Genomic DNA, 72,089 nt, shown 5'->3' on the forward strand with positions numbered 1-72,089 from the left:
GTAGCTTTATCCTACCTTTGAACGACGTTCATGTGAGAACGTTAGATTGTTTACCATTAGACAGTTTTTTTACAAATCTTTAAGTAAAACTAATAAAATGTTTTATATTCAGTCAGAAATGTCTGTTTTCTTTTTTTGTCACGTATGCTTTCAGATACATGTGTATAAGTAATGGTTTTTTAGAGTCAATCTGTATACGCAATGAACTTGTAACAGGTTTAAATTTATTACAAATTGCTAGAAGTTGTCGTTGGTGACATTTATGGTTTACGCACCCTTATCCTGTCTTGGAACGTCGTTCTTTGTCGGGCCCATTAGCATTTGTCATTTACTTCATAATGGTTATTTTTATATTTTTACAACTGTTTAACAACTGATATTTACACTTAATTTATGTAGGCTTTTACGAAAATATATTTCACAAAGATGTGCAATTATTATCATATACCTGCGAACCAAGATAGATTGGAAATAAATGAAGTAGGCAGGTTTACGCGCTTTTCGTTCAGACATTTGAAATATCCCAAATGCTTATCGAATAAAAAGTAAAACTTATAGATGTATTGAAATAAAAAAATATAATTTCATACTAAAGGGGTATAATTATATTTTAAAGAAAAATAAATTACGAAAATGTAGCATTGTATTTATTGATGTGTATATATTGACATCTACAAAAAACTAAAAACAAAGTCACAAAAATAGGTAGCAGTGACGTACTGACAAATAAAGAAAAACAGTGGGGTACTTATTTTGCTGAAACATCACTAGAAAGTCAAAACCGGCTACGTGCACACCATATCACAAGTAAAAACTGTTCCTGCCTGGTGAATCCCGTACATACATAATACAAAACACAAAATACTACTACTAATGTATACGTATTTATATCAGAAAATCTCATGAATCAACTTTATAACACTAGTATTTCAACACATGTATTTGCAATTAAGAATTTTAAGAATGACAGGAAACACATACTAGTAAACTGAATTTGACGCCATTTTGATTTATGCAGCGTATATTCAGTTGTCACCACGGATGGCAAAATGTCAATGACTGTGTTAATATTATATGTGTATTGTTTAAATTATAAAAATAGTCAGCATTTGTAGTATTATTTTCTTGAAATAATACTGACATAATAGATCTATCATATGGTGGTATGTTTAGGACATGTATTTATTTTTTAAAGATTAAATTATCTCGTGCGCACGGCATCTTGTTTCGAGAGCACGACGTCTTATTTCGTGCGCTCGACATCTTACCTCATGCGCACAGCATCTTATCTCGAGTGCGCGACATCTGATCTCGTGCGCACGACATCTGATCTCATGCGCACGACATCTGATCTCGAGCGCATGACATCTGATCTATATAATTTAAGGCCCTTTGTGTGCATTATGAAGTATATATATATATATATATATATATATATATATATATATATATATATATATATATATATATATATATATATATATATATATATATATATATATATATATATTCCGCACCTGTAACGTAATAGAACGTATCAGAGTCTGATGGCCCTTTCCCGCTTCCGTAGAATCAACATTTATTATACGGCTGTCATTTTGAAATATGGCTGAAATGTCCAGGTCAGCTCACATATACGGAAATATCTGACATTGGAAACACATACTGACACTTTAAGATAACATTAAATCGAAAAACCTCAATAAGCACTTGTTCCTTAGAAAGAACTATAACTGACTCTCCGTTAGCAAAAAAAAAAAAAAAAAAAAAAAAAAAAAAAACAAAAAAACAGAACTCTACGTTTTAGCCAGAGTGATAATTTTGCGTTTACGTCGAATGTAGACCAATACAAATGCGACTTTCACCTGTGCACTTTGATTTTCATCACTTCCGAAAAAAGGCTGAAGGTCGTCTGACGTCAATTTCTGTTTGCGAAGACAAACATTGCCTTGCTATGTGATTATAAATTAGCAAATTGAAAGTAAACCAGCACAAATGTGCACCACTATGAGACGGAGTGTCATACGCAAGATGTTCTCCGAGTTCACCGAGTTCTCACTTTTGACACTTTAGACGCCTTTCAAAAATGTAGTACACAAAATATTAACATACACAGAGACTGCAAACACGGCTTAAATTCTTTTTTAATTTCCGCTGATCGGTTTACAAATTTGGATTAAAACGGATATCGTTTTATTCATGGTCGCATTCCATTTCATGTTTCCGTTTGTTTCTTTTCGTTGTCGTTTATTTTTTCTAGTCATGTAAATACATTCGTATGAATTATTACTACATAAGAATTTTTAACATCAGTTGACTTGACGGCAGTAATTTTCAGTAAAGGTCTGAGTTGATTGACATATTTAATTGCATGTCATTCACTGAAAGTAAATGAGTGCATGTTAAAAGCTGTTATAACCTGTGCACTTATACATACATTCCTAAGGGCATGCTTTACAACACTGCATTTTTCTTATACAAAACAAAAGCATGTAAAAAAGACAACCCACACAGTTATGTCAACAAGCCTGTGAACATTTAAGTGAAAATGAATATGTTTTCTGTACTTCGGTATATTTTGTGCTTTTTCGACATGTAAATACCAGTCGATTGTATACGATCTTCACAACTAATCCAACTTCTAAAACCATGTTTGTTTCATATCTTGTTACAAAACAGACCTATATAAATGTAACATGGCGCGACTTTCAAAATATAACAATAACCAGACACAGTTATACGTGTTTATCTTAAAAAAGAAGACAACACTTTACCATAGAGTGTGAAAAAGTGCCAGTCTCCTGGTGTAGAATTAGTGTCATAGCGAACAAGGGTAATATAGTCACAAAATACGCCCGTCGAGAGCTTGTTAACTTGACATTCTTGTATCTGACCTTTGAACTCTATGTGTGACCTTGATCTTAGACCTAGGTGCCTGGTTCTTACGCATGACACTCCGTCTCCTGATACATCAAAGTCACTCCTACATGAAGAAGAAATGCTCCGAACAAAGTTGCCATTCTTGTATCTGACCTTTGACCTCTAAGTGTGACCTTGATCGTAGACCTAGGGACCCGGTTCTTGCGCATGACACTCCGTTTTATAATGGTGAACAATTTTGCCAAGTTACATAAAAATCCCTCCATGCATGAAAAAGAAATGCTCCGGACAAAGTTATCATTCTTGTATCTGACCTCTAAATGTGACCTTGACCTTAGACCTAGCGACATGGTTCTTGTGCACAACAGTTTGTCTCATGATGGTGAACAATTGTGCCACATTACATCAAAATCCCTCCATGCATGAAGAAGAAATGTTCCGGACAATGTCATTCTTGAATTTGACTTTTGACCTCTGAATGTGACCTTGACGTTTGACCTAGGGACCTGGTTCTTGCGTATGACACTCCGTCTCATAGTGGTGCACATTTGTGCTAAGTTACATCAAAATCCCTCTATGCATAAAGAAGAAATTCTCCAAACAAAATAATTGTTGTATCTGACCTTTAACCTCTAAGTGTGACCTTGACCTTAGACCTAGGGACCTGGTTTTTACGCAAGACACTCCGTCTTATAGTTGTGAACATGTGTGCCAAGTTACATCAAAATCCCTCCATGCATGAAAAAGAAATGCTCCGGACAAAGCCATTTTTGAATTTGACATTTGACCTCGAAGTATGACTTGACCTTAGACCTAGGTACCTGGTTCTTGCGCATGACACTCTGTCTCATGATGGTGAACAAGAGTGCTAAGTTACATCAAAATCCCTCCATGTATGAAGAAGAAATGCTCCGGACAAAGTGTGTGGACGCCGCCGGCCCGGGCGTCGTTCCCATAATACGTCCCGTCTGACAGACGGGCGTATAAAAAAAAATGATATACATTTGTAATAATATGGATCAAACCATTGTGTATTATTGTCTTTGACATTGTAATATCTGATCTTGTTTCTGGTATCTCCTTTTGGAAGTCAATGTTCCTTATGAATTATCTTTTAGTTTCCTACTACTTGAATAGTCATTCTCCACATCCTCCCGGCCGTGAAGCATATCACAGACATTTTCAGCTAATGAAACAATATATATATTTTTTGTGGTCACAGTTGTTGTAATATGTATCATTGAATAATGATTTTACTATGAATATCAAATTCCTCTCTAAAAAGCAACAGAGAATTTATAAATTCATTCGTCAATTTTTCAGGCAACAATGCATTAGTAAATAAAAATGCATGTTTATACGCTTGAGTGAAAGAAAAATACAAATGAAATCATCTACAAAAATATTCTGTTCGTAAAATTATTATGTACCTTACTGTAAACAAAATCCTGTAACACAGGCCAAATAACCAGAAAGGGCATTTTGAGCCATAATTGACGTCATTTTACTCTGTGTCGTCGCGATAAAAAATTCGTCAACGTTGATATTTTATACGATTAAATGATTCAAGCAATTGTGTAATCGAGTAGTCGCTATTGTGTTAAGGTGATAATAAAAAAGAAGACTGAACATAATTGACGTCACCATTGAAGATTTTTTTGCACTTTTCAATTCATTCACAACATAACAACATGATGTGAGAGGTACATTTTGTGCAAAATTTTGAAAAGTGTCGTCCCTTTGAGATAGACAACGATTATGTAGGACAAGTGGAAACATTATTTCTGCTGAAATAATTAAAAGTAGACGAGCAAGTCAAATTTAACATTTATTATCGAGAAACAGAAGGTGACGTTACAATGGATGCAGTGGATTGTGTAAAGGGCAATAACTCGTTGTCAATGAGTAACAAATCATATCTGTGTATTAGATTTGATATCACAATTATAGGTCATATGGCGATTCCCGCTTTTGATGATGGAGGAAGACCCTAGGTGGCCTTCTTTGCATTATTTAAGTGATGGGCGGGCACTTGGCCTTCCGTTAACCAGCTTGATGGCTTCCAACCATGAAAGAACTGTACTGCCCAAGCGAGGATTAAAACCCACGGCGGTGAGGGGCAAGTGATTCGAAGTCAGAGACCTTAACCACTCGGCCATAGAGGCCCCTACAAATTAGGGGAATTATTAATACTGAAAGTGTATTCCCGTTCCGCGAATTCGGGATAATGGACAAAAATGACCTTTTTGTTGCATATTAAGAATCAAAACAATTCACAGGCCGGAAGTCAAATAGGAAAGCCTATTCTAGTGTATAATTTGGTTGGTTTACCTAACAAGCTTCACAAATGATTCACAGCTGATAATTAACGGCTTGCAAAAGAGTTTTGTGAGAAAAAAAATATAAGTAGATAGATACCAATCAAAAATTATTTCACTTTTTTGTATTTTTGTGTAGGCATTTATCATCAGCTGTGGGACAGGCTGCTTTCTTTTAGCATATTTACCTAAATGATTGATGTAGCAAAACTAAATGTAATAGTGATCAAAAGAATGGCAGCGTTACTAATGCAACCTGCGATTTATATATAGATTCATCTTAGATGAATGTTACAACGTTGCAAAATATAAGAGAAACATAATACAGTATCTCAACGATCATGTTACAGAGTCGCTCAATGTACACTCCCAAGCACACACCATCGGATACGAAGAATCGAATGAAAATCCTTCTCTTTGTTAATAATTTATGTATTTTCAAATTGGTATATACATGTAATATTAAAAACTATATAAGGCGATCATTTGGAAGCAGAGAACCAATCGGAACAAACCCTCGAAATATTGACTGTGGTAATATATTTAACCAAACATCGAAACCTTCGCGGGACATTTTCTTTTAATGAAGTCAATTTTGCAGTGTAGCCCGCCCGCTAGCTCAGTAGGTAGAGCATTGGTCTACAGATCGCGGGGTCGTGAGTTCGATCCTCGGGCGGGGCGTATGTTCTCCGTGACTATTTGATAAACGACATTGTGTCTGAAATCATTAGTCCTCCACCTCTAATTCATGTGGGGAAGTTGGCAGTTACTTACGGAGAACAGGTTTGTACTGGTACAGAATCCAGGAACACTGGTTAGGTTAACTGCCCGCCGTTACATAACTGAAATACTGTTGAAAAACGGCGTTAAACCCAAAACAAACAAACAAAATTTTGCAGTGGTTAGCAGGTTGGACAACAACGCCAACGATCTGGATTCAGTTTCCATTCGCGGCATATATTCTTACTAGTGTCCAGTTCGCCATACAAGAAACCTTTAACATTTTAAAACAACAAATTTGTTTACAGTCCTATACTCGTATATTACAACATAGCAAGAACAATCCGGTGTAATGAAGTATTTCGACCCCCATAGAATAATGACTCCCCGGTCATTATTCTATAGAAAAAGTGACCCCCGGTCATTGTATTATGAACTCCAGATCATAGTACTATGACTCCCCCACTTGAAGTAAACTGAACCTCACGAAGAATATTGACTCCCATAAAAAAACGACCCCCGGTCGTTTGGTCAAATTTAGTGATAACTCATGTATCTAAGGCCTAATTGCTGCATTTTATGCCCCCACTCGGGGAAGGGGGGCATATAGATTTGCCCTTGTCCGTTCGTCCGTCCTTCCGTTTGACCATTAGCCCCAGATACCAATACTTGACACAGAAATCAGAGCATTCCGCAACGGGAAAAGGGATTCTATTTCTAGACGCTGTATCTTCGTGTCTACATTTTTTTTCAGGAAAATAACAATTCACAATACGTTCACAAAACACACCAGTGTCAATAACCCCTGCAAACTTCGTATATCAGAAGAAAACTGCACAAGAAATTGCTAGCATAGAACTTAGTATTAATAGAAGTTGCAATACTTAGCAGTGGCAGTAAAGTACGGTAGCGGCAACAATAGAAAGTAGTAGTAGTAGTAGTAGTAGTAGTAGTAGTAGTAGTAGTGGCAGTGGTAGTGGCAGTTGCAGTAGCAGCAGCAGCAACAGCAGCAGCAGCAGAGGAATAAGTGACAGCAACAACAGCAGCAGGAGAAGAAGAGGTAGATGTACAAGACGTATTAGTGGAAGCAGGTATAGTAGTATCAGTAGTAGCAGTTGTAGTAGTACAGGCCTTTTTTCATCAATTTGGGAATGCCACCGACACCGGTGCAATTGGGAAAATGCTCTCGGAAATTGTCTTGATTGGAACAATTTGCAAATTACCAAAATCTACATAAAGGTGTTTTTGTGTGAAATATTAATGAATTGCATTTCAGTACTTGTTCAGCAGTATTATAATTTACTTAAATATACATACAAATCAGCAAAACTATCTTAAAACAGCAAAAACCCTAAAACTTCTAAAAGGTATAATCATTTGGGAATTTTAAATTCAACTTTGGGAAAAAAACATACTTTTTTGCATTGGGATTACCTCCTTTTACAGGAGGTAGATTTATAGCGGAAAAAAGCCCTGAAGTAGTAGTAGAAGTAGTAGTAGTAGCAGTAGAAGAAGAAGAAGTACATGTAGTAATAGCAATAGAAGTAGCGGCACCAGTAGTAGTAGTACAATCAAAATGTTAACTATTGGCAATGGAGGGTATTAGAGTTGTAGATCTAGTAAAATTGTCCGTTAGGTTTGGTGGGGATCACTTTAAAAGTGATATTAATAGATATTATCGTCGAAAGTCTTTTTAGGAGCCGGTGTTTTACACGGAAAGAGTAACTTTTTTAAATAGAATAATGTCCGGGAATCGATATTGTATGAGAGTTCGAATGTAGTAATTTCGGCAGTGAGTATTTTACATGGAAGGACTCACTTTTTCTATAGAATAATAACCAGGGTCGTTATTCTATGAGATTCGAAGGGAGTCATCTTTAGGGAGTCAGTATTTTACTTGGAGGGGTCAGTTTTTCTGTAGAATAATGACCGGGGGTCGTTATTCTATAGATTTTCAAAGGGAGTCAGTTTTTTATAAGGGGAGTCAATATTTTACAGGAAAGAAGTCACATTTTCTATAGAATAATGACCGGGGGGTCGTTATTCTATGGGGGTCGAAATACTTCATTACACCGGCGGTAATTATTAATGACGCTATGATGTGATTTACGCGGCCGTTACCGTAGTTGGGCAATTTGTCAATTACAATGAAAAGATTACCCGTGGCAACTTTCCTGTACCGTTGGCAACATGTCATGTTCCTTGACGTGGCCTTTAATTTAAATCAAACACATCTGCCAACATTTTTATGGTGTTTTCGCAAGAATACTGATAATTTACATTTATCACGTATGCAGCAATATGCTATAAATTATTCTGTCCTTTAGTTAAAGAGTCAAATTCATTCATTTTCAGATAAAAAAAAAACATGCATTTGTTTATGAAATCTACATGTTTAACATAAACACTTATTACATTTTACTCTTATTCTTGTGAAAAAATGGTACAGATCTTTAGAACAAGTAAAGTTATACCTGACTCGGTTTAACTAGTCTGTTTATGAGAAGATATGAAAGTTGCAACACCCTTCACGCCCATTAACCCATTACAAAAAAGGTCGCAAGATATAAGATGTTGATACATTTGAGGAAAAGAATATTTTTAGATTTTATTTCCAGACGATTTTAACGCAATTTGGATTCAATATAAGCTACATTTTAACGATCAGATAAATAATGAAACAAAACACCAAATTGTGTTGTTCATTAGTAGCGTCTACTACGACAGTGAGAGGTATACACGATGTTGTGTAAGGCTATGAACGGGAAATGTCTGCAGATAGACATAAATATTCGAAAGTGATATGTATAGTTGGTATAACAAGCTGTAGAATAAATTTTAACCAAGCAGCGATACTTCCACAGCGGTTATCTTCCCTTGCGTTAATTCACACGGTACCACGTGACGACGAAAAATAGCGTAGACGCCATAGAAACAAATTGCGACAGCCTGTTTCATTTGTCAAACGTCCAATAAATATGTTTGACAAAAATCACTTCAAATTGTTATTTGAATGCGCGAATATTACCATCTAGCTGCGAATAATGCAATTTTAGATAAAATAAACCAAATCTGGTTAAACAACTCGTGATGGCAGTGATTTATGTACCGTAAGGGGAAGTAATCGCTGCGGGGAGTTTGATACTCTCCCAGCTAGAATTAAAATTTCACTGTTCTACATTTTGACACAAGCTGCAGCTGCCTATTCAAATACAATCATTTTGTATAGTAAACTCCTAGCCATAATTAAGGTAGTTCTGCACATTTGGATCAAAAAAGTTTTGTACATTTGATTAAACCCTGATTTTTCAAAACTTCCGAATATACTTAGAAAAATCAGCAAATAAAAAAGATATGGTCGTGTGCTCGATTTTTTGCTAGACTGATTTGAAAAATTAGGACATCACGCCAGTTTTCATAATGAGAGTCTATGGGAAAATCACAATTTTCATAACATTTTTTCTACAATGTAGATTTTCATGAAACTTCCCACAGTCCTAAATAAACATATGGCATTTAATATAATGGTGAAATAAAATGTATAGGTTCGTGTACTTGCTTTTGAGATATTTGCCAATAATTCAAGTGATCCGCACATCTCAAACTGGTTTTAAGGCATTATTTTGATTATTGTTTCGTTTCAAATCTTCGCGTCAATAAAACGAATACATGTGCAAGCAAACCTTATTTTCAACATCGTTTACTTGATGCCAGTAATTTCACATTTTAACAAGCAGAATTATTAGTTGACTTATTTCGTTTGAGAGTAAAGCAAAACATGTAATAATAAGATTTTAAGCTTTTGATTTATTCATAAGTCTGGCATTTGTTAAATCAGCTATCAACATTTATAGCATGTGAGACAGCTGTGTAACGAGAGTGACACATACAGTAACATCAACTAGTTTGTATTTAATGTGTACGTTATTTTCGATTTCTCCCGGCAAGTCAGTACTAAGCAATTAATGTTTTAGGGTGTTTTTTTTTTTGTATTGCAAGTATATAAAGTTAAAGATATCTGTGTAATACAACTCCTCTATCATATAAAATTTTTAAATAGTACATGTTTTGTATATGTGTTTAAAAGAATTTATTTAGACTTTCCTCAACCGACACAATGTAAAAACAATCTGCTGTTAAAAGCTATAACAAAGCTGCTATAACAAAGTCAGTTGAATGTTGCTCCTAAATGGTGACACACTTGAATATTACATTTTACAGATGACCTTAAGGAAATATAATACCAACCATAAATATCAACAAATGGCAAATGAATATGACCCAGTATATCACGTTGTCGTGATGGTTTTGCAAAAACAAAAGGAATGACGAATGGTAGGGCATGTATCGTAACATCACCGTTGAGATGAATATCACTTGTTTTGCCTACTACTTATTTCTTTTTTATTATTATTGCTATATTTGCCCTTATAAATGCAAAACATCACCGCCCGGTATTGGTTTATTCAGTCATAGTAAATACTATTATAGAAAATAAGGATAAGGTAGTCTGTCCCACACCAGACCCCATTACTTGCCCGACTTTTTCCAAAAGCAAAAGACAGTATTAAGATGAGACATGTCCTGCAGAAACGTAATTTCATTTATATATGTAACATAATTGTTTGAATTATAACATATTTCTAAAGCCGCCTTTCTTTCAGCGTTGAATATGTAACAGTTGATATAAAACCAATATTGATTTAAAATGGACATGATGAAACAATGTATTAGGGTTAATGTACCACAAAACAAATCTTTAAAGAAGCTTTGTTCCTGGGATAAGAAGATAAATTTCAAACCTGTTCAAAGAAACAATAGTGAAATCGGAAAAGACAAAAGCAAATTGACAAGTCAATTAGAAAACAAGTCAGAATATGCCAAGGAATTTGATATAGAACTATGAGAATGATATAACACGACAGCAATCGAGCTTTGGAATATGAAAAACAGGCTGGTATAATTCCAAAACGAGCTATTATAATAGCTCGAACGAGCTATAATATCTCAATTTAGCTATATAAAGGTAACAAGAAAAACGTGCAACTCAGGCCAGATTTCAAATCGCACGCCGTCCAAACACATACAACTTAATATGAACGATTTTCAGCTCTCGGCAGAAATGCGCATTTTAAGTTTAAAAAGTGGTATTTTTTAAAATTTAATACATACACTTTACCAGATTAAAGTTTTTTTAGCCGATGATCTCAAGCCGATTTCACTCGCCTTGTTTTAGTACTTTGTCCTACTTTGATTACCGGACTTTGATAAAATACAACATGCACTGCTTCAGACGATTTTTTTGTATTAGTATTTAATAGGGAATCGATCCTATCGATTTTCGTCGCACATCAGTACAAAATATGGATATATGGTATATATACACGTAGTGTGAACTTGTGAATAAAAACACCTAGTGAGCACAGTTCATAATATGAAATAATTAATAATATGGCGCAATCTCCGGAGAGGCTATATTTATTGATAGGGTATCGATTCTATCGATCCCTCTACGGTAACATGCGATATACCGAATGAGAATGAGACATAAACTATCGGATTAAAAAATGTGTACTTCCGGCACGAGCACAAAGCGTCTGACTTCGGATTTTTTTTTTTTTTTTGGAAGAATACGCCTTTACCTTGTGCCTAATAAGCGTCCACATAACTTGTCCGAACGGCAACGTCTTGCACATCAGTACAAAATATGGATATATGGTATATATACACGTAGTGTGAACTTGTGAATAAGAGCACCCAGTGAGCACAGTTCATATAAATAAATATACCTCTCAAGAGATAGCGCCATTCCAAGAGGTGGAAATTACCTGTAATACAATACAATATGGGCAGTGTTGATTTTATTCCAAAATGTACCTTTAAATTGATAAGGAATCGACCCTACATTTAGCGACGGGACCGATCCCTCCACGGTAACGTGCGATTTACCGAATGAGATATTTACTATCGAATTAAAAAATGTGTCCTTCCGTGCTGTCATTAAGCAGTTCTTTTCAAATGTATGGGATGAGCTGAAGTCGGATCGATTCCAGATTGAGGCACTGCCTTATTTCATATTATTTAGACTGTTCCATATTTGTTAGCCCTTAAGTTTGTTGAAGATATTGTGTTGTATAATTTTATTAAAAACCCTATGTATCATATTGTAACAAATGCGCTCAATTAAAGTTGTTTTTTTAAACTGCTTACACTTTATCCGATGCACGGGGAAATTATCGTAACATTATCCTAAACATTTTCAACATTTTATGTTTATTGCTGTCAATTATACAATGTTATTTTACTGAAATCTTATTTTCCTTTCAGTAAGCAAGAAGAACGACCTTTTTCAATTTTATAAGGACGTTGTTGTCGTGGTGGAAATCTCTACTGCAGCAAAGTTAGATTATGGTTATATATACTCTCCTTACTCTTCAGATCACGATGGTGATAATGACAATGATGATCACAATGATGATGATGATGATGATAAAGCCAATGATGCTTATACAACAAGTGGCACTAGATTTACTAAATGAAATAGAAAATAATAAAAAGTAAAGCTGTGATATCATATTTTGAACATGTATGATTTTATTTCTTTACATTATGAAATTACGTCTATGCTCCGAACAGAAACATTTTGCGTCTCCCAAGTCTCCTCCACACTTTGCTAAAATGCCTATGTATAAGCAATGAACCCAGTAGGTATACCCTTTCCTATGCCCACTGCTCAACCATAAGTCTCTTACTCACTTTTCAATGTGAGAACATTAATTATTCACTAATCTCATGTAACAACAACAAGTATTAGGTGACAGGCGTTAGTATTTGGCAGCAATAGAAGAAGAGACAGATAAATATCAATGAAAGCTCTTGTCTTAATGATAAAACATCTGTACAGACTTCCTAGAATAAGAATTACACCACCAGATACATCTGAAGTTCAGGCTGTAGATGCTGACAGGGGTGAGGGAGGGAACAGAGCACACAAATCAACCTTCACTGCCAAATACTTTGCCTGGAGTGAAAATTGAATTACGAAAATGCAATAAAACGAGAAAATCATTGAGCGGGAAACTATAGACCGTGAAAAACAAAGACTAGCCTTATATACCCGGTATTTTATAGACAAAAAAAAAAACAAGACGCATAATTAATGATGAAAACCGTGAATAATCTTACTTCTTTTTGGTAACATATTTCTTAAAACAGATTTCACATTTTCCACTTTTCGCGCAACTACCTGTGTCTTTTGATGATCCCGCTTGTAGAGGTGTTACATAAATAGGTTGCATAGTAGATGGTTCATTTCCCTCTTCCTTTCCGTCTGATTCTGTACTGACACGGTTTGTTGTAGGCGTTCTTGAACGTTTTCCCCGTGTAATGATGTAGTTCAAAACTACTAAATGATATAAATAATTTGCAAATTATCAAATACAAGATCTGTACAACAAATTGCACAACTTCATTTTTTTCTGCGATTACATTTTTGTTCTTTGTGTATTTTGGTAGTGACTGGGCATACATAAAACAGTGCTTTATATTGACCACTTTTTTGTACTTTCAGTATAGGATTGTTTTCAGTGGGCTACAGTTATGTATTTACACGAGGAATCCAGTAATTGATACATTTTGAACTACACGTGTAAAATGCACATTAATCTTTATCTTACACACTATTATTTTTCTTGTGTTCATTATTAAACATATAGTCCAATATTGGACTCCACATTGAAAGCAGCTCAGTATTTAAATTACAGCAATGCGAGTACAAAGGAATGATACGATTACAGTATTTTAAGAGAATTTAAACAAAAATTAAAAAAAAAATGAACTATCCAAACAAATTTTATTGTCTTACGTACCTACTTGTATATAACAATTAAATGTGTTTTAAGTTAACTTAGTACTTCTAAAACTTGTTTCAGGTTTTAATAATGATAAATAACTGCATTTTGCTTTATTTGTTATTCAGCTTTTACTCAATCTTCTTCCTTCGTTACATTTGAGCCGTGCCATGAGAAAACCAACATAGTGGGTTTGCGACCAGCATGGATCCAGACCAGCCTGCGCATCCGCGCAGTCTGGTCAGGCTCCATGCTGTTCGCTTTTAAAGCCTATTGGAATTGGAGAAACTGTTAGCGAACAGCATGGATCCTGACCAGACTGCGCGGATGCGCAGGCTGGTCTGGATCCATGCTGGTCGCAAAGCAACTATGTTGGTTTTCCCATGGCACGGCTCATTTTTGTTTAATCCTGTAAAATTAAAGTGTACATAGTTACAAATATTATCGTAACCATATTATCAAAAAGAGTTCTGGATATAACAACTGCTTCAAAGTCATTATTTCGATATATTCGTGCGATATGGAAAATTTGTGTAAACGTTAAACATGACACTAATTAATGGTATATTTGCCTTTTTATGTTATTTGAGTATGGCTTTTTGTCTTATAAACATTTATATAAATGCATGAGAAATTATATGATACATCACTGGTCGAATGTCAAAACGTCTCATGGTCTCTGGAGGTAAGACAGGAGAATGTCGTTTTATTTAGGCAAGGTTGCTGTTGTGCAGTCTTCATTCTATTTCAAATTTATACTGACAAATATGTGTAGAATACACTTTATACTGAATGTACACGAGTAGCACTGGCCGAAATATTTTGTTACTCGCATCCAAATTATTTTACGTGTGTCGTTTTTAACAGTGTTTGGTTAAAAAATGTATTCTACAATCTTATATTTTATGATTGATACTTAAAACATAAACCGCAAGTGGATGTGCAGGGACACATTATGAATTTCTCCTCAGGAAATATAATTTGAACTATACTTGTGAAAATCATGAGCAAGCCACGACCTTAACTATGTTATTGGCTATAATATACACACGTAAAATCAGCAAAAATGATTGATATCTTTAATAACAATTGCTTTTAGGTAAAACAAATTTCATAATCTGGACCTAGTGCAAGATACAGTCAGCTTTTTTCTAAGAAAAGCGAAATTACCTACCGCCACTTTTGTTTGGAAGAGGTTTATAAATAACAGATAGCTCTATAACAGTTACCAGACCTGCCCTATTTCTATTGTTTACAATACAATAGATGCATGAGACGTTCGTGCATGTCATTAAAAATCAACACCTTATACAAATGTCCGCACGTGAGTGAATAATACAATCGCCAGTTTTCAAATATATTCAGTTTTACATAAAAAGATATATTTAATTGCTTTAAAAGCGACTTTGTGGTGAAATAACATTTGCATTAATTTTCCTGGTATGTCCTGGGATTTATGTTAAAATGGGCCTACTCTGTGTAATTTTTGTAAGGTATCGTTAAATGCTTCGTGAAACAGGACTATTTACTTAACATAAATTATAATGGAAAATGATAAATCGCAAAAATATAAACACAGTAAGTTTCCTCCGAGTTCATTATAAATTCAGTAATGAAAACCGTAACGATTTTTCGTTCTATGCAACATACACTTCAAACTTGTATTTTAGAAAATAACAAGTTTTACTATTCCGTACGTACTTATTAACGTTTCCATGTTTGTCTGAAAAATAGATGAACCTACAGTTGAAACATGTTTTAAAGACAGCAAGTTTTTAAGAAGTGGAGATTGGTGGGAGGTTTGAGAAAATTCATTCCTTTTGTCAGTTTCCTGGATTCTATAAACCTTTAACTCCACAAGTAAGTGACAACTTCCCCACATGAATCAGATGTGGATGACGAACAACATAAAACGTAATAATGTTCAGTTGAATCGTTTCCATGTCAAAGGAAACACAAGCCTAAAAACCCTTCTCATTATTAGTAATGTGCTCTATTGAACTCACTTTTTTTATATATTCCAAATAAAGTTGCATTTATTTCTTGACAAAAATAGTTGAATATTGTATTATGTCAAAAACAGACTTTTATCGATGAAATAGAACAAAAATTGCCGAGGTTTGTATTTCCATTTTTCACAACCCAAATACCTTTTAAGGATACATTTTCTCAGATGAATTTCCCGACAAATCCATGTTATGAAATGATGTATTTTAACAATTTACTAGAACAGAACAGAACAGAACATATGTTTTATTATGACTTGTACATAGTACATCATCAAGTTCAAAATACAACTATATATATACATAAATATTAACAAAGTCACACAGTCAGTTGAAAAGTAAATTGTGCTATATAACATTCTCATTTCTCAATATTGTGTTTAAAGTGAGGATGGCTAATCCACCTCGGTATGAGTAGTTCAAGAAGTAATATTTATAATGTTGCTTCTAATTAACATAGCGCCTTTATAGTATAGAGCTAATTTATAAAGTACATTTCTATTTTGTGATTGTAACAGTTCTATAAACTTCAACATACTAGGTCTAACGAAATAATATTTTTTGATAAATCTTTTCTTAAATCAATATAACATGGACATACAAGTACAAAGTGGTATTCATCTTCCAGATCAACCGTATTACAACACTGGCAGTATCTTTCATTTTTTGGAATTCTGTTGTAAGCATATCTTCCAGTATGGATTCTCAGAGCATGAGCTGAGATTCTTAGTTTTGAAATAAACAATCTTAAAGTACTCGGCAATAAATCTAAATACAATTCGTAACCAAATATAACTTTACAATTATTATACAATTCAAGCATACTACTTGACTCCTTATTTACAATCCAGCCTTGTATGAAACAGTCAATAACACGCTGTTTAAATATACATATAAAGTGATTATAATCTACAGAATCTGGTTCATACCAAACATTTGCAAAGCCATAATCACAAAGTAGTTTTTTAACATTTGAAACCCAATTTTTATACCCTTTATTACAATCCTCTAGTGATTGCACATATACCTTGTTTAAAATAATGTTATCTGTATTACAGATTTTAAACCAATATTTTACAATTCGAAGGTACCTACTTATATACAAAGGGTATCTTCCCAATTCTCCATATACCCCTATAGAACATGTATTATTTCTGACTTTTAACAGCTTTTTGCAAAATTTTAAATGGATTCTTTCCAATTCCTTAGATTTCGTATTTCCCCATATTTCTGCGGCATAGTTCAATATAGACCCGACAAATGCATCAAACAGCTGACATAATACTTTTGGTTTCAATCTAATTTTCTTACAATTTATTAACAAAACATTTAATGCCTTTAGTGCCTTTCCCGTCAAGTATTCCTGGTTTTTCGTAAAATTTCCAGTATAATTAAAAACTGTACCTAGGTAGTTAAAATCATTTACAACTTCAATATTCTGCCCATTATATGTCCAACATTCATTATGTTTTAATCCACCCCTTTTTCTAAATACCATAATCTTTGTTTTCAATGTATTTACTTCTAAACCCCACATATTACAATAATCAAACAATAAATTTAACTTGTCCTGGAGTTCCTGTGGTGTTTTGCCTATTATTACCATATCATCTGCAAATAATAATAAAATAAGTACTATATCGTCGATAATTAAACCAGAATTTATATCATCTTGTAAAAATAACTCCAGATCTTCCACGAAAAGAGAAAATAAAATCGGCGACATTATCTCCCCTTGTCTTAAGCCTACTGCATATTCGAAAAATTCCGAATATTCATTACAGTTTCTTACACAAGATTTAACCTTTTTATACATATCTTTGATAATTCTTAACAATTTACCTTGTATTCCATTTTTATATAATTTCAACCATAATGCATTTCTGTATATTGTATCAAAGCACTTTTTCATGTCCACAAATACACAATATAGTCTCTTATTTTCATTAATGTATTTTTGTACAGTGTTTAATAGTATAAATAGAGCATCAATAGTAGAACGGCCTTTCCTGAACCCAAATTGGGCATCCGATATTACATTATTATTTTCACAAAAGGATACTATACGTTTATTCAAAATAGAAGTAAACAGTTTAGACAAACAACTAACTAATGTTATCCCTCTATAATTGTTCACGTCATTAACATCACCCTTTTTGTGTAAGGGAATAATAATCCCCTCCGTCCATTTATCCGGAAAATAGCCCGAATCCAAAATAGCGTTAAAAATGTCACATAAATGTGATGACAAAATATCTATACTTTCAATCAAATACATATTCATAATACAATCATTCCCCATAGCCGATTCTTTTTTAAGACCCTTAACAGCTGTAATAATTTCATTTACTGTTATGCGCCGATTTAATTCTTCACAGTCACAGTCCAAATTATTAAAATCGTAATCTTCGCAAAAATCCTCTGCTTCCTGATTATAACATTGAAACATATCTGTACCTAGTTCTGCAAAAAATTGTTTAAAATCATTTAAAGGGATGTTATTTCGATTGCTACTTTTACGTTTGAAAAATTTCCAAAACTCTTTAGGTTTTGCGTTTTTCATTTGACCTATTTCCAATATTTTTTTCTTTTCAAAAATATTTCTTTTTCTACGACACAAATCTTTGTAATTCTTTTTCAACGTACAAAATTGTTCCCTACTGGTACTAGATTTAAGCCGGTTAAAAACATTCAAAGCATCTAAATAACGCCTTCTCGCTTGTACACAGTCTAAGTCAAACCATTCTGCATGATTGACTATAGAATTTTCATTAAAACAAGTTTTATAATTATTTTTATAAGAGCTTAAAAATAATGGGTCTGCAACCTCTCGAACAATACTCGTGAAGTTGTTTAATACATCATTTACGGATTCTCTATTATTAATATTTATAAATCTTGTTAAATGATTAAAATCTGGTAATTTTGCAATTAATCCAGAACGAAATGCCTCCTTGTAATTCTCGTTCCACTTATAGCTGACTGAGTTTTTAAACTTTGTCGTCTCAGTGACAACATTACATCTCAATGAGAACAAAAGTGGGGCATGATCACTGTATTCGTTAAACGAGTCTATGTAAAAATCACACAATAGCGGGAAATCCTTTTCTCTCGCTAACAGTAGGTCAATAACGGACGCCCCATTTGTACTGGCATAGGTAAACATACCACAATTATAATCACGTGCTAATCTACCGTTACAAATGCGTAACGTGGTAGCTCTACAAAGGTCAAGCAATCTTGTCCCAAAACTATTACATACATTATCCAATGAGGCCCGGCTTATTGGTTGATCGGGAACATAATCCTCGTCGTCAGTGTAACAATTATAAGCATCCACTGTAATAAAATCGTCTTTTACTCCCACTCGGCTATTCCAATCTCCGGTTAAAAAAAGAGAACCTGAATTCTCCAAATCATGTACATCATTTTGAATAGTATCGAATAAATCTACATTGGATATGTTATATGCGGGTGAATCTTCTCCCCATATATAAACTCCACAAATAAATATATCATTTTCCAAATGAAAAAAGTTCTTGTCTAATTTTAACCAAATTATAGTATCATAGTGTGTTCTTACAATTTCAATACCAGGTTTTAAATGGTCTTTATAATATAATACAATACCACCGCTACATCTTCTAGCGTTCCTGTTCTGGAATTTTCTGTAAAAGTTATGCGAAGTATAGCCTGAGAGTTCAATATCACTATCTTTACTGGTCCACGATTCATATGTCGTTTTTTGAAATCAAACTTGTGAATTCAGGTGAATTTTTCTTACCGACCGTTAACCCATTTACATTCCACGATAAAATGTTGAGCCCATCCTCCTCGAATCCCTACGTTTCTTCTCTCACCGGCCTTCCATCAATGTACAAAGTATCGTACGCCAACCATGCCTTCTTTCCCTTCTTTTTTGCCTCTTTAAGTTGGGGTAACAGCTTACGCCTCTTATCGTTGACTTCCTTCGGGAATTGCTCATGCATGAAAAAGTCCGTTCCCTGTATAACTTTCCACTGCTTTCTTATCATCTCTCTCTCCTTAAACAACGAAAATTTTGCCACGATTTTTCTCCCTTTATTGGCAGGCGATTTACCTCCCATACGATGAACTCTCTCAAACTGGATGGCATCCACCACTTTCTCGTCTACCTTCAGATCCGTTTTTATAAAGTTCCTTAATTTTATCTCGGTTTCTGCCGGTGTCTCTGTTGGGGCCTCTCTAATGTTACCAAACACAAGGTTGTTTCGCATGGATTGTGACTGTAAATACACAATCTACTCCTTCAATTCATCTCTCTCTTTCTCTATTTCCACAACCTTACTGTTCACAACACCAATGGCGAAATCATTGCATTCAGCCTTTTCCTCCACCTGTTTTACCCGTTCTATAGTCTGATTATGCTTATCGTGTACATAATTCCACAACTTTTTCATCTCATTTTCAAATTTGTCCACTTTAGCCTCTAATGATTCCAGCGATTTTAATCGTGAGTCCATATCAGCTAATTTTGAGTCAATTCTGTTTAAACACTTCATAATGTCTGCGTTTGTTGGATTTCCTTCATTACACATTTTTTCTTTGTTGGGTGGGGTAGGTTCTGACATACTTTGTGTACCTTGAATGGGTGGGGTAGTTTCAGAAGTACTTACGGAATTGACCTTTATCGTTGTTTGGTCAAATAAACTTGTAAGATTTAACCTCTCATTACTGTCAAACAATACAGAATTTGTTTCACTTAATATTTCACTGACACTAACCCCTTCTGGCGAATTTGAATATCTTCCCGCTTTATTGTCATTTCCATTGTTCGCACTGTCTTCACTTTTCTTTCGTTTATTTCCATGTCTCCTCCCCATAGATACAAATGTTCATTACTCCAGTCAAATATCAACAAAACGCTCAACTTCAGAAATTAAATCTCCTCATAAAACACCATATTTATATCCATTTATAACCATTTTCTATTATTTTTACATGAGCTGTTTATAAACACGACCTACTCCATTGACCACATTGCTGACCTCAGAAATGCAGTAATTTAAATGCCGATTTACATAGAAACCATGTGAGAGACAATGTTGCGGTCATGCTATTGTGCTATTGAAGATGCTGAACATTTTGATATTACGCTTTACAAAGAATACAGATTTTTAACGCCACACATATTTTTCATCCACTGAATACGCCTACTCTTTTGTTTGGTGATGAAAATTATACTGAAGAAGAAAATTCTCTAACATTTCTAGTACCAAAATATATCAAATATACATTGTTTTCCTTTTTACATAAAACAGCGTGGAACAGTATTTCATTCTAGGGTCACCTAAATACTTTTAAATATGTATTTATATATGTTTGTCTTGATTTATCTATATGTTTTACATTCATGATTTTTGTGAATGTTGAATGCTTTTTCTTTGTGTTGAATGCCTATTTGTTTGTATTGTTTGCAATTTATTTTGTAAAGCACTTTTGAACGTGTACATGTGCGTGAAAGGAGTGCTATATAAATGTGGTATAATAAATATAATATAAATCGTTTTCGTTAAGATATCTAATTGCTGCTAAATTATTCGCTTAACGCAATTGTAACTTCGGACTCTCCTTCTTTTTATCTTTCCATCTATCCCACTTTCTCTTAATTTCTACAGTTTGGTCATTTTTCTTCTTTTCCAACATTAATAGTTGTTATTCATTCCGCTTACTATAATAGTTTCGTTCTCTTCCAAATACATTTTGTCATTTTCTTCATGAGAATACAATGCAACATAAATTTTCCTTTAAATATACCTTTGAGGACGGACCGAATTACTAACGAACGATAAACTTGTGGTCCAACCTTTTTACCTTTCCTAAAATTTTTTGTGTATATGTTCCGTATATGTACATTGTATATCTTGTCATAAAAAGGAAGGCACAAAATATGTTTAAATCGGAAAGAGGCTATAATTTCTAATGAATAACAACTGTGCTCGGGTTTTCGATGCAATACAAATGTCATGCGCTATTTGCTGACAAACATATTTACAGGTGCGTAGCAAGTTGGGCATTTTGTTATATTTTTAGTACCCGACAATTTTCATCAAATGGTATTGTTCGTTCTTTTATTTATTGGTTTGTAATAACTACACAAAACGTTTAACAAACTAGAAACCAACGTGGACTGTTTGAAACAAAGAAACATGTAGGTAAGTCAGTTATCATTCTCAGAATAGGTCTGAATGGTATTTCTAGACCTGTGAGGAGACTTGCAAACCTCGCTCGCAACGCCAGCTCGGTTCACAAATTCCTCACAGGTCTATAAACACCATGCAGACCTATTCCTCAAACAATAACTATTACCTAACAGTAGATAGAGAAAGGGAGAAGAAGCAAATTATATAAGTAGAATTCATACAGCTTAATCAGTGGAGACATTCGTGTAAATCTATTTGGGAAATAGAGTTTAGTTTAGCGTGATTTGTTGGCAAATAAAACACGGTTTTGAGTTCAGATTCGTTGTAATCTAATCATGAAGGCCGAATGAAGGCCGAATGCCTGAGTGATTAGTTACAACGCCTCTGAACGAAAAAATAAAACGTGCTTTAATTGGCAACAAAGCACGCAAAACTAAAATCTATTTTCATTCTAACACGTTCGAATTACACCAGGAAGGGATACTAATCTGGAATCCTTTTTAGGCGTAAATGGACGCATTACTTCCCTTGGCGCTAAAAGTAGGTCATTTTGCGAAACGTGTTTTAATCGACAAGACAATATATGGTAAAATCCTTCTTTGTTTATATAAAAGAAAATCTTAAAAGTGTTAGAATTAAATTTTAAGCCTTGTATACATAACACATGTATACATATTACCAGAGAGCTGTTCTGTTGTTCGCTGTCTTCTGGACTTAACTTTATAATAAATACTACTGATACCGTGTTTTGAAGACGAAGCGAACAGAAACTTTCTTCAAACTGATCTGCGGCTATCAAAATGTATGTCCGCTGCGGTTTGCGTCATTCTAGATATGCACCCCTGAATTACCTAGTGTATACGCAGTATTTTTGCATATATACCACTGCTGTAGGAGGCTCATTATTGGGGGCTACGATGGTGGCAAGTAGGGGAGTGGAAACCACATTTCGTATGTGGGGGAATGGAAAATTATGATTTCAATGACCCCATCCGTTTTATTTTGGGTTTTTTTTGGCGGGGGGTGGTGGTGGTAGGGGGACTTTTGAGAGTTGCTAGAGTTGCCCTTGTCCGTCCATCCGAATTTGTGTCGTGCGTATCTCAAAAAGTATTTGGCCCAGAGTCATCGCAGGGTTGTAATTCTGCACGGGTAGTTGTGCACCTGATGTTTTAATTTAGATCTCAAACAGTTATACCAGAGTTCTGGCTTTTGCCTTACTCAAAAACATGCATAAAAAAGGGCATAGAATTGCGTCACATATATTCAAAGGTATTTAACCAAGGATCATGAAAAAATATAGAAATATTATTTAGCAAGTGAAGTTGTGCACCTGGGGTTTTGTTACATATATTGTTCAGCCAGACCAGAGTTATAGTCATTGACATTGTCAGAAATATGTATAAAAGGGCATAAAAGTTTTTTTGCACAGATTTCAGCAGGTATTTGACCTACGGTCATAAAACATCGTAGGAATATCATTCAGCAGGTGAAGTTGTGTTCCTGGGATTTTGTTACTTGTTTCTGGCAGTCAGACCATAACAATGGCCCTTGATTGTCAAATACATGCATAAAGGCACACATTGTCAAGTAAACCATTAGGGGATTGTTACATAGCATGTGAAGGTACGCACCTTGTGTTCTGTTTGGAATTTTTACACAGCCAAACCAGACTTATGGTCCTTTACTTAGTGAAAAATACACTTAATGCGCTTTATAGTTTGTGTTGCATACACCTTACAGTCATGAGACCATATAGGAATATTGTACAGCGTTTGAACTTGTGCACCCAATTTATTTTGAATTTCACTTTGCAAGACCAGAGTTATGATTCTTGACATAGTAAAAAATAAAAAGGTTTTGGCCCATGTATATCAACATGCACTTGCCTTAGAGTAATAAAACATTAGAGGATTAATAAATGTGCACCTGGTGTTCTCCTTTCGCTCAGCTCGGCCAGAATTAAGGTCCTTGACTTAGCGAAAAATACACATAAAGTGCTTATTAATAAAAGTCTGTGTTGCATATAATTATCGTAAACATATTTCACACATCTAGTTCAAACACTAAAACCTGCATTCTGGTGAGTTTAGAGAGAAATTTTCTCCTGTTTTCCCCCGCCAAGTTGTCTTGTATCATACAAGACGTTGTACCTAGAGTCAGTATAGTTGTTATATAATTATGTAGATATTGAATTAAATAATTCTTTCTCTTTAGAGAATGCTTGTTAAAATTAAGGAGCAGACTGTCATTGCTCACTAAAAAGAAACTGTTATAGTCAAAATTGTTAAGTGCACACAATGCAAACAATTCCAGAAGATTGAAACTGCAGCTTTAATGCCAAGGAGTCAAAATAAAGGTGACCTGGCTGAAATATAAAAAACTAAAAGTACCCGTCGACCTGTACGCAGGGTATTGGATATATAGTAGAGAATGCTTATAGTTCGCAAGTATGTACTGTGCGGTTCACATCTCAAAAGTATGTACACTGTGGTTCACATCTCACAAGTGTTTGTTTTGTTTCGTTTTGGGTTTAACGCCGTTTTTCAACAGTATTTCAGTCATGTAATGGCGGGCAGTTAACCTAACCAGTGTTCCTGGATTCTGTACCAGTACATACCTGTTCTCCGCAAGTAACTGCCAACTTCCCCACATGAATCAGAGGTGGAGGACTAATGATTTCAGACACAATGTCGTTTATCAAATAGTCACGGAGAACATGCGCCCCGCCCGAGGATCGAACTCGCGACCCCGCGATCCGTAGACCAACACTCTTACCTACTGAGCTAAGCGGGCGGGTCTGTACTGTATGATACACAGCTACAGCTGTTAGGTATGTTCAAGAATACAAGGTGCACTTGCCTAAAACAGCATGAATGCAAGCCTACTTCAACAGCTTTTTATTTCGATGTAAATGAGATGTGGAACCAAAATTTGTAGTCCTGTTTGGCGCCGTATAACCTATACTGTGTTGGTGCGCCGTAAAACCCAAATAAATAAATAAATACTTCAACAGCAAATTAATATACATAAAAATGCGAAAATGCCACAATAATCATCCATTGAGAATGTTTAAGAAGACATTACTCAGGACTGAAGTATTTCCTTTGAACTGCTAAATGTAGAGGTTAATGGTTGCTAAGCAACTTCTCACAATAAAAAAGAACACAGCCAACAAGTGCGATGACCAAAACAAAGTCAGATTAAATACATCAAATGAAAAAAAGTGGAAAACCTCAGGCCGCTCAAAACATGCGAATTACACAACAGTGTTGGAATGAATAAACAGACTAAGTATCAGCATGGACTGAATCTAGTAACTAGGAAATGCTGATTTAGGAAGGGCAGAGCATAAACTATAATGACTAATAACAAGTCGCAAAAAATGCATGAAGCAACGAGAACTCAGTCATGTAAACATAGAGAAACTGAAACTTTGCAAATAGGCGGATAGATAAAAATTAATGGCACTGTGTGTGTGTGTAGCGCTGGATGGTGTAACTTGTGGACACCACAACACAACGCATTTGTGATCGGGTATTACAAAACAATTTGTACTTGATATGCAAACTTATATAATTTGATAAGTAAATACCATAGTATGATATGACGTCGCTGTCAAGTTTACGAAAAAAGCACAGTATCACCCGGCTTGTCAACAATAATGTACATGTGACTTAAACACTGCACAGTTTTGAATTGCAAGCTCATGTATTGCTTTTATTTGGTAAATGAACTTTCATATATTAGAGATACCATAAATACACGAATAATGTCTTTTGTCAGTTAGCATTGCTTCAAATGTACAAGAAACTCAAACTAGAGAAGAAAACGATAATCATCAGCATTTCAGATCTGCATTGACAACAAACTGGTCTTCCTGCAAGCTCGTCGCCGCGCTAAGTGTCATTGCTTTTACATGTTTGAGATATTTATAACGATGAATTTGTCTCAGACAGAGATATCTTCTGGTGTCTTTGGAATTAACAGTGCATGTCCCGTTAAAGACTTTGCACTTATATCTTTCGCTACTTCCACATTTCGCAGACATGTTTGCATGTTACACTGCGTTATGGTCTTCCGTTAACACATCATAATGGAAAGTTTTTTACATTTTTATTTTAATTGTTTGTTTCAATACATACTATTTTTTGTTTCGCCACATGACGATTTAACTCTTTTTTATATCTAAATATTAAGTAAGAAATTTCCAAACGCGTTTTATTGAACAAGTACTAGTTCAACAGTGTCACAAACTGACATACGGGCCTCAACGTACATGTAGTTTAAATGCAGGTATTGCATCATCCTTTTGTAATTTTTTGCGTTATTGAGGTAAATGTCAGATTTTACGCATAAAATACCTCTCATGTTTTTCTGTATTTCATAACTTAAATTTCCATGTACATTTTTTTCAAATTCGGTTCAGTAATAAGAAAGTTTATATTTTCTAAACTTTAGTAATTTGTGTTTTTATCCCCAAAACCGCTATAACGGGCCTTAAATTGTCCAATTCAAATCCGCGCTAAAGTAGTCGAATTTCCCGGCTATATCGTGATTCCCGTGAAAATGTAAATAGTCTGAGTTCACGCATATGCCGCGAGTTCCGTGAAATCAATATTTGGCGGGACATAACCCTACAAATAGACTGGACTAGATATGCCTAGTGCACACCATTTTCGGCATAAGACGAAATTATGTCACTTTGATTTTTCTTGGTAGAAATTTTTGCTCAGTCGAGGTAAGAAATTCATTTGTTAGATTTTTGTATAGTTTTTGAATTACGATTTTTATTTAGTAAATTTCTGTTCATTCTACAGAATTTTGTAAAAACTTCTACTTTTCGGCATGAGATTTTGGCTAGTTTCGGTATGTCAGGATAGTTTATTAAATTTTTCAGACTTTTCTAAATTATTCATTTCGAAGGAGGAATCTGAAATGTTTCGTTAATATTATTTGTACAATTTATATTGAAATTTTGTAACATGATAATTTGTAAGTTATCTTAGTCATAAGTCGTATATGTCAATCTTTTCATTGTAATTTATGGAACGCCGGTACTGCATTGCATTGTAATGTATAAATGTATATGTTGGCAAGTATCGTACCGTGCATTTGATATGTCATTGTAATTTGAAATTACTTGTGTGCCAGTCTATAACGTATCTATACGATATCCGTTTTGTTGTATGGCAGTTGATATTACATTCATACCAGCTATTGTATAACGTTTGATTTACATTGCATTGTGTTAATTTGTGATAGTAAATAATAGCTGCAGTTTATCATTTCCTTATCTATAATTTTTCATCATAATCTTTTCATATCTTTCCATACTTTAACTTTAGACATGTAAGTAATTAATTTGAGAAATAATGAAAGTAATAAGTGACGTATTGTAAACACGTGACGTTAGTAGCACTCATATTTTGTATAAGTAGCACGTATTATTTATGGGAGCTTACGGAGGTATGGTGTACCCAAAGGAGCAGTTGTATGCCCTTATTTGTTTTGCTATGGTGCATACCATATGTTATATATTTTAGCTTCTTCCACCTGACGACTTTTACCTGGTGTTGATGTCACCACCCGGAAATACAATACCCGAGGTCAACTTGTCTTCACTCGCCTGGATGTGATTTTCCCAGCGCAGAGCTTTCGTCCCATGGTTGTGCCCTCACCGCAAAGACGATGCTTTTTGTAGACCACTGAGACAGCTTTGGGATACAAACACCTACCAACATAGGGAGCCAAAAAGGAGTCAACGTTTTCACGGTTTAGAGGGACTTTACTTGAAGATACGTTTTTTTGTGTGTGGTACTTTCAGTTCGAAGTAATGGGAAACACCTGTGACACGTCAAGATAAAAATGGACTTTTAAATTTTTGGACTGTCCATCTGCTAGAAATAGATACTGAGCTCAGATTATTTTTTTTCTGTTCGTTCTATCTTATACTAAGATTTTTTCTTCTTTCATTCATTCATTGTAAATAATCATTTTCTGTAAATAAACTTGTAAATATTGTAATGGGTGTTAAGTTGTTCTGGTAGTTATTGTCCGCGGTTCTCGGTAGCCTAATGGTAGAGTGTCCGCTTCGAGAGCGGGAAGTCATGGGTTCGATCCCTGGTCGCGTCATACCAAAGACGTAAAAAATGGTACTAGCAGCTTCCTCGCATGGCGCTCAGCATTAAGAGGATAGTGCTAGGACTGGTCAGCCCTGTGTCAGTATAATGTGACTGGATGGGGTATCATGTCACGTGTCTACGGCGTGATATTCCAGTGAAGCAGCACCATAAATTTGGACATTGTGCTCACTGCTACAAGTAGTCACCGTCGTTTATATGACTGAAAAATTGTTGGAAAAGACGTTAAACCCGAACACACACACACACACACTTCCATCCTGTCACATACAGTACTCCAAAAATAAAAAATGCGGCAATGCTATTCAATAAAACTACCCACAATATTAAGACAAAATAATGTGCACTTTTCGATTGTTTCCTTTTAATTTTTATAGGAGTCTATAATTCAAATGATATTGTTTTTCTCGAAATGGAGAAAAGAAAATGTCAGTAACCACGTCACAGTTGATCGTTTTTGTTAAGAGCATTCACTTATATCGAAGTAACGGAATTTCGGTACATACGATTCTGCGACTTTAAGAGTTTCAGGATATGTCGCATAGCCAAACAGTTCTGCATCTGCACTCAACTCTTTTTGTAGTTCCGTACGCAATTCATGTGGTAGAGTAGAGTACGCCTCGAGAAATGCTTCTTTTCTGTTTAACTTTCTCTTTTCTCTTGTCCCGGACTGAGCATGTGCATTGAGTAAGGCTTCTTTGTATTCATCAATATGAACTGTCTCTACTGACTTATTTGAAAAAGGAAACGGAACATCTTTACTTATTATTCCTCGTATTTGCAACTTTTTGTAAATCCTTAGGAGTGTCTTATATTTCGTTATGCATTTGTCGGCACTTTCATAAACATAAAAGCCCCAATCGATTTCATCCATTATGGCATCACGTTCAGTTTCTTTCTCAAAATTCTTTATTTGAACAGTGTTATTAAGTCCCATTTCTTTCAGTATAAACAAAGTGTCCTCTTTGAAATTTTCCAGTTTTGCTATGTAGTCATAGTCAATTTCACATGGTCTACAATGTTCGTAATTGTGAGAAAAGTGGACGTCCCTTTTAGTATTGGTTTTGTAAGAGTATAGGTAGTACCGGACAAATTCTTCGAACGTGACGTCATCACCACAACTCGACGCAGACGACCCGCCATTTTGTCTAAAACTCTTTACTATAAATCTTCCTAATTCAAACCAATATGGCGCGCAGGGTAAAAATAATTTGTCAACGTATCCTGATAGAAGACGTTCGTAAGGTTCTCGTACAAAGATGAATTTTATAGAATATGATAGGATGTTACTTAATTCGTAAAAGGGCATCTTTTCTGCCGTTTTGTAACCTTCATATGCAGCCACCCCACGTGTTTGTAAAGGGTCCGTAACGTTTTTAAAACCATTTAATATCTGGAACACTCTTTTCCAAAATGTACATCCGTTCTTTTCAATTGTACAATACACTAATTTATATTTATCGTCAATTATCAGGTGTTGTTTTACAGCTACTTCTGATGCCACAGTATCAAGAGATATAATGCTGCATTTATCTTTTAAATGTTGCTTTCTCTGTATAAATCTATCAACAACTGATGAATGTTTGTCGGAGCCTGTATTCTGAAATAAATACATAAACATAAATAGGGTGTTAACAAATTAAGGTCTGTTGGAAGACCCGTCGGGCAGTTTTATGTAATGACATTGCCACAGAACGCTTCCAAGAAAAATGACACCAGACACGTCTTGAATTACTGAAATTTAATTTTGTATTTTAAAAGAGGTAATTAAATATGCAGCACCTCTCTTGCATTCAGCACAACCTACAACGGACCTCTGAAATGCAGATATATTGGATGGATACCGTAATTCAAAAGGAAAAGCCGAATTGTATAAAGAAAATGCTGAAAAATTGAAAAGCATTAATTGAAATATATTTTTGGGTAGAATCAATAAGCAACAAAGTGAAGTTACAGGAACAACGAGATTGAGAGAAGAATGGTTCATTCTGATCAACACAGAATCGATTATCCTATATCTTTCTTTTTGAACAGATGATCGGTGATTACTACAATATGACAAATAAATGTTTTCGAAATTCTGAGAAATAAAATTATAAACTTTGGAAAATAACTAACTACTTTATGATTTTTAATATCTTTTCGTGCATAATACGAACAGTACTAGAAAATAATAATTCTATTTTATTGAAATTATTTTGTTATGTACATGTCATTCCGCATTATGCTTCACTTTCTTTTTTATTTATTTCTTTTTTTTCTTTTTTGAATATTTATGACTTATTGTTAACTGTAAAGCTTGGTCTAGGTTTTAGACATCATGTTTGTCAACACGTTATTTATATTCTATGGTTTTCCTGAAGGGTTCATCATATATTCTTATAAACAGGGTGTTAACATTCTTTAAATCTGGGTTTTCCACAACCTTGTTTTTAGTCTTGGTGATACATAAAAGATCTGGAATCTTCCATCATGCTTTAAATAGAATCCGATGACAAAATAGAATCTAGACAAAAATTTTTACGTTGGAAATTTAACATTTATTGGTTACATGAAGATTGCGTATTTTTTTGATATTCTTTTTAAGAGTAGATATTTATATTTTCGGATAAACTGATCTAGTTTTGATTCTGTGTAAATTTGAAATATTTGAATATTAAAATAAAACCCTGTGTGCCGAGCTGGATATGCAAAACTACGCAGAATAGGTCAAATCAAACGGTATCTTACCAGTGATGCCACAAAGACCTTTATCAACAGCCTGATTACTTCACGGTTAGACTACTGTAATGCCTTGTTAAGTAGTATTCCAAACAGCACAACTAACAAGTTGCAAAATGTCCAGAACACTGCAGCTCGCGTCATCACTAAGACGCCCCGTTGCAATCATATAACACCGGTTCTGAAGGAGCTCCATCGGTTGCCAGTAAAATACAGGGTGCAGTACAAGGTTCTTATGGATATGACAGAAGATTATAAACCGGTCAGAAACCTAAGATCAGAAGACACGCTGTCACTGGTTATGCCAAAAACTAAAACCATGACATATGGCAATCGCAGCTTTTCGTTCACTGCTCCAAAGCTTTGGAACTCCCTTCCCGTCAAGATCAGGGAAGCTCACATGCTAGCTGCTAAAACCCACTTCTTTGTACAATATTTCGTTAACCGACCGATACTTTGATGTTTTTTTCTTCTTCATCATAAAACAGCGTAGAACATTATTTTATGCTGGGGTCACTTAAATTCTTTTGAATATGTATGTATGTTTGTCTTGTTTATTTTATAAGTTTTACATTCATGTTTTTTGTTAATGTGGAATGCATTTTTTATGCGTATGTGTTTGCAATTTATTCTGTAAAGCACTTTTGAACGTGTCGTGTGCATGAAAGAGGGCTATATAATTGTGATATAATAATAATAATAATAATAATGGTAATAGTGTAATAAAACTTTACGGCTGGTTAACATATTTAAGGTTTTACAATTATAACTTTTCAAAATAAACTTTGTTATTGTTAAATGTTGCTTGCTAATTTTTCTGCTACTTTTAGTATTTTAAGCAACAAACAACAGTTACCTTAGATGCGACAATGCTAAATGCATTTCATAATCTGACCAGACACCCTGAACCATTTGAAAAAAACAGTTTTAAATCTTACTGTATAACTGATAGATGAATAGATCTAATGTTCATTAATCCAGCATGCACAACGGACAAAAACCTGGCCCATTCTTTAAAAGTTTAAACATAAAAATGCTTCTTTTCGGAGTGATTCCCATAATTTGCTTTCGCTTATGTAAAATTTTGTTGCCCGACCCATTGGCACAGATAGATGTATTGTTACAAAAATTAAACGTACAAGTTTTACAGTTCAATCCATATCGACTCTAAATGGTTACCAATCACTTCCCTACCTGTTTCCTGGTTAATTTTTTGTCCTGTGATCTATCACCATAGTATGGGTTACAACTCTGGCGTAACAGCTCCTCTGTCGTTCTCACTGAAAAGGGGGAAAATGATAAATTTTAGTTTCGACTTCAGTTGTACCAGGTACTACGTCGTAAAGATATTGATTGTTTGGGTTCAGCGTCTGTTATTTTTATTTTTTCAATCATATACCAACGATGTCTACTTGGGAAGCGTTTTGGAAACCCATTTTATTTTGCATAGTAAGAGTAAGTATAGCATAGTAAGGGAAATTCCTATAAGAACAGGACAAAGATTATTAACACAGATTATTGAATATAATCTGTGTAATTACATATGTTCTTACTCTTAGTAAACGAAACCCTTTAAAATTACCGGCAAATGAACGTATGCTGATGCTAACGTTTTATATCAAACTGTTATTGTTTATAGATGGTGTGGTGAATCGTTAGATTCATAGACTTGTATATTTATAGATATAACTTTGTATCGGGAAATATGCAAAAGTTCTGCAGCGGAAAAAATGGCGTGACTTTATATTCTTCTGCTAAAGAACGAGTGCATATTTCCCGATGCAAAGATAATAACCTTCTTATTACATACGTAATTATACGCGTAAATGTAATGTAAATATTATGACTTTGTTAAATAGCCTAAATAAGATTGACAATACTGAACCAAGTAAAAGAATTAATGCAAAGACACACATTATTTTACGTCAGACAACCTATATGAAGTTTAGACGTCAGTTTATGGAAATATATTGACGTTTCCGGTACAACTGTATCTTTACTGGGGAATAGAAACGGGTAATAATCACCGATATTATCATACATTAACAGATGGCTAAGGTATGGTTAATATTGCTGTTAGATTGTTCATAAGAAAAATTGTTTACAGTCAATATACAACATTTATATAAACCAAACATAATTGGTTGGTGTTTGACAGGTCTATATTTAGTGTAGCGCTTGGGTATGTTTTAAAGGGAATTCCTACAGTTTTTTATGAGCATCTTTCTGCGCAGCCGACACAATCCATGGAAAATTGAGGTGAAGTCAATATTTGTTGAAACATGTGACAGACAGTCTTAAATATGAAGAATCTTGAATAAAATAATATCTTTAATAAGTTTTATCAGTAATCAAAGGTTGGTACTAGTTTATGTCGTATTGACATGTATCATGTCTGACATGTATCATGCAAATTGCCATTTGTGGCTGTGTTTTGACAGCGCATTTTAGAACAAAAACAGTATTGTTCATATAATGTTAGACAATTATGTTTGTATTGATGCCATAATCTCCTTTTAGGTCATTTGGTACTCAATTATAGAAAGGATTAAGAATATTTCAAACTTTTTTAACTTCTAGATGATGTAATCAATTTGGTCAGGTTCGCGCCATGTTTCGTCCGAACAGGTGTTGTATTCAAGCGATCATAAAATTTAGCATGTAATGGTGACACATTCATTTTTGGCCTTTTTTATGTTCACAGTACAATTATCTTTACACAAGGAAAACAGGGGAAAAAATCTATGAAACAGTTTCTTTTTCGAAATTGAAAAAAAATATTCTTAACTATGAGTATTTTTTTCATTGAAAAAAAGTTCACACAAATATGACTATGATATCAAATAAGTATATAATAAAATCTGTAAAAAGAATAAATCTTATTGTGCTGTCTTGATGCATTTTTTTTTTTTTTTTTTTGGTATTTATAAAAAAGCAGAAAATTATGAAAATGTTGAAAAATCGCTAGCAGTTTCAGCAAAAGTGGTTGTGTTCAAAACATTTTTTTCACAAAAACAAGCCTGGTGACCCATTGTTTTTATTTGTTCATTGTTTTCAGCACAAATTTTCCTATCATATATGTGAATTTGAAAAAAAAATCTATGAAAGGAAAAATACTATAGGAATTCTCTTTAAGGACAGATATTTACAAGAACATCACTTAAGCAGGTGATATCACTTTCTCCATGTGACCACAGTCATTGACCAATGAGATAAACGGAATTTACGAGTAATAAAATAAATGCACTTAGATCTACCTATAAAAATGCTACAGATTTACGACAATGCTAGTTTCAAGCAATTGATTATTAATATACTTTTCTCAAGTATTATCACTATGGATATGTCAGATCTACGTTCATTTAGATGCGATACAAACAAAAATATTGAATACGAATTATGTCAAAAGTTTTATTATGACACCAAGAGGGGTATTACATTCAAATAGTCAAGGCAGATTAATAATTCACATATGACATGTTTGATTTACCGCTTTATCTTGTATATCAACTTTTTATTGTGCAGTAGAACATACAATCCCTTATATATTCTCAGTTTTATGTATATATAAAGTACTTACAGACATTAGTTTAGGTCTAATGAAATCCTACTGTAATACCTTAAACAGGAAGTTTCTTTCATATCTCTGTGTTCAAATTGTAAAGTTTCCATATGGGCTTAATACGGTGTTCCGTTTGGACAATCGTGACTTTTTATTTAAAACTAAACCGCGATGCACGATGGTACGATGACGAAAACGCGATGGCGCGATGGCACGATGATGAAACAACGATGGTACGATGGTGAAAACGCGATGGCACGATGATGAAAACGCGACGGTGCGATGGTACGATGGTGAAATGTCGATGTAATATCGCGTTTTCATCATCGTACCATCGCGTTTTCACCATCGCACCATCGTGCAATCGCGTTTTCATCATCGTACCATCGTGCCATCGCGTTTTCATCATCGTACCATCGCGTTTTCAGCATCGTGTCATCGCGTTTTCACCATCGTATCATCGCGTTTTCACCATCGTGCCATCGCGTTATCACTATCGTACCATCGCGGTTTCACCATCGTACCATCGCGTTTTCACCATTGTACCATCGCCTTCCAGTTAGAAATGCGTAGTTCCGTACACTTGAATTTTTGTCAACAATAGATGAATGTATCTCAATGTATTTTGTGATAAGAAATTTACCATTTAGATTCTGCTGTTTTGCAAAATGTTTTTCAAAATGTTCAGTGCTCAACTCATTAAAACTTTGTAAAATCTTCAAGGCCACGTCCTTTGTATTTATGTCTGCATGAAAGTAAATAAAAAGCTGGATGTAATAGTTATTCTTGTTAGGATGTAGAGGGGAAAATAGTGCAATGTGAAAATGAGATTTATCAAGCCTGTATTACTGACACATAAACTGTACCACTGCGCATGACCACCGGAAGGCGATGGTACGATGGTGATAATGCGATGGTACGATGGTGCGATGGCACGATGGTGAAAACGCGATGGTACGATGATGAAAACGCGATGGTACGATGATACGATGGTGAAAACGCGATGGTACGATGATGAAAACGCTATATTACATCGACATTTCACCATCGTACCATCGCATCATCGCGATTTCATCATTGCGCCAGCGCGTTTTCACCATCGTACCATCGTTGTTTCATCATCGTGCCATCGCACCATCGCGTTTTCGTCATCGTACCATCGTACATCGCGGTTTAGGATTCAATAAAAAGTCACGATTGTCCAAACGGAACACCGTAGCTTAACTATTTAACTTATTATATATAAATGATAATAAGTGAGAGACTGCCTAGTATTAATCAAAGCATTACAAATGCTAAAAGCGACGGGCTTAAATAGAAGACAATCATTTATTTTTCAGTGGAGTACTGAAATATAATGGAGGATTATATTTTGAACTTTCACTTTACCAAATAGCAAAATTTGAATATACAATATACATTAATACCTACTTTTCTCTTCCAATTAGCGAATTGCATTTGTACAATGTAACTGTCCATAATAATTTCGTATTTGGTCCATTATATTCCGTATATGACTGGACAAAAATTCAATTCTATACTGCATGTTAACTTAACGATTAAACTGAGAAAAGTATCTATCTGCCTGAATATCACTTTGACAAAATGTTTCTGTATACGTCTATAAGATGAGTTCGTCGTTTTTTTTTCTTACTGAGAATAATAGGCATAGAATTACAAGAAAGTATCGGTAAACCCAAGGGATACTCACCAAAGTGTGATTATTACATATTAATAGAACTAAAGGTGAATTCACTGACTGGGCACATATAGGGTACTTTTGTTGAATAATTAACTAGCAGTATCTCATTAGAAAATCATCCCACCAGAACATGACGATAATATACTATGAATTTTCACTGAATTCAGCCAGTGGTTGCCGAGAAATATCCTGACTAGAACGGCGCTATAGTTTACTAATGTTTAACAATCAAAGGGCAGTAACTCAGTGATAGTCATCCGACCAGATCATGAAGGTAAAATACACATGTCTTTAGAATGAATCTTCCTATGAAGTTTCGATGAATTCCAGCTAGTGGTTGCTGAGGAATACTCCGAAAAAATATTTTATAATAGTATTTTATCAAAAGTAAATGTTGAATAATCAAAGGGCAATAACTCAGTTAATCCTCAATATAAGATGAAGGCAATATGTGCATTTCCTCTTTGGAGTAAAGCTTCTTTGAAAATTCGATAAATTCAAGCCAGTGGTTGCTGAGGAATACCCAGGACAAGAAATGGTACATTTGTAAACTGAATAACCAAGGGGAGTAAATCAGTGAAAAATCGTGCGACCGGAATATGAAGATAATATGCACATCTCCTCTTGGGAGTAAGCTTCCTGTAAAGTTTTGATGAGATCCAGCTAGCAGTTCCTGAGGAAAACTCCGGACAAGAAATGGACCTTAGTATGAACCTATATTATCTCAAAGATTGACCGATTGACCAAAAAAAAAATCGGGATATGAACCATCTTATCTCAAAGATTGACCGATTGACCAAAACAAGTAGGGATATGAACCACCTAATCTCAAAGATTGACCGATTGTCTAAAAATGGTCGGAATATGAACCACCTTTTCTCAAAGATTACCGATTCACCAAAAAAGTCGGGATGTGACTTATTGACCAAACAAACGTCGAGATTTCAACCTACTTTATTTCAAAGATTGACCGATTGACCAAAAAATATGGATATTTACATAGTTTACTTCAAAGATTGACCAATTTACCAAACAAAGTTTGGGTATGAACCACCTTATCTCAATGATTGACCGATTGGCTATAAAGGTAAAAGGTAAGGGTAGATTTCTCGGAAGCACAAATCAATAAAAACACAGCATTAGGTCCACAGCAAAAAGAAGCTGTAACGGAAAAAATATTACAGACGGGTTGCTGCATAAATCCAGGTCGGGATATGAACCACCTTTATCTCAAGGATTAACCGATTGAACACAGTTTGTCGAGATATCAACCAACGCACCTCAAAGACTGGCCAATTGACTAAAAACGTCGGGATAAGAACCATTTTATCTCAAAGATTGACCAGTGGACCAAAAAAAGTCGGGATATAAACCACCATATCTCAAAAATTGACCGATTGCCTAAAAAAGGTAATGGGTAAGGGTAGATTTCTCGGAAGCAGGAAACAAATAAAAACACAGCCTCTAAGCCATGCATTTGCAAAGTATGCCCACAACAAAAAGAAGCTGTAACGGAAAAACATTAGGGACGGGCTGCTTAAAAAATCAAGGTCGGGAGATGAACCACCTTTATCTCAAGGATTGACCGATTGACCAGAAAAAAGATCGGGATATGAACCACCTTATCTCAACGATTGACTGGTTGACCAAAAAAAGTCGGGATATGAGACACCTTATCTCAAAGATTGACCAACTGACCAAAAAAGTCGGGATATGAACCACCTTATCTCAACGATTGACCGGTTGACAAAAAAAGTCGGGATATGAACCACCTTTATCTCAAAGATTGACCAACTGACCAAAAAAGTCGGGATATGAACCACCTTTATCTCAAAGATTGACCTACTGACCAAAAAACTCGGGATATGAACCACCTTATCTCAACGATTGAACGGTTGACCAAAAAAAGTCTGGATATGAACCACCTTTATCTCAAAGATTGACCAACTAACCAAACAAGTCGGGATATGAACCACCTTTATCTCAAAGATCGACCAACTGACCAAAACAAGTCGGGATATGAACCACCTTATCTCAACGATTGAACGGTTGACCAAAAAAGTCGGGATATGAACCACCTTTATTTCAAAGATTGACCAACTGACCAAAAAAAGTCGGGATATGAACCACCTTTATCTCAAAGATTGACCAACTGACCAAAAAAAGTCGGGATATGAACCACCTTTATCTCAAAGATTGAACGGTTGACCAAAAAAGTCGGGATATGAACCACCTTATCTCAACGATTGAACGGTTGACCAAAAAAAGTCGGGATATGAACCACCTTATCTCAACGATTGAACGGTTGACCAAAAAAAGTCGGGATATGAACCACCTTTTTCTCAAAGATTGACCAACTGACCAAAAAAGTCGGGATATGAACCACCTTTATCTCAAAGATCGACCAATTCATTAAAAAAAGTCGGGATATGTACCATCTTATCTCAAAGATTGACCAATTGACCACAAAAAAGGTTGGGATAAGAACCACCTTTATCTTAAAGACTGATCAAGTGACTAAAAGTGGTCGAGATATAAATTACCTTTAGTTAAATATGTACTTTTCTATCATTTTCACAAACAACGATGAGATATCCACAACGTCATCACTGGAAATATATCTCTTTGTCAGGGATATAAGACATTTTCATCGATCTGTTTTATTCTTGTGAAAATTGTCCCTAATCCTTAATATACGATGTCAACAGATTTATTTTTGATAAAGAACTTATCGAAAATGATGATCTTCACATATTCAATACTTGCTTTAGGCCGTTGTCAATATTGTCGACATCTGTTCAAGCGTGCTATTCATCATTCGTCACTAGATAAATTAATAATTGCTAAGCAAATTAATGATGACAAGTTCTTATTATAAGAAGACAAACGATGCAGTTAGATTTTTTTTCTCTTTCAAAACATCTGTTATCTTATTATGAATTGATGATTTACGTTTTATCAAAAGAAGTTTTGACAAACCTTATTTGAGAAGTACCGCATATTTGGTATTCAGCGCTTCTACAGCCAATACACTATATGCTACGATTTTGCTATTTCATTATGTGTGACGGAACAAGCGAAAGACATCGTAACGGGCTCTTCTTGAAAACCCTTTTGTCGGCAGAGGATAGAAGATGCAGGCAATATCTTCAAGCAGAAGGTTACAACTTCCCAAAAATATGAGCCAACAGTTTGACATCAGTCTCTCAGGGATGCAAATTTGTTCACATAACTAGTTATGTGCATCCCCTTTTTGAGGCGTGGGTGCCAATATACATCTTTTAGCTGTAAGTCAGTGTATACGTTTATGATGTCATAGACATGCAAATCCCTAGGAAATGTAATTTTAACGTTTGTGTTTTCTTTTGTTTAATCTGTATATAATTTACCTCATTTGTACATTCTTTAAACATTTGCATTTATTGACTTAAATAAACTTTACATGAAAGCCCATATAATTCTGTAGTCATATTTTACTTTGTCCAGAGCACTTTGCATTACATTCACGCAAAAGTATTGCTTATTCATCGTAATACCTGTATACGAGGAATCTTTCAAAATATGTGCCACAGTTAATTTACCCATCATACAAAACTTTTTTACAATAACAAAACAATTAAGCAAAATAAGTACTGACAAAGATAGGTCGTAGAAATACAGCGGTGTGCCATAACCATGGAAATGGCTGCAGAAGCTGTTAATCGCGGAAATTCTTGTGTCATATTTAAAAAGGTTATAGTATTAGAAACTTGATTTTTCATATCTTCATTGTTAAACAGAAAACTCTTCTGGCTTAAGAGCAAGAGTTTTCACGTCACATGATATCTCCTAAATTTTAACACATTTTTGAAAGATTTTAATAGATACTTCCTTCAGAGAGAGAGAGAGAGAGAGAGAGAGAGAGAGAGAGTATGAAATTTCATTGTCACACACGCTATCTCTTTTCAAAAAATATATCTATCTAGAAAAGGAGCTATCAGTCATAGAATAGAGGTTCACCGTAGCTCTTACAGAATACAGCAATTTCTAAAACTAAAGAGATATCGCATCGAAAACCAGAGTTTGTAGCTGTGACTTCATATTTACTGAAAATATGACCAACTGCATCTGATCTGACCAAATAGTCATGGATATGTTCAAGAATAATCTTCAAACCGAAAGTATGTTTTCCGATTGCTTACGGACCCGTCGCGCATCTTCGGATTTTTTTTGAAAGAATGATTCGAAACGAGGCTGTAATTTATAAATAGATGCAAAATATAGCGTGAAAGATAAACAACATGCCCAAGCAACTGCTCATGAAATAAACACACGTGTTTGTCGATATGGAGGGTTCCAAACTGAAAGGGAACCATGCTCAAAAATAATGATAAAATACAATACATATCACATTTCCGTAGCCAACCTATAAACCGGGACAGTCTATTTTATAAGTACAACAACACTGCGGACCCATTTTAAACGGGGAGTATAACGTGATGTTTACAAACATAACTAAAATAGATTGAAATAAAACTTTTAGAATTCATCATTTTTGTAACTGGCCAAAATGTAAATACTTCTTGTTTGTATACCAACTACAAATTAGCCCAGTGGTAAAACATACTGATTATGTTTATCAAATATTTTGCTTGCCGTGAGGGTTCGAAACTCACGGCAGTTAATTTTTTTTTTCTTTTTGTCTTAAAAGAGTTATCTTTAATTTTCACTTTGACACAACGACGAGGCCGATTTGGCAATGTGATATTAGTTAATGCATGTGCTAAACATATGAACAGAAAGCGAGTTATTGGACAGTTAAAATGAAACAAATATACTGATATTTACTTTTAAAGTATTGCACAAGCAATATGAATTGTTATTTTATCTATTATCATGAAATGGACGTGTCCTTGAGTTTGCGCGGGAATCACCAAACTCAACCACAGTTGTACTTACCCTTATCGATACAGTAGACACTGCCATCACGTATAAATTGTACTGAATTTCAGCCGAGTTATGTTTTGCAATAATTTAATTTTGTAGTACAAAATTTTTATCTCAATAGTTAAATATCATATATTTTGCTTGTAATACGAGCAAAAAAAATCAAAAAACAAGAAAAAAAAAACATAATGCAGTAATACTTAAATTTCTTCTTCGTTTTGGTGTTGTTACGCGCACCTGCTAAAATGTAAACAATGAAATCACTTGACGGTATTTTCAGTAGAGTAAGAGAATTTGACGAAAGGCATACTGCAAATTATAGATACATTGAATACTCTCATTATGTTCTTGTTGTGACATTAGTGTTAATTTGCCTGTAGTTTGTGGCAAGTATTTGATTTACCAGGCGTTGCCAAGTGGGTCGCCATTTTCGGATCACATGGTTGTACCATTGTCACGTGACTTGATTGAAGGCAGGGATGATTGTTTGACAATATTCCTGCGCTGAGGTTGAGGAATCACATTATCATGGTTGTACCATCGTCACGTGATTTACTTGAAGGCTGGGATGATTGTTTGACAAGATAATATTCCTCTGCGGAGGTTGGGAATCACGTAATCATTGGGGAATAGTACCTAATTTAAACGAATATTCGTTTGAATTAATTTCAAAATCACGTGATCTCCGATTACGGAAACGCGGTAAACACGAAGGTAGGACAAAAAGAACGCCCATGTCAGTCTAAGGAAATACAAATATAATCATTCGTATCTCTGCACATGTTTTGATTTTAAGGGAATATTGCATGGCTATCGTAATGTTTTAGTAGTATATTTCAAAATGTGTAGTCATCTGTAAGGTTTGTGGTTTTTTATTTGTCTTTATTTAGCACATTTAAGCTATTTTTGGAAAGAAACTGAAACTTTCTCCCTGTTTTTTCAGTAATAAATATTAGCAAAAACTGCGCCCTCGTGAAGTTATTACGCCCGACGTATAACCACCTATCGTGCATAAATAGTGTTAAAGCACTCTTTTGCTATAAATTATTTCTTAAATATTGTATTCCATTCTCAAATGCGCTAATTTAATTGGTCAAAAGGGGTGACGCGCGGGTCCGCAAGAAACGATATTGACCCGCAAATGTGATAATGACTCTGTGATTTTCAAGAACGAGTAGGTAAAATGTCAGAAACTATAAATGTGAAAAGGAGAAATTCTGTCAGAGTTTTATGTTTTGTTGCTATATTTTGTTGCAAATTTATGATTTAGTAGTTTATTGTGACCAATAAAGGTAATATTCTGGTCGATATCACTTTTTTATATGTATGAAGTATGGCCCAGTCAAATGAGTGCATTTGAGAAGGGCATATACTATAATAATTATAGACTTATGTTTCGGTCAATATGTGTTTTTACTGACCTGTAAAATGATATTGACCGAGGACTGCATATATTGACCTCAACATAAGTCGATAACTGTATAATACACTCCATGAACTGTTTGCACAGCGTTGCTACTGTTTGATCCGCATTTTCAATACAGTGTTTTTCCTTGATTTCAATCAAAATGTAAGCCTTTACCATAAGTTTTATGCAGCATTTTAAAAAGTCTCAGGGTGGCAATGGGACTTTTACATTTTTTTAACTATTTCGATACAATTTGACTTTGGTAGGGTGTTATGACATTAGCGACCATTTTGGACACTCAAAAATATTAGATATATTAAAGCAACTATAAAGGTCTGGAATAAGCCAAAACACGAAAAATGTTGCTAATTGCATATGTCGATAGTTTTAATAATTGTTGCGCGTAAGTATTTTAATAAAATCAATTTAAGGTTTACATGGTGTAATGATTTCCCGCGCTTTTCAGTTACGATGATTACCGACATCGAAGAATTCGGCCAATGTCGGAAGTTTTCGACGTTTCCGGTGATTTCCGGTAGTTATCGAGTTTTGTGTATTTCTTCGTGATTTTTTTGACGTTTTATTTTCTAAATGCTAAACATTTATACGAATTGCTAAGAGAAACAAAATTTTACTACTAAAAGCTTTTTTATTCAAAAATTTATAAAATGTTTGTCGTCCTGTGACGTCACGCTTGGGGTATTTCCCAAAAATTGTTGCAATCGAAAGTAGAAAGGTATGGCCGACAAACGAGATTTTCGCGGAAGATTTGCTTCGGATAAGGGTAAAAGGCGCAGGAAACCCAAACTTATCGTTGACCATAACTATGCCAATGTTTTCCTGTGTGATGGAGACGATTGTAAAAGGAAAAAGTGTCCAAGTGCCTTGCATATGACTTTACCGCAAAAAGTAAACAAGAATGGTTGGAAAGTGGGTCGGAGGCTCATTGAACTGAATGTACTGCTACTCCATCTAAAATCATGCCGAAAATGCATGCTTGGCCCAGTGCCACTTATGTACAACAACATCGTTGGTGAATTGCAAAAAGGTTTAGGCGGATATCTATATGTTGTGTGCCAAAACCCTGACTGCAGCCACATAAATCGAGTGCCATATGGGAAGACCCACCATATAAAAAACGTGATGCCATTCTTTGTTATAAACACGAAACTTGGAGCAGGTAAACATCATTTTTTAACATCGTCTTTGATGAAATTGGCTTTATTTTTTTTATTTATCAGGCATAGGCGGCTCTAGTCAAAGTAATTTGATGTTCAGATTGTTTTATATTTGTGACGGGCAATCTAAACGTCAAAAATTTGAAGGACCGAAATAATGGAAGTTATTTTAGTTAAATCACAGTACACAGTCATGTAAAGTTATGTGTTGAATCTTTGAGATCTGCTACAATATGTAAAATAAGTATGTGTTTCATGTGAGCCGTGCCATGAGAAAACCAACAAAGTGGCTGCAAAGCCACTGTGGATCTGCGCAGTCTGGTCAGGATCCATGCTGTTTGCTTTCAAAACCTATTGCAGTTAGAGAAACCGATAGCGAACAGCATGGATTCTGACCAGACTGTCAGGATGCGCAGACTGGTCTGGGTCCATGCTGGTAGCAAAGCGACTATGTTTGTTTTCTCATAGCGCGGCTCATGTAATTCTGATGCTTTGATGTCATAAAAATCTGATGTTTAAACGTTACTTTAGAAGTTAGTGTCACGGTAAAGAACTTGAATATTAAAACGGGGAGAAAGTGTGCAGGCGGCCGGGTAGCTCAGTCGGTAGAGCATCGGAACGGTATTCCGAGGCCCCGGGTTCGAGTCCCGGTCTGGCTGCACATTTTACTCACCCTGTGACATTAGGCTGATCTGAATCTAAATTGCTTATAATGGCTGATTGTTTTTCTTTTCTTTTTTACGGGTAAAATAAACTTGCTCTTTTGTTTTCAGCTATGATTGACAGTTTGGGTGGTGCAGAGAAAGTGAACAATCTCCTAGCAGTCCTGAATTTGAAGGCGATTCATCCGAAGAACTTGAAACTAATGGAAACCCGTGCTGATGAGGCTATTCAGGAGGTGTCCAGAGAATCCTGCAAAAATGCTGCAAAAGAAGCTTTTGAAAAAGAAATGAGGTATGTCTTATTTGTTATAAATATGCAAAAATTGTATATCCAAAAATCAACTTGTACTTCTAGGTAAGATGTTCGTCAGGTTGAATTACTGAACATATTTTGTTCTTTTTATCAGTTTTCTATATCATATAGTCAGGTACTTTTATGTACATGTATATTACAGTGATATTGCCCGGCAAGAGACTGAGCAAGCACATGAGCAAATGGTAGGAGAGATTGATGACCTAGGAGTGTGTCCTCTCTCTGGAGAATCTCCATCACTTCAGTATGTAAAATAATTTATTACCAGTTTTGATGCAAGGGCAGATCTAGTTTTTATGTGAGGCTGAGGTTCTAATCCCTGGCTTGATTCGCCCATAAAGATTTTTGTCGTTAAAACTAAAAAAAAATCAATTATATCAGTATATGAGCCGCTCCATGAGAAAACCAACAAAATGGCTTTGTGATCAGCATGGATCCAGACCAGCCTGCGCAGTCTGGTCAGGATCCATGCTATTCACTTTCAAAGTCTATTGCAATTAGAGAAACTGTTAGGAAACTGCATGGATCCTGACTAGACTGCGTGGACGCAAAGCCACTATGTTGGTTTTCTCATGGCGTGGCTCATATCATTAATTGTGATGTGACAATTTTGGTACTTTTTTAAAGATTTTTGATTATCGTTTGAGAATACTTCTACTTCCACTTTATTATATTATGAATATTCAAATTACAGACTCAGACTTCAAGCAAGGCCGGTAATTGAATGTGAAACAGATTCCGACGTTGAGAAAGATTCTGTACGGATTATATGTCTGACATCAATATTTAGGGACTATTTTGCTTGATGTAGCTCATATATGTAACGGATTATATGTCTGACATCAATATTTAGGGACTATTTTATCATTCTTACAGGGATTGGTCATATGGAGGCAATTGATATAGAACGCATACCTGACGCTGTTGCCCGTGGCAACTTCAAACCAGTCGTCATAGATGGAGAGCCAACCATCATAACATTTGATTTAGAAACAACAGGACTTAGTAAGTTATTTTACCTTTAAAATATTACAATGAGATTTTATCTACTACTTTCCATAACAATCTTTATTTGTCAGCAGAGAATGTTTGACTACAATGCATGCAAATGGGTGTCCTGTATAAATGGTCACTTTCCAGTCCAGCAGTAGAATATCCCTCAGTTGCTTAGGGAACATTATGTATCTTTATTAGACTGGTCAAAATTATTGTAATGTTTGTTTCATTTGTCATTAATGAGCCATGTCATAAGAAAACCAATATAGTGCATTTGCAACCAGCATTGATCCAGACTGAGAATTGTTATTTGTAAGAAAGTTATTACTATATTTCTTAAGAAGGCATTGAAAGTATATGAGCCGCGCCATGAGAAAACCAACATAGTACATTTGCCACCAGCTTGGATCCGTACCAGCCTGAGCATCCACGCAGTCTAGTCAGGATCCATGCTGTTCGCTTTCAAAGCCTATATCAGTTAGAGAAACTGTTGATCCTGACCAGACTGCACTGATGCTCAGGCTTCTCTTGATCCATGCTGGTCACAAACCTATTAGGTTGCTTTTCTCATGGCGCGGCTCAAAATTTTCTCATTGATTGTCATTTCAGTTGTGCACAGAGTGATGCCGGACATAACACAGATAGCTGCAAGTGACCAGTCGGGAAAGACATTCAATATCTATGTCAACCCAATCCAGCCGATAAATCCGGAAGCAACGACAGTGACTGGAATTTCATTTGTGAATGGAGAAATGAAAGTTGGAGGACAGATAGTTCAATCTGTACATGTGAAGGATGCTGTTAGCCAATTCTTTTCATGGTTGGAGAAGTTTAAAAATGTTGTTTTATGTGCCCATAACGGAAGAAGGTTCGACTTTCTGATCCTAGTTGAACTGCTTGAGAAACTTCATCCTAGTGAAAAGTTTAGTGAAATAGTTCCTGCTTTGTTGGACACAATGAGCATATTCAGGAAACAATATCCTAAAAGTTCAGTGAAACAAGAAGATCTTGTCAAAACTCATTTAGCAATTACATATGATGCCCACAATGCTGTTGGTGATGTTATTAGTCTGGGCAAGCTTATCTCATATATGAATATTGACAAAAAAGAACTTATCAAAAACACCTTTTCAGTATCTGCAGTTTATAACAATTTACAATTCAATAATGCAAAAGCTTAGAATATCCAATCTCTTGAAGTCTTGATTTACTCAGGAGTGTGTAAAAGACCCACCGCAGAAAATGTGGCCGGGTCAGGTTTGAACCTCGGATACCTTCGGCTCATCCATAAACGTCGAGGCGAGGACGGACTACGTGAAGTTTTTACTTCACTCAACAATGAAGGACTCCAAGAGTAACCAATTCTAAAAAAGTACTGGAAGACTTTATACCAAAATTGATAAACTATTTACTGAAGTAACATGTATAAATTAGAAAAGTACTGAAAGTTTGTAGCAAAATACAGCGAACCGAAGAAAATCTGAAAATTAGGGTACACATTTTCTAACTTTTATTTCTTCACTTACAGACGGTAAATTATTTTCAAATTGTGTTGTTGTATTCATTTGAATATATAGATAACATCTATGTATAGTTTAGTGATGGCATTACTTACATTATTCGAAAAAAAATATGTTTTTGTGTGAGGACATGCTATTTTTTCCAAATATTTTAAGGATTTTTTGTGTGTCAGAATTCAACTTTTCTTACAAAAATAAGATTTTATTGAATAAAATAACACCATAATAGTTTTTTTTTAATTGAGAAACTATTTTCAGGATGTATTAATGCCTTAATTGCATAGAAATATTTGAAAAGTAAAAAAATCATGATTTTTTTAATTTTGCTTATTTCTCATTTGGGTCCATTTCCGAGAAGCTCAAGTTTTGACATCAAATAAGCTAAATTTGAAAAAATCTGCGGTAAAAAGTTGGTAGAATGTGTATTTTAGTTGTTGAATGCTGAAATATCACAAATATCACAGATTTGGAGAATTTCATAAAAGTACCTATTACGGGATGTCATCCTTAAATGTGGATGTACTAATGTCATTTCAAGGCCATTAACCTGTCAGTAAAGATTTTCCATTAACAAATTAGGGGTTTATGATGTTCCTTTATGTATATCAATAAAATAGATATCACCAATGTTTTATAATTATAAAAATGTAAACAAACACTGTTATAATCACTGATCGACAAAAACAAAAGTGAAAACTTAGTTGCGTCATTAAAAATTATTTGATAAAAGTATTACTAAATAACTGGGGATCGACCATGTTTTGGTCTAATTTGACATCTGTATTAAATTAAATAAGTGCCTGATTTTCTAAAAATTACCTTTACACACTTCAGTTGTGACATTTAACTCTTAATGATGGCTTTACTTGTTGATGGATATGTTTAAGCCTTAAGGATATCTAAATTTGCCTATAAGCAATATCTGCAGCAAAATATTTGTAAAATTTCTAAAAAATACTACTTGTCATAATTATTATTTCAACCTATATTTTTCAATCGGAAAATACATTTTTTTTGGTCAAAAATTAGACATTATTGAAGATTTATTAAAGCGATCCTACTACCATTTTAAAGATCTTCAGAACGATATAAGTCTATATCTGAATTCTGAAATTCACAGTTTAGGACAATCTAGTAGTGTCGACCAGCGAAGCCCATCACAAGCTTCTACGAATTTATTCAAGGTCATGTCCAGATACAAGCTACCACCTTATATCTTAAGGGCCACATCAAGAATTGACAGCCACCCTAGCTGTAACAATATCTTGCTAAGCAATTCTCTAAATTTTGAATCAATCATTTCGTGACATATTCCCGTTCGTAATGTAGGTACTACTCAATGACTTGTATGTCAAGATATCTACAGACACAGATGCACATTCGAACCTTCAGTTTTACATGTGTCCATAGATGTATTTAATGTAACCTCATCTGGTCCATAAACAGTACATTTAGCTGTGCGTTTTCTGTATGGGCAAGAGGGGTGTTTAGGTTTGGCGTACTATTTACCTGTTTAAATTTTCCAGTGTTGTTGGACACTACTACACTGATAGTTCCGGATGTTTGTTTGGTCTCCGTTGTCCATGTACTTAACATATATATCTATATTTATTATTTATATATTTTACCTGTCAATGTTTTGGATACATTTCATATTGTTCACATTTAAACATACGCTGCTAAAGGGTTTGATTCTTTATTCGAATTTTCAAGACAAAAAAAGCTTGCATTTGAAGTCCACCGTCTTTGAATTTGGACTAAATATGTTACAATGTAGTAGCTCATATTTGGTTTATAGTGCAGTTTGGTTATGATTTCTAAGTCATGGAGGGTATCATTTGCAGGCAATATTATTATTTATTCTTATTCTGAAAACAGCAGATGACAAAAAGAACGAACTACATATTAAACGTTCGAAGTTTTTTCTTTCGGCGTAAATGTAAATTAAATCAAAATGCTAGTAAAAGAGAAAATGCCAATAAATATCAAGTTTTAGGCTGATTAATTAGAACAGTGTCTGTCGGCTCCGAGATTACATTCGGAGTGCTTCTGTCGTCTGATATTCCTCTGCGGTTTGCTCGAAAGTGGCAGAAGAACTTCATTGTTAAGAGAAATTTTATAACGAAAAGCGGTGGCAAAAATGTCGTATATTATTTGCATTAATCTATATCAATCTATATAAATAGATAAAATTTCAATTTTCATATATCTAAAAAAATAAAGTTAGGAAAAGCGCAAGCGGAATGTTAATATTATGAATATATACTATGTACAATATGTTCAACTCATTGATAAAAAAAAATATATATGAAATTCGACATTTGTTCCAGTGAGCAATGTTCTTAAAACAACTGAAAGCAGTGATATTTGTTATCTAGACGCAAAAATAAAATTCCCTTACCGTTTATAAATGTTAGCAGTATCAGCGCTACACCCGTCAAAATTAGCAACTTCTGCAAAGATGACCTCTTTGTACATCTTAGAAATCTTCGCATTGTTATTATTAATAAGTTCATAGCTATTTGTCCTATTCTAAAAATTTAATAATACAGACCACAGACCGAAACAAGTTAAGTTGATGTGCAGTAGTTTAGTGATTAAATAGAATCCGCTTAACCAATCATATTACTTCAATACAGCCACTCAAGTGCAAAGAAGTACAGTTGTATTGCTTTTTATATTTCAGATGCCAGAGCAACTTTCCTTACAGTATATTTTGACTACGTCATACGCACTTTTCATAAAATAGATCAAATAACGAGAATACGAAGAATACGATACCACTACTCGCTGAGAATCTGTCAGTCTGAAAAGCAGTCATAATTATTGTCAAAGCATGTTGTGAGCTACCTGTTTGAAGGCCGTTTGAAAGACATCTCTTTGCACTAAGTAGATATCTCCTACGTTTGAAAGCAAGCACTGACAGATAACTTAAAGAGAATAATACACAATAACCAGCTGCTTCAGTAAATAATCTGTTTTGTCCATATTTTGATAAAAGAGTTTTGGGATCATTGATTTCCACTCATTTAGATTTGAAGATTGAATACTGCTTAAGCCGGTGCTAGGGGGCGTGGGCAGTGTTGCTTTTTCCATTACTGCCCATGAACAGACTCAATCAAACCGAGTCTGCAATTTTCACTATTTGCCTTGTTCTCGGTTCTTCCGAGGGATCTACTTTCCAGATTTTATTTACTTCTCAACAGCGAGTGTTAAGTGCGGCCGTAAAAAGTCGCCCCGACTTCATCTCAGTGTTGTTATATTTTCTGGTCCTTCGGGATCATTGATTTCAACTCATTTAGATTTGAAGATTGAATACTGCTTAAGCCGGTGCTAGGGGGCTTGGGCAGTGTTGCTTTTTCCATAACTGCCCATGAACAGACTCAATCAAACCGAGTCTGCAATTTTCACTATTTGCCTTGTTCTCGGTGCTTCCGAGGGATCTACTTTCCAGATTTTATTTATAAGCGTAAAAAACAGTGTAAGATCAAAATATCTTTCACCGAGCGACAGAATCTTTTCCTTGCATACCGGTATCAAGAAAAAATAATAAAAATAAAATCAATCGAACGGCTTTCTTTTTAGAACTATTTCTTATAGCAGCGTATTTAAACAAAGCGCGGGAAACCAACGTCTGTAAACAGGAAACACGTCATGACGTTTCAAAGACAAATAACAATGTTTAGTTCAGGTTTTGTTTTAACAGCGTAACGTTATGAATTTTTGATAAAATAATGTGTTTTGAATCGAGAAGTATACTATCAGGAACAAAGAGGAACTGTCAAGGTATTGGACCTTTATTCCGTTTCTTTTAAATAAAATATAAATTTTCTACATAAATCTTCTACATATATGCAGTTCGTAATACGTCATTTAAAGCACGAGAGTCATCTTACACCCCGGGGTGTAACCAGTGTGAACACCAGATGCGAAATAATAATAATTTGCCAAGCCGAGACTTTATACGTCAAAAAAACAAAGACAAATATCAAACAGGGAATGCCACGTACCAAAATCGCAGCCTACCCGAAACGAAACCTACAGCATGCAGAGGTGCACACCACAAATACACACACATACACATACACGCGCGCACACACAAAGCCAACACACGAGGACAAAACGAACAAACAAAGGAACACACACACATACACGCACACACACACAAAGCCTACACAAGAGGGCAAAACGAACAAACAAAGGAACATAGTGGGGCACTGCCTTGGAACGGTCAGTGGCAAAAACACCACTGGGGAGCTTAAACCGGTTTTTGGTGCGCACCCAACCTCACTCTTACCCCCACCATGTTCCAAAGACACGGAACAGTGTAAATAAAAGAAATCCCCTCCAGGTGAATCTCTAACACACGTAATGGAAACAAAAAGATATGGCATGTAAAACACAAAAATGCTCGTGTATAAAAATATAAAAAGCAAACCTTTAGAACCAAAAACGTATGTACTCAATGCCTTTTCAGAAGATAGAGCAACAAGAGAAACACCCTTAAGGGCCCGACGAAACAGGCCAGAAGACAGATATCAAAACAGTTCAGTCCCGGTAGGATTTAAAAACTGCTTATCATAAGAATAATAAGAATGATAATAATAACGATAACGATAATGATAACGATACCGATACCGATACCGATAACGATAATGATAACAAAATTAATAATAAAACTATACTACAAAAATACAAATGAAAAGTAGAAGTAACATATATAATGATTCTCGTGTAGAGTATGCTAAAGACGCAAATGGCGGTATATTTTCATACAATAAAAAGGGTTACTTATTGCTAGTTTAAATATTCAACATGTTCTTCCTAAACTTGATGAAATTAAGTATCTTTTAAGTTTACCAAATTCAAGTGATATTCTTGGACTGTGTGAAACGTTTCTCACAGAAAACGTCGAAAACCAATTTTTAAGTATCAATAATTTCTCGTTTGAGAGAAAAGACAGACTGAATAAAAAAGGTGGTGGAATTTTATACCTGGCAAAAAAAGTTCCGTACACACGGCGATATGACCTAGAACATGATGATATTGAGTCAATCTGCATTCAAGTAAATTATACCAAATCTAAACCATTTCTAGTGAAATTCGTATACAGACCACCAGATATAAATCAGGCGTGGATAGATTTATTTGAAGCTCAACTTGAAAAACTCGACCTGCTAAACTTAGAAGCGCATATTCTTGGAGATTTCAACATTAATTACTTGCCGGAAAATAAGTATGAAAATTTCACAAATAAAAAATGGCAGGATGTAATAATAAAATTCGGTCTTAATCAATTTATTAAAATCTCAACACGAGTAACAAAACTAAGTTCTACTATTATTGATCATATATATACTACACAGTGTGAATATGTAAGTGAAATATCGGTGCCAAACTACAATATCAGTGATCATTACCCAAAATGTTTCACGAGATCAATGAAGCACACTAATGAAAATCAAGATAGACATCTAAACAATAACGTACAGGTCTTTCAAAAAGTTTGATGAAGCCAGTTTTCGGGACGACTTATCAACTGCACCATTTCACTTGTTAGAAACATTCTCTGACCCAAATAAATCACTACATTTTCTTTATTCTATTTTAAACAACATCCTGATAAAACATGCACCTATGAAAACGAAATGGGTAAAACGCGTCATACAACCTTTGTGGTTTACAGAAGATATTAAAGATGCAATTATTCAACGGGATAAGCTACATAAGGATAAAAAATTGAATGAATACAAGATTTTGCGAAACAAAATTTCATCCATGATAAAGAAAAGTAAAAAGAATATATATTACATTGCGGTAAAAGATAATAAAATCCGAGCTATTTGTGGAAAAATATAAGAAATATATCAAATAACAATACAGAAGAAAATGGCATATCATTGCCATCAAAACTGGTTATCAATGAAGAAATAATCGATGAGCCTTCAAATATATTGAATGCACTGGCCAATCATTTCATTAATATATCAAGACAGAATTTGTAACAAATAATTTTTCAATTTTGGAAAAGTAGCTAGACAACAAATTGAAAATTAACATATTTAATATTGAACCAATATCGGCATTTGAAGTAAAAAAAATTATAGACAAATTAGATACAAATAAATAAACAGGATTAGACGGCATTGGTCCTAATATACTTAAATATTGTGCTGACTATATCACGTCTGCAATTGCAGTTTTGATAAACAAAAGTATCGACACATGTACGTTTCCAGATTCTTTAAAAGAAGCATTTGTTGTTCCAGTATCTAAACAAGGAAACAAAGAAGATCCAAACAACTATCCCTATCTCAATTTTACCGACAATATCTAAAATACTTGAAAGACATATAGCGATTCAAATACAATCTTTTTTCAAAAAAATTAACATTATCCACGAAACTCAGTCAGGATTTAGACCCAGTCATTCATGCCATACAGCTCTTACGCGATTAATACATGCCTGGTTAAAAGACGTAGATTCTGGTAAATATGTAGGTGCTGTATTTCTTGACTTAAGGAAAGCATTTGATCTTGTTGATCACTCTATTTTACTAGTTAAACTAAGATTGTATAAATTTACAGATAGTACAATTAAATTATTCCAGTCGTATTTATCTAATAGGAAACAGTTGATCAAAGTTGGTAACTTCAGATCCGAACAAATGACCGTTAGTTCCGGCGTTCCACAAGGGTCAATTCTCGGTCCCCTGCTATTTTTACTTTATATCAATAACATAGTATAATCAACAAACGAAGGTAATATTGATCTATACGCTGATGACTCGACAATATATGAATCTGATTATGATATGAAATTTGTTGAAATTAAACTCCAAGAAAATTTAGATAAAATCGAAAAATGGTGTATTTCAAACAACATGCTGTTACACCCATCAAAAACAAAATGTATGCTAATATGTACAAAACACAAGAAACGCAATTGCAGAAATTTGAACTTAACTATTGGTGGATCTATCATTGAAAATGTAACAGTTCAAAAAGTTTTAGGAATTTATATCGACAATACACTTTCGTGGAATATACAAGTAGATAAAATATGTTTAAAAGTTAACTCAAAAATTGCACTATTGAAGAGGATTGTTTATTTTTTAACAGAGGATATGAAAACATTATTCTACAATGCATATATTTTGTCTGTTTTAGATTAATGGTATACATGCAGTAAATGCTCATTAAATAAGATTTTTGCACTTCAAAGAAGAGTTGCTAGAATTGTTTTGAATAAAGAATTGCAGACAAATAAATCTGAAATGTTAAAAGAACTCGGATGGATGAAATTTTCTGAACGATGCAAATACCATACTGGGGTAATGATATATAAAACTACAAAAAAATCTTGTACCATCTTACATATCTGATATTTTAACATTTTCCAGCAAAGAAAATTATGGCCTTAGATCAGTTGTACATAATGATATTTTAATTCCCTAAATGTCGCACAAATTATATGAAAAGATCATTTGGCTATAATAGTGCTAAAGTATGGAATATCATTCCACAGAATATTCGTTGTGTGGATTCACTTACTGCTTTCAAAAGCAAATACAAAAAATACTTATTAGGATCTGAATAACCTACAACTTTTTTTTCTGCAATAGCTATTTATTTATTTTCTTTTAACGGTTGAATGAATATCTGAGTGATTTTACTTTTTTATGATTGTATACATATTTTTTTTCTAATTAAATGGAGTGTTTGTCAAGAGTGAATGTTGTATTTAGATGTTTATCGTTCAAATTCTGTTTTGTATTATAATTATATAATCAGTTTTTATCTATTTTTGTGTGTTGAACTGTTTTATTAATACTATAGAAGGCCATATTGAAATTCAAGATGTTTAATATGTTCTAATACTGTTATATATCTTTATGTGTTACCTTCTTTAAATAAAGTTATTATCATTATTATTATTAATTATAGAGTCCTCCCCCTCTTCCGTCAGACACAATCAAAGAGGGAAGCGTAGTGTCCAACTGTCAAGTCTGGTTTATGCTGAAAAAAATCACCTGATATGTATGATTCGTAAGCAACCATATATTCTTTTTATTTCATGGATTTTAAACGAAATTTTGTCAATTTTCAAGCATGACGTCTCAACATGAATGTCGGAAACACTTATACTGATAAATTTTCTTCATATTTTAAAATGTTTAAGTCTTTATTATTCCCCTACAAACGAAGTTTGGGATGGATGGAGGTGGGGGGTCTATAAGAATGAGCTTGTCAGTCGGTCTGTTCGTTGGTTTTCATGGCTTCCGGACAATAACTCAGGAAAGTCTTGACAGATTTAAATAATATTTGGGTATGCAGGTGTAGCATCATAAAATACAGGTCAAGTTCGACTTTGGGGTCAGTAGGTCAAAGGTCAAGGCCGGAACAGTTAAACGGTTTTCGGATGATAAAACTTGAGAACATCTGGGCCTGGGATCATGAAAGTTGACAGAGAGGTTGATCATGACCAGCAAATGACCTCAATTGATTTTGAGGTTAGCAGGTCAAAAATCAAGTTCACGGTGATCCGGAACATTTAAACCACTTCTGGACGATATCTTGAGAACGTCCAGGCCTAGGATCATGAAAGTTGATAGGTAGTTTGGTCATGACCAGCAGACTACCTGTATTGATGTTGAAGTAAGTAGATCAAAGGTCAAGGTCACAGTGACATGCTGTTTCCGGGCGAAAACTTTAGAACACTTATGCCTATGATCGCTAAACTTAATTTGGAGGTTGATCAGCAGATGATCCCTATTGATTTTGAGGTCAGTAAATGAAGGTCAAGTTCACATTGACCTAGAACATTAGAACATTTTGGAAGGGTTAAAAGATTTACATCATTTTTGATACACAGGTGTAACATCATTAAATACTGGACTTTGACATTGGCTTTCTTCTGTTACAAGGCCGTATTGTGTCACTCATCTGACAGCATACTCTAGTTGGAGTTAATACATAATCTATATTCATTCGCACTCAAATATACGACCGCATCAGTATACTATTATCATGATAATCAGTAATATTATTAACTATTTATCCACTGAAATATTTTAAACAGTTATTGAAAAAAGCTGTCGAATTTTCAAAAGCTGTATCACTATTAAAATGTTAAAATAATTACAACATAGACAAAAACAAGTACTAAAGGGGTAAAAATGTTAGCTACAAAACTTTCCCTTTACATCAAAAAATTGCTAAGATGAAAATAAGGGAATAAGTGTGTGAAAAAGAGAAACAGAGTTAGGGGACTTAGTGTGTTGCAAGTCATTGTGCAAATGTGTATGAAGTTTTAATGCATTCCCAATTCAGTGGATATGAAAGGATCCTTTAGAATCATAGAACAGAAATTATCAACATAATAGCAGACTCGATTTGTCTATTCATGAGAGGTAATGTGAGGTTTTTTGCCGTAACCAGCCCTGAAAAAGCACCGAGGCAGAATTCTATCAGGAAAGAGTTGTAACATAGTAACATATTTGTATTATCATGTGGTTGTGAATTATTGTTTCGTTATTGATTTTATTTACTTTTCATGTCCATTAAAATCGCATACATGTATTACATATATGTATTATATTTTAATTTTGTCTTAAAGTTATACATGTAACCAATTTGCCGGATCACGAATTCTATTTGCAATATTGTGAACAACAGATTTTATATCAGTGCTACATTCAAAGTAGATAGAAATCATAACTTAAATGCCAATAAAAGGTGTACTTCTGCAAGTCCCTTGGACGAGATCTAATTGTGAGGCCCCAAGATATAAGTGCTAAAAAAAATTGTGTTCTAAGATTCGTAATATTTTTTATCTGAGTAAACACGAAGTAAGAATAAAAGTTGTAGTAAACCTTGTACTTTACTTGGTGTTAGTAACTATACGATTACGGGTGTGACTACGCTATAGGATGTTGCATATATGGCGCAAACAACGATTTTACAAGTCAACAATTAATTTCAATATTTTTTTCTTCAGCTATACAGCCATAATATTGAGCCATATGTTAAGGTAGGGTACAGGGGCCTATTTTGAGATTACGTGTTCAAATTCTGCAAGATAAAAAATGGTGTATTTTAAGTTATTTCAGATAAAAAAATCTGAACAAAACAGTTTTGAAATGTACACACAACTTATCTGCAATATAGGAGCCAAGTTCGGGGCGGTCCTTCTTGAAAAGTTTTGACACTGTTAGTTTCAAGCGATTTCAGACAAAACACTGCGCACATCAGAGTAAAATGTACACACTATTCGCCTGCATTATTGGAGTACACATAGAGGGTTGGGTTCGGGGTGCTCCTCAAGAATTTTTGAAATTATACAAGACAAAGCTATGCCTTTAAACAACCTTCGAAAAGATATCTGAGCAAATAAGGTTAAAAAGTATACACTAGTTGCTGCATAACTGGGATATAGGTAAAGATGGGATTTCAAGGGTCCTCCCCAAGAAAGTTTGAATTTATAAAATACAAAATTGTGCATTTAAGACATCTCTGATAAAGAATTTGAGAGAATCAGGTTGAAATGTACACATTACCCGCCTGTATACAGATGAAGGTCCAGGGTCCTCCCAGGGAAATTTTGAATTGAAAAAAGATAAAATGGGACATTTACGTCATCTCTGACAAAACATCTTAGCAAATCAGGTTAAAGTGTATCATACGCACTATTCGTCTGTGTACTTTGAGTAAAAGTAGAGATGGGGTCCGGGACCCTCTTAGAGAAATGTGGAAAATTCAATAAGGCAAAACTATACATTTAAAAGTCATTTCAGACAAATGAATCTGAGAAACTCAGCTTGACAGGTTTTAAGTTACCATACCAGACTGGCACATCGGAGAACAGGAGCCAGTTGTTCGAAACTTTAACAGTTGATTAAGCTAACAGTCGATTTACTTTTGGAGTAATATTTCGACACTTTAGAAAACTTAGAAAAACAAATGTATGGCTTAAGAATTATGAACATTAAAACGTCTTTACAGTACAATTAAAACATCATATTAGTGTTTCCATCCAAGACTGTTTTTGAGTCAAAATTTAACAGGCGGTTAGTTTAACGGTCTGTTAAAGATTCGAACAACTGGGCCCAGGTAGTGAGCTCAGAAGGTTTTAAGTTTCACAAGAAAATGGTACGTTTTTAAAGCCAGTTTAGGCAAAACATTATGTGATTTACAAGCAAAAGGACAAAATTAAATGCTCATATGAGAAATGCTTCGAGAATAATGTGTGATTATAATTAGGAGTTATTATTATTATTATTATTATTATTCCAGATTTGTATAGCGCCCTTTTCATGATAAACACGTTCAAAGGCGCTTTACATATAGCAAACGCAGCCACACATGGCGCGAAATTCATCCTCTACTAGTACAGACCCAGGGAGATCTGACCAGAGGGACAGAGTGAGATAAAGCCCCCAGAACAGACAGAGAGAACAGAGAGAGATACAGGCCTGTCCGGCTAACTTAGCCTAGCTTTTTGCGTATAGACAGCCTGATTATTTAACGTTCCCAGTGTATAGCACCGATACAGGCGAATCCGTCTTTCCTGGGAAGAACCAGTACAGGCCTCTTAGTTAGGTGGGAGACACTCAAGAGCATCTCAGGAGATTCCAGTTCCTGGACCGGGATTCGAACCCGGACCTCTGGATTGGCAGTCAAGCGTGTTACCACTACACCACCGGCCCACCTATGTCACCGCTGCCTCTAAAAGATAATAGGTAAGGGTAGATTTCTCGGAAGCACAGAGCACTAAAACAGACTTAGAGCCACGCATTTTCAAAGTAGGCCCACAATAAAAAGAAGCTGCAACGGAAAAAAACAGGTTGCTTTCAACAAGTACATTGAAATTTTATGCAAAATATAGATAGAGGGAGTTGAAAGGGTTAGGGGTAGAAAGGGGGTGGGGATGGGGGAGGAAGTTGAAAGGGAAAGTAGAACAAGGATGAATGTACAAAGGGAATGCTAAGTTCCTTAATTACAGTTACACTACAACGTAAACCACAATAGCGCAGACATACGTGTACCATAGATAAACACAGCCAGACACAACTAACTAAAAAAGATAAACAGACAAGTAAGATACAACAACAACACTGTAGGATACCGCCCAAGACACATAATCACACAAACACACACTTAAGCAGAAAAAAACAATTGTCTACCGCCTTAGGTTTCCGGCATCCAAAGTACAGGGGACACGATAACTTACTCATAGTAAAGGGGGAGGGGATACCGAAACAAGAAAGCGCAATTGCAAGACGAAAGGACAGGGACGATACGGGAGTGAAGAGAAGGAGGAAAAAACGCTTACAAGAAACAAGACAACATACGCAACACAAAATACAAGACAGACAGAAAACAAGTTGAAAGTAGGGGCACCGCCTTAGAACGGTCAGTAACCTATATCAAGGAAACTGAGAATTTAAACGCATTTAGGGCATGCCACTCTTAAACCACAAGAAACAAAACACACTGTCTCACTGTCCGTAAGTCAGTATAAAAAATCAAGTCGAGGAATCATTTCCATATATATATATACATGGCATTACATGGGCATTTCTTAACGGGTCACGTCAATATAAATTTTCCGTACACAGAAATCCTAAAATGGACAAAGAAATATATACATTACAAAAATAATATCCTCGAAGAGGATCTGAATAAACCATTTACAAAAAAAAGTTTGCTTCATTGAATATATAGACTCGATCTGCTAGACCTAGTACTTCTCTATTGAACTGTCATGAAAGCAGAGAAAAAAGGAGACAAATCAGGTTAGATATTTGTATCAAATGTATCTGTTTTGTTTAGAGCGAAAACAGAATGGTACATTTTTTAGATATATCAAATGTAACAACTTACAAAAACACCGAGTGTGCCTCAACATAGTGACGGCCGCATATACATTTTAAGCTTATATTAGAAAGCCACGCCCAGATATAAGCTACCACGTTAACTATCATGCAGCCTTCTATGGATAAGATAAGTTTAATCAAATTATGGTGAAAGTCTTAAATATCAGTAATTTCCTTCTTTTTTTCAATGCGATATCTCTTTCGTTTGAGAGAAAATATCGCAAGAAAAAATAAGCTTTAAAATTTCTTGTAGTTACTCAAGACGTAGTAAAGTAGCTTGTCCAAATGAACTCTATAAAAGAGTGTGAGCTGACACTCACTACTGGATGCACATACCATTAAAAATGGTTTAAAACCCTGTAAAATATCCATTAACATAGGAAAAACCGTTAATTACCCCATTAATTATTGCATCACTTTATTTAACAGGTTTCACAATATTAATGGGTTACATGTTAAAATACCATTAAAACACCCATTTTTGACCATGAATCATGCCATTAAAAATTTTGTTTGGTAGCTAAAATAGTTAATGGCTTTGAAAAAATAGTGAAATTCTGTATATGTTGAATTTAACAGGATTATTAATGGCCCTTAAATTTGATTTAATGCCCATTAAATGTTTAGGTTGTGTACGATTTCATATAAGAGTAAACTTAATGGCCCTTAACAGCAAAGTAATGCCCATTAAATCCTACATTCTGTAAAATGTGATTCGTATATATTCTCTTTTTGGTTTTTGGCTTGCTCTCCTATTGAATGCTTATAATTCCAGTCTCATATTGTTCTAAAATGGACTTTAAGCATAATAAATACATACTACGCACACATCGTCTATAATGTATCATAATGTTATATTTAGTTGCATTAAAGTTATTTCCCCTTGATGCAGTTAAGCCATTTTTTTCCCAAATGTTTGCCAAATTGTGTTCCTACAAAAAATCGGATTTATTTCAATGAAAGTCGGATGAAAACGTATTAATTTATTTGATAACATCAATCTACAATATTTTGGTAATGGTAAATACGTATTGATGCATGCCACTTTTTCTGTTCTTTGTTTTTCTTGTCCAAATAATCAGCATTTGTATAAGAAAACGGGTGGGGTAAGGAATTTACATTATAAAATGTGTTCAGACTAGTTTAGATTTTCAAATTTTCCAATCCTTGAGTAGAAACTAAGGTTTATAGAGAAGTGAACAATACACATAATTGTGAAGACTTATAGTCTGATTTAAATTTATTTGGGGCATGGGCAGATCAATCACTTCTTCGTTTCAATGAATCAAAGAGTGTGGTACGCTTGATTGGAGATTGGGGAAGCTCAAATATTTGCTCTAAGCTGTATAAGTGCATGCTAAATTGTGACTGCCCATTGTGCGTTGACATTGTCATCAACAGTTGCTTTTGAATACACCTGATGCCTAATGTCTGTACCAATAAAAACTTGGTCAGAATGTTTGTCAATATTATAATGTTGAATAGTAAAAACTACCCACATGGTCACTTGATCTATTAAACCGGTACCTGTAATAAACCCTTCTCATTACAACTCAATACAAGACAATATCCACTTATTTTCTCATTTCATATGAACATATGACAGAATAAGGATACAATATAACAAATAGTTGAACGAGGCTGTTACATGTGTTTACATTACAAAATAATAAGAGAAAAAAAGAAGAAACAAATATTCTTCTAGCATTTTACAAAACAGTACATATGTATAAATACTATAACATGTGTAGTAATACATAGTTTAAAATCAATACGGCAAATATCAATATAAAGTTGATTATCTTAAGATGTCTAGTTCTGATGGCAAATTTTCATGGCCCTTAATTTGATATACAATTAAAACATATGAACACATTAAAACTGAATTTGACATATTTAATGAGACCATTAATCAATTTTTTAACAATTAATGGCCATTAACAGGGTATTAAAAACATTAATGACCCCATAAGTTCTTACTAATTAATTTGGAATTAAGGGGTACTTTTGTAATGGCACATTAATTTCATGCCAATTAAAATTTTTCATGGAGTTTTAAGGAGCCTGATAACTTATTTTAATGGTTTTAAGCAGCTTTTCATGGCCATCAAAGTCACTTTTAATGTACGGCATTAAAACTTTGGTCATGAAAATCCCATTAAATAGTAAGAAGTATTGGGTGGATTTTAAATTTGACCTGTTAAAAACGTTTGAAAAAATTAAGGCCAATTTCATGACTCTTTTAATGGCATGTGCATCCGTTAGTGACTACTACACTGACAGTTCCGTGTGTTTGTTTGGTCTCCGTTTTCTATACACTTTTCATTTATATTTATATCTATATTTACATATTGTACATATCAACGTAAATTTTGGATACATTTCATATTGTTCATATGTAAACATACGCTGTTATAGGATTTCAGTGTAAGGGAGGGGTTGTGTTTTTTCTTTTCATTTTAAAAGAAGAGATGTACGTCACCCCTTTTAATCTTTATTCGAATTTTCAATATAAAAATATTGCCTTTGAAATCCACCGCCTTTGAATTTGGACTAAATATGTTAGTAGCCCATATTTAGTTTATAATGCAGTTTGGTTATGATTTCTTAGTCACGGAGGGTATCATTTGCCTGTCTCAACAAACAGGCACTATTATTACTTATTCTTATTCTTAAGGTAGTTCTGCACTTTTGGATCGAAATTTTTCCTACAATGTAGAATTTGATTAAACTCTGATTTTTCAAAAGTTCGGAATATATTAAGAAAATTCAGCAAATAAAAAAGATAGGGTCGTGTGCTTGATTTTTTGCTAGACTGATTTGAAATGTTTGGACCTCACGCATTTTTTCACAATGGGAGTCTATGGGAAAATCGCAACTTTTGTAATATTTTCGCAAATAGAAATTTTTCTAAAATGTAGATTTAAATGAAACTTCTCAGAGTGGTAAATAAACATATGGCCTATGATATGGTGAAATAAAATGTAGAGGTCCGTGTGCTTACTTTTGAGATATTTGGCCATGATTAAAGTGAACCGTCCATTTCAAGCTATATTTAAGACATAATTTTGAATTATTTAACGTGTCACATGTTTTCATATGATATTTTAACTTTTGAAAGATAGTTAAAGTGCCATTTTGATAAATTAACTCACATATTGCCATTAATTCATAAACTGATTTTCATTTCCGTACGCCGAATCCAGGTTTTAGTCTATGTTTTCCGGATAAATGATGTTACGCAATCACTTCCGGTTTACCAAACGTGCAGAACTACCTTAAAACAGGAGATAAAAAATGGAACGAGCTACATATTAAACGTTCGAAGCTTAAAAGCGTAAAATGTAAAACAAATCAAAATGCTGGTAAAACTGGAAATGCCTACAGCAAATCAAGATTTAGACTGATTAATGATTACAGTAGAACAGTCAGCTCCGAGATTATATTCGGAGTGCTTCTATCATCTGATGTTCCTCTTGTACGGTTTGCTCGGAAGAGGCAGAAGAACTTCATTGAGGAGTAAAAGCTTAAATAAATTGTTAGAAGAAATTTTCTAACGGAAAGCGGTGGCAAATGAAAACAAGCCATCAGTTACTCTAAAGTTGTGCATTATTTGCATCATTCTATATAAATCAATATAGAGTAAGTGTACCCAGTTTCGCACAGGTCACGGTTTTGCACACCCCGGCTTTTTCGTAATTTCGGAGATTTCATCGTATGAAATGTCAAGACACTTCCTTTGATTACCATCACACGCGACTGGACCCTCAGGTGAGCCTCGTTTTAGAACTGTGCAGACGGAAAAATAAACAAAGTGAACTGTGTCATTAGGTCACATGAAAAAACGATGATATACTGAAGATACAGGTATTTACAATATCTTGTACTTGCATAGATTGAAGAACAATGTTTGTAAACTACACTAACACTAATTGTATCATGTTTCTGTTGTTATCTTGAAAATAACAGACCCTAAAACCATATTCTCCCAATGTAGAAATGTCAAAATTCTCAGCTGCACTTGATTCATATTGCTAATAACATTTGTCTGTAATCGAATAAATCTGATGGTCTGCTAGCCTTGCATACCATATCATACCTGGTGCTTGTTTACTACTACTTTTATTTTCGTGCTTCTTTTTCATAGATGTTTATTTGCAGATACACTGTGTTTGCTTTAATGAGCTTGTTCCAACATGCCAAGAAAGATCCCCCTGAGGCATTGCTAGCCTTGCAAACCACAGTTTTTTGTTGCTTCTTTTGTTCTATTCTTCTTTGCTTATATATTGGCTTACAACCTTACAGGTACGTGGTATTTGCTTAAATTCTCTTTGCCTTCAGGTGTCAACATGCCAAAAAAGTACTCGCATCAAGATCTTGACTTGGCTGTAGCCAAGGTGCGTAGGGGGATGTCACTTCGCAAGCTTCAAAAGCCAGAGGCGTGCCTGTTTCTACTACCAAAGATCATGCCAGAGGGAAATATCTTAACAAGGCAAAAAAATGGTGGCATATTTGCTCTTACCACCAGTGAAGAGACTGCTCTTTCAAATTATATCCAGTATATGGGAGATCGCGGATTTCCCTTGACCGGGAAGGTAATACGCAAACTTACTCTTGACATTATTAAGCAATCGGGCAGTCAATGTGTATTCAATAATGAGCAAGGTCCTTCTCATAAATGGCTGCGTAACTTTTTGAAAAGGCACAAGGAGGTATCGCTTAGAAAGCCGCATGGTCTTTAAAGAGTACGATCAGAAGTTACTAATGAGCAAATCAATGGATTTTATAAATTGCTGGATGAAACACTTCAAAAACTCGGAATCAAGAATGATCCAACGAATATTTTAAATTTTTTCATCCAAGATCTTTGGTAGGGAGAAAATAATTGTAACAAAAGGCACTAAACATCCGTACCAGCCTACTGTTTCCATTAGTGGACACATTACGTTACAATTAGCAATATCTGCAGCTGGTAATACTGTAGCCCCTCTTGTGATATATTCAAAAAATCTCCCCAGGAGTAATTTTACTAATGCAATTCCTGAAGAATGGAGTTTTGCAACCTCCGAGAGTGGGTATATTAATTCAGAGTTGTTTTTGTCCTGGCTCCAAGAAAGTTTTGTCAAACAATGTGGCAGGGCCCGTCCTATAATTGTAGTAATGGACAATCATATGACACACCTTAACAAAGAGCTAATTGACTTTCCCCAAAAAGAACAGATGGAACTAATATGTTTGCCAGCTCACTCAACGCATTTGCTGCAGCCATTAGATGTAGGTTACTATCACCTACTGAAGCAAAATTTTGGAAATTTAAGTGTTGCATTGGGTTATACAGGCATGAAGACTGTCCCTAGACATAAGTTTCCCAAGTTACTCCACTTGTCTATGAACAAGATCACTGGGGCTAGCATTTCTGGAGCATTCTCTTGTACCGGTGTAGGCCCATTTGATCCAAGCAAAGTAAGTCTAAAGTCACTTGCATGTCAGCCAACTTCCAACGCCAATGTAGTTTCGTCAAATAGTAACTCTAACCAATGTGCCACTTGTGGACATGTTCCTTCTGAAAATCAGTTAGTAAATATGGGCCTCATTCCAGCTGAGCTTCAAGATGTCCTTGTATGCCCTGAGATTAAAACAACCCAGACCGGTAAACAATAAAAAAAAACTTGACAAGGCAAGGGTAATCACTTGTGTTGAGATTAAAAAAAATAGTCTGACAAATGTAAAGAGGTCGGTAGTGTTAAAAGTCGGATCAAATTGAATCAGAGGAAGTATTGCGTGAGGTTTGTATGACCGGAAATGACGACTTAACGTGGTATGGGTGTGACAACTGTGAACGTTGGGTTCACTACGAGTGCGTTGGTGAGAGGCAGGGGTTGCTCATTGATACCAGTTTAGGTACTGGTACAAAATGGTTTTGCAACACATGCTTGCAAGAAGAGTAAATTCTCGCAAACACAGATGACTATGAATAATTGCTGTTATTTTAAGACTTGTTTTTAACTGTTGTTCATTGTGATTTACTAAATGAAAAGTTCTTTGTTAATATATTGTTCAGAGTATATGGGTCGTCAAAGCTAAAACAGTTAATTTATTGTTCAGAGTATAGGGGTCTTTAAAGCTAAAACAGTTTTATTCTACTTTTGTTGCATACAAATGGGAAAATAGTCATTCACTATAAAAATAGTTTGTGTTACTTTGACTTGATGTGTTTCCAATTTTATTTTACTCAAATCCCGGGGTTACTCAAGGGTGTGCGAAACCAGGTACGAATTTGTTCTTTATTAAGCTATTGATAATCATAATCAAGCGCACCATGTCAAATGACGTCATCATGTGGAGACCCTAATACTTTACGGATAAACGAAGAAACAAACCTTCTTTCCTGGAATAAAGCCAGAATACAGAACATTGTAAGTATCTTTAAATTATTTTAACAATTGTTTAAAAACTGTGCGAAACCGGGTACACTGATATTCAAAATTTCAATTTTTATGAAAGTTAGGGAAAGCGCAAGCGGAATGTTGATATTATGAATAGATTCTATATACTAATACTATACTATGTACAATATGCTCAAACCCTTCTTAGAAAAAATAAATCTGAAATTCGTCATTTGTTCCAGTGAGCAATGTTCTTAAAACAACTGAAAGCAGTGACATTTGTTATCTAGACGCAAAAATAAAATTCCCTTACCGTTCATAAATGTTTTAGTATCAGCGCTACACCCATAAAAATCAACAAGTTCTGCATCGCTGACCTCTTTGTACATCTTAGAAATCTTAGCATTGTTATTAAATTCATAGCTAATTTGTCCAATTTTAAGAATTTAATAATGCACACCACAGACCGAAACAAAGTTTAGAGATAAAACATGATCCGCTCAACCAATCATATTATTTCTGAACCGCTACTCCAGTGCAGTGTACTTTAGTTGTATTATCTTTTATATCTTATATGACAGAGCAACTCTCCTTCAAGTATGTTTTTGACTCCATCATATGAACCGCGAAATTATTTGACACAATTTTAAATAGGTCAAATAACGAGAACACGAAATTACTACTCGCTGAGAATCTGTGAAACCAGATACCAATCTCAGGAGTAGTCATATTTATTTCCAAAACATGTTGTTGTTTAAACGATAATTTAAATGGATACATTCACTTGTAAAACAATGCAAAGCTGTTTCTTGAAAAGAATCTATCCTATGTGCTTAGATATATGTTATTGCCCATAAATCAGAATAAAGATTAATACAATACTTAATTTGCAGGAAAGAATTGTAACACTGATATTCATATTTTCCTAGAAAGTTAGGTTTTTTGACACGAATTAAGAAAATTACTTTTTCATAACACTTACAGCAAGTAAACATAGTGTGACCATGTTTTAATAAATAATCTGTAATTCACTGAACAGAGAAATTTTTAGTAGCCTTTAAAAGAACAGGTACGACATAAGAAATTATCTGATTACACTCTTGTAAGTTAACAAGTATCTGCCAACTTTTCCACTTGAAGCAGAGGTGGAGGACGAATGATTTCAGACACAATGTCTTTTATCAAATCGTCATGGAAAACATACGCCTCACCAAGGGCTCAAACTCACGACCCCGAGATCAGTAGATCTGCGCTCTCCCTATTAAGCTAAGCGGGCGGTATTATAATATCAGGGTACGCACTGTGAATTAAAACCTCGTTTATTTTGTAAAAGTTGCTGCTTGAGCCTAACGATAACATCGTTTATCAGGACTAGAGTGGCTTCGCCGCGCATAAAGGTTTCAGGCATTGTGTTCCTAGTTAAAAAATATAACATCGTTCATCAGAACAAGAGTGCCTTAGTCACGATCACAAGTTTCAGAGATTGTGTTTACAATTAACTGTACCGTCGTTTATCAGCGCTATAGTGGCTTTGCCACTCTTAAAGGTTCAGGGACAGTGTTCCTTTTGTGCTTTAAAGGTAGCCGGGTTTAAGAACGTTTTGGAATTTTTATACATGTGTTATCTTATTTTGGTATGTTTTGCATGCTAAAACTTTTTAACTGCACATGTTAATATAGACTAGTCTGGCATTGCTCTTTGAGGCTGAATGTTATATATACAAAATAAATCTGAGAAAGTTTCCAGTATGAGAACTGCATGTAAAAGCGTGTCTTGAGAATCTGCCATAAAGCCATAAATAACTAAATTAATATCGTCCTGAAATGTGGAAAACAATCCAAACTCAGTATTTCTGGATGAAAACAGAGATAAAACTATGTATTGTTAAACTGTATGACTGTGATTGTCTATATGGAATGACTATTTTTTAATTACGCTTTTACTTTGCAACATTAAATAAAGGAAATAAACGCAATAATTTCTATACAGTTAAAAATAGTTGTTTCTGAGAAATGAGAGTCATTATGTAAATGTACATTTATTTTATATAAACCCACCAAGATTTATTACTATATAAATATAAATGATAAAAATGAAACAGTTTTAGTTCCACTTGTGCCTCATATAGGGCAAATTATGACTGGGTTATCGGCAGTTGACTAGCATCAGTTGCTACAGTCTTTTCAAATAAATACCTGGGCCATAAAATTTGTTCAAATAGCGCTTTCTGAAAGAAAAAAAAACAATAGCTCTTATGTCTGACTCTAACGACTTGACAAATGCAATCTGAACTCTGAAGAATTCTGCCAAGCTTATAATCACCACGAAATCGGAAATCATTGCAAATTTGTTCATGGTGTAACATGACCCTTGACTCCTGTGCGATGGATCATAGAATCTTTAATGGCCTTCACAGTTTGAAGAACGAAATGCCTAGTAACAAGTGAGAACGTTTTATTTCAAGATGAATAGGAGAGGTGTTCATCAACTTTACTTTAATAATCTTATAAAGTTGATAAAGGTAATCATTAAGCATGTTATATTAAAGGGTGGCATTATTTAAAACAAGAAGATGCTTTAGATGCAATTATAGCCATTCCTAGTTCTGTATGTAGGAAAAAAGACTGATGATAACACAAACTAAATATTGATCATTAATGGGAACAAGGTTTATTAACAAAATCACACAGTCTATCAAAACAACAAACTTACTAGAGGTCATTGTATTTAGTCACTTTCATGAAATACTTGCTTTTCATACTTTTGTCCTGTCTACATTATTTCAAGAAAGGTCTCCATGGCCGAATGGTAAAAGTCGCTGACTTCTATCCGATGGCCTTCAAACACGTTTGGTTCAAAACCTCACCTGAAGTGTTTGAATTATTCATGCGTGTAAACCGTCCATGTGGCGTATGAAATGCAGGTGGTTATACCCTGATGTCTGTCCAGCCTGAAACAATACCTGGAGATGCACCGGTGGTCTTCCTCCACCATTAGGTACTGTCATATGACAAAACTGTGACAGTGTTACTTTAACCTCACTCACACTCCAAAAAATAAATTTAAAACTTTTCAAACATTTCGAATTAAAGCAATCAGATGTCTGTGTGGGACATTGAACAAAGGAAGATGTTTCGATATTTACAATAATATAATCTACTATAAAATCATGAATACCTGCTCTGTAAAAGTCATAATACTAGTTTTTTCACCAAATACACTTTAGGGTATCCAAAACATTTGCAAGTTGAAACTGACCACAGAAGTGGTCATGCTGTAATATGTGTTTCAGTTTATAAAATGCACAGAATGACAGGCTTTATAGATTGTGTCAAAATAAAAAAAAATCAAATTGAGCTTCCTTCTTTAAATTAATTTAGTAAATCGTAAGTATTATTATTATTGTGCAGCTAGTAACCTAAGCAGTTTTATTTTCTTTACAGAAGTTGTTAAAGGCGACCGTTATCCTATGCATCTTCTTTAACTGTGTTTGTAAAAGTACTTTTCATTTATAATGAGTTCATGAAGTCTAACTAGCGATTTCTAAACAGTTTTAATGAAACAACAAAGTAAAAAAAAACATTTTAAAGGATGCTAATGTTAAAAACATTACATCAGCTATTCAGCTATAAAATAGAAAAAATGGAAACTCCACAGGTCGTTCAATACGACAAAAACGAAAATGCTGCAGGCTGGGTTTGATTGAGCCTGTTCATAAATATATATGCTTGAGCATACTTCTGAAGGAAATTCTTGAGAAAAATCAAACTTCTGGTACAGATAATTTGAAATACATGTAGTTCAAACATTAAACTTGTTGCCGGTCAGTTAAGGGCGGCTATTGACAGGTGTTACTAATCGTTATATTACCCTAAATTGCATTTTATAAGTCTCTTGAGATGTGCTTGAGATGTGCTTAGGGTGAAAAAGGTTTTCTTAGAAAATATCAGTGTCATTATGAAGAAAGAAATAAACTTTATTACAGATTACTTGATTTCAACAGACTTTGAAAGTCTATAACTTTGGCTACATTGGATGTTATTACATTCCGCTATAAGCTGTGTATTATCCTTTTGTAGGTAAACTGAGCTGATTGAAACTAGAGAAATATGTGTATGCATCTTCAGTGTTTTGAACTTGGACTCTTGTGGCGACAGCGCTGAAATAAATGTGAAGCTACCATCCCCTGCCCTTTAAACTTTTTAATGAGAATCAACGCTATTTGTTTTCTCCTCATTTTGCAACTGACGAAGCTATCGGCATTTTATAATTTGTTTAATATATGCATACCGATGAAACACTGAGAAACATTAGTAAATTATATTACTCATTTTAGTAAGTTTAAAAGAAAAAATTATTTTTCTCTGCAGCGAAACATACGTATTTATAAACAAATCTCTAAAAAACATTTCCTTCTCTTTCGTAAACGGACTTCGTTACTGTTAACTGGGTATTTCCTTTCAATGCAGACGAACCCTCTATATGTAACTTTAGGGTACGTTATTAACCGTACGAAAATAAAAGAGACTACTGTAAGTTTGTAATGTTAGTGTACGGCAAAGGGACAGTCTGCTGTATTTTACATATAAATAATAAAGATGATGTTGTCACCGCTAAAAAATGAGTTTTGATAAATATTTTCATACCTGAAATTGAAGATTAAAAGTAGCAATGATTCCGATTACATACCACCATTACATTATATTCACGATGTGATTTTTTTATCTTCTACACTTGATTTCAGGGTTCATATTACCTTTTAAGATAGTTGAGTGGTCGTTTCATTTGCACGATATTCACACACACACACACACACACACACACGCACGCACACACACACACACTTGATATATTGCACATTTGATGTCAAGAACAATGAAATTTGATACTCATCTTATTGAAAACACTTAAACACGGTACATAGCAATATCGGCGGACTCTGCGAAATCTGCTATATCGGCGGTTTCTTTGCGTCTGCACCGGCTATTCTTTACTATAAACAATGTCCAGGTTGGTAGATGAGGCGGAAAATCGAGCTGCCATCCATGATAATAGGTATGCTGCTCAAATATAATTAAAGCCCGGGACATTAGAATGTCTTTACTATGTATTGTTGTGTTTACTTTTTAATTTTTAATCAGCGATTTTGCTCGCAAACTAAATAGAAAATATACCTGCAGGTACATACTGGAAATGTACGAGTAGGTATAAAAGTGTACGTGCAGGTATAAAATTGTACCTGCATGTACAATTTTAAACTTGCACGTATTTTTTGAAAGTAACAGCCACCAGGATATCTTTGTAAAACCAGGATTTTGGCAAACTTCACTACCATTTCTAAGTGACTTAGAAACTTCTGTTTTAGCTTGGATGGTAGTTTAGGCGCCATTGAGCAATAAATGATATAGTTTCGCATTATTTTTAATTTTCTTATGTACAAAAAAGTTGATTAAAAAAATTTGTCCAATTGGATTTTTCCAGTTTCCAATCGGATATATGGCGTCCGATTGGAATTTCTGAAAATCCAATCGGATTTTTTTCCCATATTTTGGCGTGCTGGATTTTTTTCCGGGCGGAAAACATTTTTTTTGTTCGAAGTGTGTAAAAACAATTGGTTATTGTATATAGTGTAAATAAGAACGTAATTTGTATCAAAGAGCGGTCTCCTAGAACTTTTCAAAAATCCAATGGGATTTTTTTCCAACATTTTTTAATGGAAAAATATCCGCCCGGACGAATTT

At 34.6% G+C, this 72,089-nt stretch overlaps 2 protein-coding genes across 2 annotated transcripts; one reads left to right on the forward strand and one right to left on the reverse strand.

The window, feature by feature from the left end:
• Positions 1-28,448: 28,448 nt before the first annotated feature.
• LOC123555752 (carbohydrate sulfotransferase 13-like) lies at positions 28,449-49,710 on the reverse strand. Its single transcript, XM_053548596.1, has 3 exons — positions 49,486-49,710; positions 32,012-32,097; positions 28,449-29,696 (listed from the first exon to the last, which is right to left on the reverse strand). Exons 1-3 carry the CDS (start codon positions 49,598-49,600, stop codon positions 28,557-28,559), a joined length of 1,341 nt encoding a protein of 446 aa, XP_053404571.1. The 5' UTR covers positions 49,601-49,710; the 3' UTR covers positions 28,449-28,556.
• Positions 42,981-46,746, forward strand: LOC128546082 (uncharacterized). The gene is made up of 5 exons (XM_053548597.1): positions 42,981-43,595; positions 44,367-44,547; positions 44,711-44,812; positions 45,445-45,573; positions 46,174-46,746. Exons 1-4 carry the CDS (start codon positions 43,154-43,156, stop codon positions 45,467-45,469), a joined length of 750 nt encoding a protein of 249 aa, XP_053404572.1. The 5' UTR covers positions 42,981-43,153; the 3' UTR covers positions 45,470-45,573; positions 46,174-46,746.
• Positions 49,711-72,089: the final 22,379 nt, after the last annotated feature.

This window comes from Mercenaria mercenaria, chromosome 7 (assembly GCF_021730395.1).
Source record: "Mercenaria mercenaria strain notata chromosome 7, MADL_Memer_1, whole genome shotgun sequence".
Lineage (NCBI taxonomy): Eukaryota > Metazoa > Mollusca > Bivalvia > Venerida > Veneridae > Mercenaria > Mercenaria mercenaria.

Bases quoted from the DNA above. Each gene is read 5' to 3' on its own strand.
- LOC128546082 (XM_053548597.1), top strand. From the start codon at position 43,154: ATGGCCGACAAACGAGATTTTCGCGGAAGATTTGCTTCGGATAAGGGT. The intron at 44,548-44,710 runs GTATGTCTTATT...TGTATATTACAG, and splicing joins GCTTTTGAAAAAGAAATGAG to TGATATTGCCCGGCAAGAGA. The intron at 44,813-45,444 runs GTATGTAAAATA...TCATTCTTACAG, and splicing joins GGAGAATCTCCATCACTTCA to GGATTGGTCATATGGAGGCA.
- LOC123555752 (XM_053548596.1), bottom strand. From the start codon at position 49,600: ATGAACTTATTAATAATAACAATGCGAAGATTTCTAAGATGTACAAAG. The intron at 32,098-49,485 runs GTAAGGGAATTT...CCCCCTTTTCAG, and splicing joins ACTGCTAACATTTATAAACG to TGAGAACGACAGAGGAGCTG. The intron at 29,697-32,011 runs GTAGGGAAGTGA...TATTTATTTCAG, and splicing joins AAAAATTAACCAGGAAACAG to AATACAGGCTCCGACAAACA.